This window comes from Pelophylax lessonae (assembly GCF_965119305.1).
Source record: "Pelophylax lessonae genome assembly, chromosome: 1".
In the NCBI taxonomy this organism is placed as follows: domain Eukaryota; kingdom Metazoa; phylum Chordata; class Amphibia; order Anura; family Ranidae; genus Pelophylax; species Pelophylax lessonae.
The window spans coordinates 726,918,984-726,991,072 of record NC_138768.1 but is presented as its reverse complement, the minus strand read 5'-3'; positions in this window follow the sequence as shown (position 1 = coordinate 726,991,072).

Genomic DNA, 72,089 nt, shown 5'->3' with positions numbered 1-72,089 from the left:
TATACTAAATAACTCAGGATTGCTTATAGATGTTTCATTGCAGCTATGCTACAAGGATAACAGGGATAATTTACAAATCAGAAACAAGAGGCTTAGAAAATGATAGAGTGAGCATTATACCCTAAATGTTGCTATTCCAGGATTTCAAGTGTAAAAGTGAGCATAGTTAGGCTCTGATTTAAAGTATGGGAAAGAGAAGATGAGAGAGAGAGAGGGCTGACAGTGAGGGGTAAAGGAATAGTGTGAGGCAGAGGGAGGGAGAGAAAGAGGGAGAGACAGAGATAGAGAGTGGAGAATGAGGTAGACCTAGAGAGAGAGATTAAGAAAGCGAGACAGAGAGAAGGAGAAAGGGTGAGCCGCAAGGATAAAAGAGTGAGAAAGGAAGAAAGAGAGAGAGACAAAGAAAGTAAAGAGAGAGAGAGAGAGAAATACATAGGGGTAGAGGGGGGGGGGGAGAGAGAGAGAGAGAGAGAGGAGGGCAGATAGAGAGAGAGAGAGAGAGAGAGAGAGCAGAAAAGAAGGAGAGATAGGAAGAGAGAGAGATAGTGGGAGAGAGAGAGAGAGCAGAAAAGAAGGATAAATAGAGAGGGGGAGAGAGGGGGAAGAAAGGGAGAGAGAGGGAGAGAGAGAGAGAGAAGGGGGAAAGGGAGAGAGAGGGAGGAGGGCAGAGAGAGAGAGCAGAAAAGAAGGAGAAATAGGGTGACAGAGAGAAGGAGAGCAGAAAAGAAGGAGAAACAGGGAGAGGGGTAGCAGAAAAGAAGGGGAAATGGAGAGAGAGGGAGAGAGAGAGCAGAAAAAAAAAGGAAAAATAGGGAGAGAGAGGAAGGGAGAGAAAGAGGGAGACAGAGAGAGAGAGGGAGAGATATGAGGTTGTGAGTGACCAGTACAGTCATGGAAGGATGCACCTTCTGTGCCACCAGTAGCCCAGACAACAAGAATCAGAGACTGCCATCCACTGAGAGGGATAGAGAGAGATAGAGACAGACAGACAAAGAGAAGGCAAGGATAAAAGAGTGAAAAAAGAAGGAAGAGAGAGACAAAGAGAGTAAAGAGAAAGAAAGAGATAGGAAGAGAGAAGGAGAGGTAGAGAGATAGGGAAAGAGACAGGAGAGTGAGAGAGACATAAGGGGAGAGGAAGAAGGAGAGAGGCAAAGGGAGAGAGAGGAAGATGGAGAGGGAGAGGGAAAGCAGAAAAGAAGGAGAATTGCAGAAAGAGGGCTGAAAATAAGGAGCAATAGGGAGAGAGAGACAAGGGGAGAGAGAGAACAGAAAAGAAGGATAAATAGAGAGGGAGGAAAGGGAGCGAGAGAGGGATAGAGAGGAAGGAAAGGGTGAGAGAGAGGGAGAGGGGGAGAGAAGGGGGAAAGGGAGAGAGATAGAGTGAGAGAGAGGAGAGCATAGAGTGAGAGCAGAAAAGAAGGAGAAATAGGGCGACAGAGAGAGAGGGAGAGCAGAAAAGAAGGAGCAATAAGGAGAGAGAGACAGGCAGAGAGAGAGAGCAGAAAAGAAGGGGAAATAGAGAGGGGGGAGGGAGAGAGGGGAGCAAAGGGGGAGAGAGGGAGATAGAGAGAGAGGGAAAGAGAGGGAGGAAAGGGAGAGAGAGAGAGAGAGAGAGAGAGAGAGAGAGAGAGAGGGGGAAAAGAGAGGGAGAGAGAAGGGGAAAAGGGAGAGAGGGGGAGAGTGAGGAGGGCAAAGAGAGAGAGTAGAAAAGAAGGAGAAATAGGGCGACAGAGAGAGAGGGAGAGCAGAAAAGAAGGAGCAATATGGAGCAATAGGGAGAGAGAGAGAGACAGGGGGAGAGAGATCAGAAAAGAAGGATAAATAGAGAGTGGGGGAGAGGGGGAAGAAAGGGGGAGAGAGGGAGATAGATATAGAGAGAGGGAGATATATATATATATATATATATATATAGAGAGAGAGAGAGAGAGAGAGAGAGAGAGGGAGGAAAGGAAGAGAGAGGGAGGAAAGGTAAAGAGAGAGGGAGAGGGAGAGAGAAGGGGGAAAGGGAGAGAGAGGGAGGAAAGTTAGAGAGAGAGTTGAATTTGAAGAGAGAGAGAGAGAGAGAGAGAGAGAGAGAGAGAGAGAGAGGGGGGGGAAAGAGAGGGAGAGAGAAGGGGAAAAGGGAGAGAGGGAGAGAGAGAGGAGGGCAAAGAGAGAGAGTAGAAAAGAAGGAGAAATAGGGCGAAAGAGAGAGAGGGACGAGAGAGGGGAGAGAAAGACGTACCTTCTGTGCCACCAGGAGCCCAGACAACAAGAATCAGAAACTGCTATTTAATTTAGTAAATGTTTATACTCAGATTTAATAACTTTCCTGCCTCTTATGACAACCTCAACTAAAGTCTATAAATAATTCATGTGCAATGAACAATATAAAAAAAAACTTCACATTTTCTTTTAGCAGCATGAGTTTGTGTTCAGCTAATATATGTTATGGCATAAGGAACGCGTATCACGTTTCAAAGCCCAGAATCCATTTATTGAGTATTTTACAATGCTATAACATGTGAAATAAAATCAGGTTTTACAGCGGTGTGATGAGCCTAAACAGTGGCAATCATGTCTAATTAACCCTGAAGTGACAGAATTAAATAAAAACTTGGGAGATGGCAAAAGAAAAAAGGTTACAATCAAATAAGCACTAGAATGGAAAATACAGAATAATTCTATACACAGGAGATTATTCACCAGAGGGTTTAATATCAAATATAGTCATCAGAAAGGCTTATGTATTGCTGATAGGCATTTCTGAGTATTTTCTCAGTATACATTACACATTTTACATTAATAAGTTGAAGATGGACTGCATCAGTATGTTCACTTGAGAAATGCTATCTTCTCTAATCTATGGTGTGTAAGCAGTTTATTACTCTCTCTAAACGTAAAGGTTATTCCTGAATTCATGGACCTCACTTTGCACATTATCTTTGCAACTATTTTTTAAAATCTGTCGACTCTGTTTATTATCTAAGGGGCATTTTTCTATGTCACTAAGCACAAAAGGTTCTGTGGCAGTGGCAATACATTTCTCCTGATTGTGGATGGGCTATCTGGCAAGATGGATTAGCTGTGCTGTGACAATGATACATGATAATGGAACTGATTTAGAAGTCTGACACTTTGTTATGAATTTTTGCTCTATGTGTTTATGCATGATGAGACTTTATGATCAATGTATACATTGGTTCCCTGATTGATAGATTCTCATTTTTAACCTTTTGGCATGATAAACAAGAGTATGGATCTTGAATGTAAGATTAGAACAGAATTAGGCTCCTAAGTGCTTGCAGTAAAACAGATCAGCAGGCTTCTGAAGTCAAAAAGAATAGAAAAGTTATTTGTTTTTACATTTCTCGTCTGCCTAAATGTGTATTCTTTAGGCAGCAGCTTGATCCTGCTGTAAGATGATAATTACTAACATTTAAAAATATTTAGGAAGGACACCTTTAAAGACTCAAACAGAAAAATAAGGAACGTGAAGTACGCTACTGGCCAGGCGCATGGCCAATAAAGTGGAAATGGTCAATACCACGTATGTGACTTTGGCGTGTATGGCTTGTAGCTTGTCACTTTTTCCCCTAGTTTTCTATATTTTAGACTAAATAGGGTCTGGGGGTAAGCATTAGAGTTCAGACTGCAGCTTTGCCTGTTGCTGTGCAGAAGCTGGAGCTATGCTGTGACTGTAAAGAGGACATGACTCCACCTGATAGTCTGGTATGATTACAGTGCGGTGTCTTGGAGTATGGATCATTCCAGTTCTCGCCACTTTGCTTTCACACTGTGATACTAAAATCCTCGGACTGTCCCACATCACACGGAACACCTGGCAGCTATGCAGACCAGAACCTCCCATTATCCTCTGATAAGTCAGAAAGCTACAAAACCCCCTTCCTTCCTAGGCAGAAGTACCTAAACCATGCTTTATTGTGTGCTGCAACATATTCAATACTTCAATGATATGAATGGGCGCATAAAAAAATGCATGCAACAATTCTTATGCCACCCATCTCCCGACCGGCTCCTTTGAGAGACAGCACACTGGTCCAATGCCGATAGGAGCTGGTGAGACTACATTGATAGGCACTCGTGAGGCTGCATTGATGGGCACTGGTGATGCTGCATTTATGGGCACTGATCAGGTTGCATTAATGGGCACTAGTGAGGCTGCATTGATGGACACTGATTAGGCTGCATTGATGGGCATTGATGGGGCTGCCCTGATGGGCACTAGTGAGGCTGGGCTGATGGGCACTGGTGAGGCTGCATTAATGCACACTGGTGAGACTGCATTGATGGGCACTGATGAGGCTGCGCTGATGGACACTGATATGTATTAATCCAACTTAATGTCTCTTTAATAATAACGTGCATCCACATATAATTTTTGAGTCTTACACATGCAAATAAGTGACTCCCACCACTTTTCATCATATGCTCTCACCTTAAAAAGTTTCCCACAATTAGTTCAGTGTTGACGGGCATGTCAGGTCAATACCATACCCTTCTGGTCTTTGTTTGGTGGCGCTAAATGTGTTAATGTTCTAAACAATAAATGGGGGAGCAAGAATATACTGCGCTAACTAATGGGTGAAAAAGCAGCTAGCACCAATCACTAGACAAAAAAGTGACCAATAATACAAAAAATGGAAAGAAATGTGCAGTGCTGATATTGATAAATATGTATAAACAAATAATACATGAGAGTCCAAACATAAAAAGTCCATCAAAAAAATCCCAAGTGAATAATTGTGATGAAATAGGTCCAACAAAGGATAATGTGATCTTAATGTGCAGCAAATCCCAACACCAGTGAAGATAAGTGGATTGCGCTCACCAGATGGATGGGACCCAGATACCATATAGCATAAGGGTCAAACAGGCTTAAGGGGATATTTGTAGAATGTCCCAGCTGGATTCACCGACCTCAATGGACTCAATATGGGTCAGCAACGAGTATTGACACTCCAGATCTCAACTCCAACACGGTTAAAGATTTTCGCGTTTCAGCATAGATACCTATCTCAAAAGAGAACGCGTTAAGAGGACTACAGTCAGCCCTGCTATGTATACCTGACATGCATTTTATCTATGGATGTTTGTAAGTGTATCGGCTTTATCTTTTAATAAATTGATTTTAGCAGTATTACACTATGTCTGTCCCCCCTTTGGTTTTTATCTATAACCGTGTTGGAGTTGAGACCTGGAGTGTCCATACTCGTTGCTGATCCATATGGAGTCCATTGAGGTCGGTGAATCCAGCTGGGACATTCTACAAATATCCCCTTAAGCCTGTTTGACCCTTATGCTATATGGTATCTGGGTCCCATCCATCTGGTGAGCGCAATCCACTTATCTTCACTGGTGTTGGGATTTGCTGCACATTAAGATCACATTATCCTTTGTTGGACCTATTTCATCACAATTATTCACTTGGGATTTTTTTGATGGACTTTTTATGTTTGGACTCTCATGTATTATTTGTTTATACATATTTATCAATATCAGCGCTGCACATTTCTTTCCATTTTTTGTGTTAATGTTCTGTTTGTAGCAACTTTTTAAGGACAAGAGTTGTGTACCTATCAGGATTTCATATAGCAAATGAATTTCTGTGCAGCAGGTGCCTATTCTTATGCACATGTGCAGAATTGTGAACATAGAAGCCTAACTAGACATGCAAGGACTAGAATGCACACACGCATGAGCATTGGCACATGCCATACGTGAATAAAATTTGAGGCGCTGTATACTAAAATGCTGAGTGCTGAAAGGTGATCGTGAATAAATAAGTTATAAATTAGCAGGCAATAAACTGTCATATATCAGTATAATCAATAAACAGATAATAAAAGTCCATGTGATGTCCAGATCAACAATATCACCACCAAAAAATGTCAAGTGCTCAGATGTCTTCTTTTATAAGGTGCCTGTGCTTAGTAATCCTCCACCCATTAAAAAAAGGGGCCACGCACCAGAAGACTACGGGCCTCTAGGACCAAACTTGCTTTTCTATTATTCCAATAGAGATTACCTCCTTTAGGATGCAGTAAATCATTGAATTGCCCCCTGGGCTGTAAATGGAAAATAATTGATGCTTGTTCCACAATGATAGGTAAGGATGGCAAAAACATCCCCCATAAAAAATATAAAATATATAATTGCGCAATATCATTTTATTAATCAATGGAGTTAAAATCTAGTACATTGTACTCACTTAAAAAGTGGCATAAGTGACACCCACTGTACACAGAAGAAAGGATCCGGAACGCCGTTCAGTCCCGCTGTGCCGTCCAACAAAAGTGGATGTGATGACACCGGAACTATTGCCACTAGATCGACCCCAATGCATTTTGCGTCTAGCGTCATCAGGAAGTGATGCAAATTGAGAGTTTTCCTGGCCTCAATGCTGGCTTGTCTTCAGCTCTGGTTCCTGTGTTCCTGGTTCTTGAAAATCTGCTGACCTTGTTCCTGACCCCGCTATGCCCGACATCTCACTTGGATTACCTCTGTCTGTTATGTCTGCTGCTGGCTTATGGTACTGACCTCAGATTTCTGACTATGTCTCCGCCTCCTGACTTAGTACCTCGCTGCTAGCACGTTACTAACTTCTGCCTGTTTCTGACCCTGCACTTGTCTGCCTGGCTGCTACTGAACAAAACTTGTGACCAGACTCCATACTACCACTGGAAGGACTCCTGTGTTTCCAAGCTTCAGCTCACTACAACCTGCACCCTTCCACTGCCCTAGAAATCCCTGGCTCCACTACCAGGGGTGCTTGAACAGGAATTGCTCAGGAGGCCACCCTCGTCATCTTGGGCTCCTCAGTCAGATATGTGACAGTACCCTGACAAACGATAGTTGGCACAAGAGAGTAAAACAGCCCTGGTGTGGGAATGTTGGTATGCACTTTTTTTTTTGACTAGGCCACTTTTACCTATGCGGCTGCATAACCCCACACTGCACGTGTGTTTTAATTTAAAATTTGTATCAGTTAACATTATATTAACATATAAACCAATAAGCCCCCACTTCCCAACAATTATTTTTGCAAGGTTTTCATCATTTTTGTGATCATAAACCTATGCTAAAAGCACTGCTACACTAATTCCAGCCTACTTAAAAACAGCACATTCTCATTCCAATGCTACAGTTTTTTTTTTCATTAGTGTACATTATTAGGTAACTAAATATATGTGAGTAACTGAAAATCTGCTCTGCTGGTGATTTTGTGATGGTGATTGGTGAGTCTAGAGGGATCAGCTTGTCCCCTTTTATACAGGAAGCCCATGTTCAAAGAGAACACTGGATTTCTCGCTTTGGGTGATCCAGTAGGGTCTAATGGAGATCCTGCTTTTAACGCCTCAGGTTTATGAGGTAGGAATCCCTCCCCCACCCTATACCTTTTTTGCCCTAATACAGAAGTATTTATCAATTAGGTGCTACTATAATAAACTGAGGTATGTACTTACTTGTTTATGATATAAAAGCAAAGATTAGATATTGCTCCAAGTTGTATAACTCCACAAAATATTACCAACACCAGTAAGTGGGATTGTTGTAGAAATTATTTAAATAATCTACAAATATAAATGAATACAAGGATGTGCATCTTACCAACTGGATGAGAAAAAAAAGAAGACACATTACTTTTTCTAGACATCACTAAAAACATTATGAAAATGTTAAAAAGAGCATCAGAAATCCACAATGAATTTCAATTAGACAGTTTTTGACAAGCTCATATATTCCTTTAGGAATCTTTCTATCAAAGGGTTGGTGAGTCATAAACTAAACCTAATCTTTAGAGTGAGCTGCTGGCCCAGCAACCATCTCACTTTGAATCCACCGAAAATGACTTACCAAAATTAATGTGCAACATTGAATGCAATTAAAACAGCTGAAATTATTAGGAACTGCTGAGAGAGGTTGATTAATAAAAACTAGTGCAAATACATGTAGTGCTGTTGCTCATGGCAGTCATTGAGCTACCATGTTTCTCTACACCCAGCAAAGTTTAGAAAATTAAAGCTTAATTATCTGCCATGAATGTAAGTCTTGTTTTTCCATAGCTTCAATTTACATAAATCAGCCAAACTCAGTAGAGAAACTTATGGAGAATTTGAAAATATGTCATATTCAAAAAATATATAAAATGTCAGAGCTTTGCAATCTTTATGTCACAAAGATGCCAAGAATGCATCCTCAATGTTCATGCAGAATTCCTACTTGTAGTAAAACTTAATTATTCACTTGCTTTTACAAAAACTGACTACATAAATTTAAAGTATACTGTATTACCTTTGTAAAATACAATTATTTAGCCATTTAGTACAAAAGTAAGAAAATCTGCTGTTTACAATCAGTCTAGATAGTAAAAAAAAACAGTCTAATTGCACAAGAGTTGTTATTCATGAATTTAAGGGATTGTGTTGAGTCATAAATCTAGTCTTTAGCGTGCTTTGTTCCAAGTATGGATAATTCCATGTTACTGATTGTCCAAGATAGACGAGTCAAGGAAAATGTTAGATTAAATAACCCCCCTATTACCCTGCTTGTTATGTTGAAAAATATCCTTTACACAAGGGAAAGCTGAGCTGTTTCTTGTGGTCTCTGGCAGCGTTAGTTCTAGAAGCTGTTATCATCAATAAAGTGTAGTGTAAGTGGAAAATGTACTTGAGATGCCATTCAATGGGAACCTGGAATATCTATCAGCCGTTCAGAATTAATTCGCCGAACACAGGCTAGAGCAACACTTAAGCCACTTCCTCCCTGGGGAAGAAGCACTGTTTTAAACAAGATCTGGTGCATTTTATCACAATTTACAAAACATGATCATAATTCTTATTTTACAAGAGGAACGAGCTGACTGGAGTACATTTCCAAGATATCCTGGAGCTATTGTATTTCACTTTACACATTAACCTGCCAGGAAAAAAAAGTTCTAAAATACACAAACTCCTAAAATACATTTTATAAATTAGACAAAATGGCTGTCTTCTGCAAACTGTGCAAAAATCATGGTGAAAAACCACTAAGCAATATTTTTTCTTATAACTGTCAATAACAGGCAAGAACATTTTTTAGGTTAAAAGCTGACGAATTTTGCAAATTTATGGTTTGACTGATAGCAAATTATTTTATTTTATTATATATTATACTATATTATATTTGCAAATTCTAACTTAGGAGCTAACTTAAAAAAAAAAAAGAACAAAAAGGCTTCCAGCAAGCTTGCCTAGGGGAGGACAACATCACACAAAATGCTTTGGAAAGCTGAGGATCCCATTTATTTTTATTTTTTTACTGTGCTTTTTTACGTGAAGAGGCAGAGTCTACAGGATAAGCAGGCCTTGCATTCCCTTGCAATGAAGCCTAAGGCAGCCCATACATTATAAAAGTAATGAAAAACCACGCCAATGAACAAAATGCTATACGGGTTGTTCAAGCAGCAACTTTCCTGTGAGATATAAGCACAGTCCCAGTAATATAAAACTTTTACAAAGTTGTGCTAATTGTGATCACATAAAAGTCCACATGTCACCATATGAGGAAACGCTTAGGTCAGAGCGAATTGCTGACATCACCGTGATCCTCAAGTCCCAAAAGGATGGGCTGCTTCATGTGTGTTGGCCAGTACAAATGATTTTAATACATTTTTTTTACACATCTTTGATGTAAGTGCAATTCAAATAGCTTGTGGAATAGCGTTGTAACGATTTGACGCTATGTGGAGCCTTTTGTGTTTTGGGGAACTCCTTTGACATCACTGCCAGGATGATCGGTTTATAAGTCGCTGGAAGATCCTTAGATGACATTAAAGGCCCTGGCTGGGTATAGAACCACAATAGCCATTGACCTTCCATAATAAGAGGTCCATGTGAGCTGGTAATCTAGCCTTTTTGCCTTTGGTGGTGGTGCTGGAAAAATATCACATATTTCAAGGTGGTGGATGGTGGTGATATTAACCAGGAATATATATAATTTCATCATAATGTGGACTTTTATCTGATCACAATTATGCAACTCTGTAAAAGCCCATACATCAGCAATTTTTTTTATTCAACCAGCTGATTGAACTAGACAAGACAAGACTCTGGTCCGGCCACATCTGGAGTATGCTGTCCAGTTCTGGGCACCGGTCCTCAGGAAGGATGTGCTGGAATTGGAAAGAGTCCAGAGAAGGGCAACAAAAATAATTAGGGGAATGGAGGACATCAGCTATGAGGAAAGACTACAAGAACTGAACCTATTCTCTCTAGAGAAGAGACGATTGAGGGGGGATATGATATCAATGTACAAATACTGTACTGGCGACCCTAGCATAAGGAACAAACTATTCAGAGTAAGGAAATACAACAAGACACGTGGCCACTCACTAAAACTAGAGGAAAGGCGGTTTAACCTTAAAATGCGTAAGGGGTTCTTCACTGTAAGAACGGTAAGGATGTGGAATTCTCTTCCACAAGCAGTCGTATCAGCAGGGAGCATTGATAGTTTAAAAAAACTATTAGATGGGCACCTTAAAGACCACAACATACAGGGGTATACAATGTACGAATAAAAGCAAACACACACACACATCATAGGTTGAACTGGATGGACTGATGTCTTTTTTCAACCTCACTAACTATGTAACTATGTAACTATGTAACTAAAACAAAAGACCCAATTCTCCCATCCACACATTCGAGGAGCGGGGAGACTTTCATGTCGTGAGAATACACTAATCAGTGCTGCTGTCACTGATTGATGGGGAAAAACCTGATAGGGTGGTTGTACAGACGTGATTGGTAGATTGACTTCTATACAACAATCCTGCCCATACATGGGTCAAAATTTGGCCAGTCCCTGCAGAACCAGCTGAATTTCAATGCATGTATAGTTGATTTAACACCTTTGTTACAAATGGAGAGAAGGAGAGAGCACACTGTGCTCATGCACAGTTTGAACGACCCAAAGTGGCTGCCAATAATGATGGAGCAGGGGAGAGCTTACTGTGCATGCACATAGTTCAAGTGGCCCAGTGGCTGTTAGGGGGGTACATAATGAAAATGTCTAGCCTGTCCTGTAAACCGCAGATAAGAAGAGAATTGAGGGGCCAGTGATTTCCCTGAAGAGGCATCCCAAACAGCTGCATGTGTAATGGGAAGACATGCAACATTTAAAACAGGAGGAGTTCTGGTATGTATTAGTCACAAGATATGGGATTGCATAGGTGGATTGGTGGTAAATTTAGCTGAAGGTGAATGTAAATGCTAAATACAATGCAAAAAAAATAATATATTGAAAAGTACTATATATTCTCTTTAAGGGTTCTTTTTAGAAACAACTCTATTGTAATAGTCCATAACTAGAATATAGTTGCCATTGCCTATAACAAAAAAGGGGCATATGTAAGATCATAGGTTTCCTTTGCTCAACATTCTTTCCTTGCCAGTATAATGTATGTGAGGCTCTGGTTTTACATTTCTCAACCTCTTATGCTCTTTATGCATTTATTTTATCAGCCCATTTGTCATGGATCTATAGTAACCAACCATTCACAAAAGTTTGAAAACTATTCCACAGTAGGGTGAAATAAATGCTTTGCTTTTGCACCCATTAAAGTTTGGGGTAGCCAAAAAAACAAATATACATACTCATCTCCATGCTGCAGCATTGATGTGATGCTGTAGCTGTCCCCAAGAACTGAGAGATCACAGGACCGCTGATCACTCAGTCAGCTTGAGCAAAGAGCAGTGATTGTAAGTCACTGTTCTCTGCTCTGCCCCTCCAGTACTCACTGGAGTGTTGGGCAGGCGAGGGCCAAATGCTGGGAGCCAGATCCAGCATTCAGTCAGACAGCTGGGTGGATCCTGACAATTTTGTTGGGATCATTTCATTTTAGCCTGGGGTGGCTCTGTGACATCAGCCAACATTGGTCTTTAGCCCATTGTTGGCTGATTCTGGGTCTCAGGAGTGCAAAAGGAAGTGCAGTTCTGTGACCAAGAAGTGAAGTATGGTCAAAAAAGCTTTGTACTGTCTGCCCTTGTTGGAATACATTGTTCATGCATTTTGTGCAACAGCTACATTAGCAAGTAGATGGCAGTGTTTATACGCTTTAGGTGCACCTATGACTATTCTCCTTGTCTTCTTCCTGAATAAATAGTTTATTTTTCCTGTCTGCAGAGAAGCAGCAAAGCCCATGTGGACTGTCATGTAGGGCTATATACAGAATTTCTAACAGTCCTCATGTTGTAAACCGCTGTGCAAACCGTTGATGCTATAAAAAGCCTGAATAATAATAATAATCATAATAAATTGGAAACCCTGGAACATGAATATAAACCATGATGTATAAAAAACACTATTGTCCTGCTGTTTGAATTTGTACCTTTTTATTGCAGTGCCATCACTGCAGCCTATAGGAACTATTGCAAGATTAGGAATGAGGTATTAAAAATGCTGGTGGCAAAATAATGTAAAAGATATAGTGCATTGAATGGGGTACAGAGTCAGAGTACTACATAGGAAAAATAAATTACCTTGTCTTACACTTCAAATAATGTTGAACTTGATCAGAATATAACCAATGGTTAAAGGAAAGCTATCATAAAAGGTAACCAGGCTGTCGTTAGTAACCTCTTCTGAAAATGCTTGTTGTTTGACTGTCATACTGTTGTTTTGGCTACAACACTAAGCTAAGCTCTGCCCCAAGTTTATAAAAGATCCTGCCTGGAAGGATATTAAATAATTTTCTTTTCTGGAAGGAAGCTTTCTTACTGGAGCAACAAATTACCCCTGCCTACAAACCTAACGGGGTTTATATATACCAAAGGCAAACAGGCTGTTTACTTTACAGGGGGAATTTTTTCATAGCTTAGTAAATGAGGTGAAGCCTTGCTGACTTCAATCATCCAATCATGTGCAAGTAAAAATACTGTTTTTTTAATTTCCTTACATGTGATTGAGTATTTTCTGCAAAGTAATTTTTCACTACATTAACTAAGCTAAGGGAAAATTCCCTTGCAAAGGGAACAGCATTTTTACCTTTAGCAGATCAAACCCAGCGTATCATGGTATTTTCCAATCCAGATTACCTCCTCAAAACTGAAGCATAACAATCAGACAATAGTCTTATTACCACACCGTATAAGTGTTTTATTAAAGCGAAGCTTGTAAATACCTTTTTACAGCTATCTTCAGGCCGGTCACATGACTCCTGGCCATCTTCTACTCCGATCCAGAGCTACAGCGAGGGGGGCTGTGAAAACAGTACCAATGGTAATTAACCATTTGCCGGTCACATAACTTACATATAAGGCAGCAAGGTGGCATTGCTGCAGTGGATAATATATCTAGTACGTGATCTGACGCTTCCAGGTAGGGGGTGCGCATGCGCACCGTCAGAGGCCCATTCCTGCTGTGATTAAACACACTGGGAGCTAATCTGCGAGTACCACAGCTGATATGTAAACAAGGCAGTTCTGACAGGAGAGAAGGCATGGATCCTGTGTCTCTGCAAAGCTGGGACTAGGATCCATGTCTTCCCCTAGTAAAAGCACCTCCCTCAGTACACTAAAACACTGGCTAGGAACACAGTTAACCGTTTGATCACCCCTGATGTTTCCCAGCCAGTGTCCTTAGTACTGTGACATTGCACATTTTTAGCACTGATCGCTAGAGAGTACAAAATTAGTCACACTTCTGCAGAGCAGCCAATCAGCTTCCAGGTTTTACTGTCAAAGCTTAATTAAACAAGCTGAGGTTAGAAGCTACATTGTTTTTCCTCTCCAGTCTAAGCATTGAAAGTGTGATCTCTGTAACTTACAGTTGTGATGAGATAGTGATAACCCCTAATCTTAGCTGAATTAACAGACAGTGACTCGATCCAGACAACACCTTGAAGATCTTGTGAAGTTTAATCCATAAACTGTGAGGATCTTACAACAATGAACATCGGATAGGTCAAAAGATCATAATGTGATCCACTCCATGAGACATGAGGATGAGATGCATTACTGGGAAAAATGAACAAAGGGGTGGAGCTATCTATACAGGATAAACTGAACTAGGGGGAGGGGAGGAACAAGGGTCAGGAGAATACATATAACATTTACAGGCATATCACAAAGCATGTGAAACATGACATACATGGTTACATAGTTAGTCAGGTTGAAAAAAGACACAAGTGTGTGACGCAGAGTAGCAAAGCCTTTTGCAGTGGACTTAAAGCCTCAGTGACAACTTAACGTCTGTTCTTGTTGTAAGCGTTAAGTCCACTGCAAAAGGCTTTGCTGCTCTGCGTCACACACATCTGCTTTATATAGCGACAACTTTGGGTCGCATAGCAGTGTGCGTCTTGCAGGTGATTTTCGTATCGCACAGTTGATAAAGCCTCAGTGACAACTATACATAAATTAAAATTCATCACAAAAAAAAACAGATTATTTTTCTTAGAATTTCAGTAGCGCAGGGATGGTGTTACCCTCCTTTCATAAAGTGCAAATAAATAAAGTGCATAAATTGCATAAATAATCCAAAACATCCAACTAAGCAAGAACAGAGTCCTTCAAAAGTCTTTGTTTATGTAGTGCCAGAGCTGGTGGTGGTGACATTGCACGGTGGTTCCTATAACTGACACCAATGACCCTGCATTAAAGGCACTGTGTATTGCTCTGGCACACTGCTATGCGACCCAAAGTTGTCGCTAAATAAAGCAGATGTTTGTGACGCAGAGTAGCAAAGCCTTTTGCAGTGGACTTAACGCTTACAACAAGAACAGCCGTTAAGTTGTCACTGAGGCTTTGGCAACTCTGCGTGGTGAAATTCACCTGCAAAACGCACACTGCTATGCGACCCAAAGTTGTCACTAAATACAGCAGATGTGTGTATCGCTGAAATGTATTTTGCACAATAGCTGACTAGCAAGCACATATACCTGCTGTAGATATATCAGCAGTGCAACGTGCTCACTAGACGGAACACTGACACTGAAAACTATCCCTACAAAAACTAGATTATTGAATCTAACTATAGTGGTATATAGTACCGTAACTACACTGCATATCCCTTTCCTCACACTAAAAGAACAGCTCCATACAGCAGAAGATAATTTCTAACTGACACTGTCCCTTTAAATTATTATTTTTTTTTTTAACTCAAACAGCACAATCGCTGTATTTCTAACTACACTGACAATCTTTCTGTAAGCTGACTGCTCTTCTGCTGATATGGACCTTTACAAGCAACGTTGTTTAACACAGCAGGAGAAACACAAATGCTTCCACTCTCTTCCAAAGCCTCTGTATTACAGTGCTAGAGGTTAGGCGGGGCTATGTTATATACTGCGGGGCGTATTCACTCCTGATTGGCCTCTGGTCCCCGTAGTCACTCCAATCACGTTCCTAGCAGACTCCTGCCCCCTCATTGGCTTTTACTGACGTTTCTGGGCCAATCATGGGCTTTTAAAGCCCACTTCCTGTCCCATTGCATTTTGGGCGGTTCGAGTGACCGAATTCCGAACTTTAATCGCAAAATGTTCGGAATTCGGACGAATTTCGAACACCCAATGTTCAGGTCGAACCGATGGTCGATCTGAACCGTTCAATCATCCCTATTGCTGTACACTCCTAGAGATTCAGCCACACTACAAATTACATAGAAATATTCTTACAGTGCAGCCCAACCAAAAATCAACATAAAAAGTAATAGAATAAAAATATAATAAATAATACAAATTTGTGTGTCTTAATCAAAGTCCTTTAAATCAACAATATATAAAACTACCCCCTAAAAACAAATTCCATGTGTAAAAAAAAAAAGCAATATAAAGAGTGATCCACTGCAATGTTCTTCTTCTAAAAATTTGTGTGTCTTCAATCAAAGTCCTTTTAAATCAACAATACATAAAACTAACCCCCAAAAAACAAAGTCCATGTGTAAAAAAAAAAAAGTACAATATAAAGAATGATCCAGGTTTCATCAATCACTTAATGACACCAAAAAGTTCACACCACCACCGGCTGGAAAACCTGCCCACCTCACAGATTAGATCAATCAGCTTTGTATATAGAAACTCCTGCAATCTCCTGCTATGGTGTCCTCTCCTGGCATCCGGCTCTGCAAGCCCCTCCTACTGCTCTGCAAACCTCATGCAAGTACAAAGGCAGACTACATAGTGCCCTCTATTTGAAAAAAGTTTATTAAAAGTCCCCATTAAAAAAACACTTACAAAATGTAAAATCATAAGCGCTTGTAATCACATTCATCTGCTCACCACCCTGCACAGATTTCAGGGGCTGTGTAAAGTTCTTCCAGCAGCAGAGAAATGTATCAATTGCTGTGCCTGAGCTCAGGTTTCCTAGGCAGCAGTTGCAGAATGCAAAAAGGTTTACTTTGACTTTCTTTTAAGATTTCACAGGTGAAAAGCCATGTGCCAATGCATGCAGAGGCAGTGTATAAACTGTTTGTACGGCACAGTTGTTTGAACATTCACAGCAATAATATCGTCCTGACACTTATGGGTGCTATGCTGAGATTTGCTTTCAGGCAAATACAGGCTTGTGTAGTAATGGCTGCACTGTCTGTTAGCTGCTATTTCCAGTGTCCATATAATATCTCACTGTGTATCCAGAGCTAGCAGGGGTCCTATGAAAGACATTTCACTGATCTTTCTAATGATCTTTTGACTGTTCTACCTCTCCAGTTTAAGCATTGAAAGTGTGATCTCTGTAACTTACAGTTGTGATGAGATAGCGATAACCCTTAGTCTTAGCTGAATTAACAGACAGTGACTCAATCCAGACAATACCTTGAAGATCTTGTGACGTTTAATCCATAAACTGTGAGGATCTTACAACAATGAACATTGGATAGGTCAAAAGATCATAATGTGATCCACTCCACGAGGAGACATGAGGATGAGATACATTACTGGGAAAAATTAACAAAGGGGTGGAGTTATCTATACAGCATAAACTGAGCTAAGGGGAGGGGAGGAACCAGGGGCAGGAGAATACATATAACACCTAAAGGCATATCACAAAGCATGTGAAACATGACATACATGGTTACATAGTTAGTCAGGTTGAAAAAAGACACAAGTCCATCTAGCTCAACCATTAAAAAACAAAAAAGAAAACCCAACCATACAACCCCATATACACAATCCTATACCCACAGTTGAACCAGAGGAAGGCAAAAAAAACCAGGGCAAAGTGTGATCCAATTTGCTACAGCAGGGGAAAAATCCTGATCCCCCAAGAGGCAATCAAATATTTCTTGGATCAACTTTATCAATAAATATTAGTACCCAGTTATATTATGTACGCCTAGGAAAGAATCCAGGCGGTTTTTATAGCAATCTAGTGAGCTGGCCAAAAACCACTTCTATTCTATTCTACATTTTCACAGCTCTTACGGTGAAAAAACCTTTTCATATTTTGAGACTAAATCTGTTTTCCTCATGACGTAAAGAGTGCCCCCTTGTCCTTTGTGATGGCCTTAAAGTGAATAACTCAACACCAAGTTCACTATATGGACCCCTTATGTATTTATACATTTTGATCATATTCCCCTTTAATCTCCTCTTCTCAAGAGAGAATAGATTCAGTTCCTCTAATCTTTCCTCATAGCTGAGCTCATCCATGCCTCTTATCAGTTTGGTTGCTCTTCTCTGCACTTTCTCCAGTTTCCCGATATCCTTTTTGAGAACTGGTGCCTAAAACTGAACTGCATATTCCAGATGAGGTCTTACTAATGATTTGTACAGTGGCAAATTGGTTTCTCTACAGAAGTGTGACTGATTTTGCACTCTCTAGCTTTAATGAATAAACTCTTTAGTGTCTGACTGTCCGCTGCAATATTGCAGTCCCGCTATAAGTCGCTGATCACTGCCATTACTAGTAAAAAAAAATAAAAAATATCCCATAGTTTGTAGACGCTATAACTTAACATAACAATATATGCTTGTTGGTATTTTTTTTTTTTAACAAAAATATACATTGGCCTAAATTGATAAAGGAATGAGATTTTTTCCGTTTTTTTCTATTGGATATGTTATATAGCAGAAAGTAAAAAAAAATTGTCGGTCTTTTTTATGTTTATAGCACAAAAAATAAAAACCACAGAGGTGATCAAATACCAACAACAAGAAAGCTCTATTTGTGGGAAAAAAAGGACATAAATTTTATTTGGGTTCAGTGTTGCATGACCGCACAATTGTTAGTAAAAATAATGCAGTGCCGTATCGCAAAAAATGGCCTGGCCAGGAAGGGGGTAAATCTTCTGGAGGTCAAGTGGGTAAAACAATACCAATTGGCGAAACATTTACTTACCTATTATTTAATAGGTAAGACAAGCTTAAAAAATTCTGGACTTTGAATGGATGTAGAGAAGAGGAGACTGCAGATAAACATGTAGAACTTATGTAAAATTTGTTTAAAGTGGTTGTTACCACAACAATCTATATCATTGCCAGCCCGTCCATTATATCTAGGCATACCTCACTGTATAAGTGTTTTATTAAAACTATTTATTAAAACTAAGCTTGTAGGTCATGTGGCCACTCAGCCCCTCTCGCTGTAGCTCTGGATCGGAGCTGGAAATGGCGGGGAGTCACATAACTGGCCTGAAGATAGATATAAAAAGGTATTTACTAGCTTTGTTTTAATAAAACGCTTATACATTGTGATATGCCTAGACATAATAGAGGGGCTGGCAGTGACAATTGGTAATATTTTATTCTCTACTAATAGCGCTAGGAGGGGGGGCGGAGACAGAGACACAGACATGGAGCTGACTAGCAGGGAGGAAGGGAATGATGGGGACAGAGGGAAGCTGGGGATGAAGGAGGCACGCAGGCTAACCACAATGATTAGGGCTCAGCAGCCATGATTATTGTGGTCAGGACTCAGAGAGATACACAGAAAGTGGCAGGATCAGCCAGGTTTTTTTTTTTACAGCTTAGAGAGGGGCAGATTGGACAGCACTGTGCTGTTTAATCTGCTATAAGGGAACAGGATCTCTCTCTTTTTATTATTTATTTTTTTTTTTTTAGGGTAACAAACACTTTAATCTTTTTGTATCACCTGAGGCCAGTTACTTCACTAAGTAAATGTAAGGGTTTACAACCACTTAAGAACCAAGCCTATTTTTGACACATGTTGTTTATAAGGTAAAATCAGTATTTTTTGATAGAAGATAACTTAGAACCCCCAAACTGTATAGCAAAGACTCTGGAGAATAAAATGGCAGCTGTTGCAATATTTTTTCTCAAGTGGTATTTGCACAGAGGTCTTTCAAACGCAATTTTTTTGGAAAAAATACATTTTACTGAATTAAAATAGAAAAAACAGTAAAGTTAGCACAATTTTTTTGTATATTGTCAAAGATGATGTCACGCCGAGTAAATAGTATATACCTAACATGTTACGGTTTAAAATTGCAAACACTCGTGGAATGGTGACAAACTACGGTACTTAAAAATCTTCATAGGTGATGCTTTAAAAAATTTTAACGGTTATCAGTTTAGGGTTACAGAGGACATCTTTTTCTAGAATTATTGCTCTTGCTCTGATGTTTGTGGCGATACCTCACATGTGTGATTTGAACACCGTTTTCATTTGCGGGCGCGACTTATGTATGCATTTTCTTTTGTGCTCGAACTCACGGAGATGGGGGGGCGCGTTAAATTTTTTTTCCTATTTTATTTTTTTATATGTTTCACACTGTTTTATAAAATAAATAAAATCTGATCACTTTTATTGCTGTCACAAGGAATGTAAACATCCCTTGTGACAATAAAAGGCAGTGACAGGTACTCTTTATGGAGGGATCCTAGACCCCTTCACTGCACTTCAAAGTATTCAAAACGCCGAAATCTGCATTTTTGAATACTGACACTTTTTTAAAATCTGTGCCATTCGCAGCCGAGTAAAACGGAAGAGTTACTTGATCGGAGCTCCGATCGAAGCTGAACCCGGCTTTGCTCAGGACTCCATCCAGAGCAGAGCTGCGGAAGGTGATGGGAGGGGGGGGCGGGCGTCCCCTCCAGCTTGCTGGGATAATGCCCGAGCGGCTGCTGAGCTGCATCTTTTCATAGCGGTTAGCTAAGATTAGTATAGTGTGATAAGTAGTGTGAAACGCGTCAGCTGTCTTTGATCCGTACCTCTGTATGCTGTGGTATTTTATCCTCTTTTCAATTAATATTTGCATATATTGTGGCTGTCCATATATAATTTTGTTCTATATGGCTTGCACATTGAGCCTGCCTCCTGCACCTATGCTGCTACTGTGAAGATTTTTGAAGGCATTTCCACCTGGAGTGGTGTGTGGTCTCTATTGAGCCGCATCTATTGTTTTCTTCTGAAAGCTGACCGCTGGCTCTACAAAATGGTACCGCGTTGATGCCTGCAGCTGCAGGCATCATCCCACTACAACCACTTCTTCAAGCCGACGTACAGGTACGTCGGTTTGCGGGAAGTGGTTAAAGTGATACTAAATTGATACTAAATCTTTTGTCTTAAAATAAAAAGCTGTTATAATAAACATGCTCTGAGCAATTTCCACCCCTGTGCACATGCTCCCAAGCCTGGCTGTGTGCGTCTATAGACACACTCAGTGCTGATAAGCTACACCCCTGCTCCCTCTTCACAGGAGTTTGACTGACAGCAGCAGGAGCCTATGGCTCTCAGTGTCTCCTGTAAGATCGGGAAGTGAGAGGGGTGGTCCTGATAGCTATAGAGCAGAGAGATGAATCAAGTAATTGTTTAGGGATGGCGTGGGTAGCATAGGGAGTTTTTTTACCTAAATGCAGAGAATGCATTAAAGTAAAAATCTTTTTTGACTTTAGAACCACCTTAAAGTCTCACCCCTCCCATGTTTTTTTATTTACCTGTTTATTGAAAATGTTGCTCACCTAATTTCAGCATCCAGGACCCTCGCCAGCAACGTTTCCAGGTGCAGGGTAGTGGTAATTCATTGCTGCAGGTGGTTTATCGGTCAAGGGTAATCCATCTACAGCACAAGGCTGCATTCCACAGCATGCAGGCTGTGATGTGGACCCACTGAAAGTTCACACCTCCTGTGCACAGAAGAAAAGAGAAGCAGCACTAGCAGCAGCACTAGCAGCACTAGGGTCACCAATTCAAATCCCAACCACGATGCTACCTTCCTTAAGGTTGCATGTTCTCCCTTCAGGTACTTCGGTTTCCCTTCACTCTCCAAAGACATGCTGGTAGGTTAATTGACTCCTGTCTAAATTGGACCAAGCATATATATGTGTGAATGTTAGAGTTAAGGACCCTAGATTGTTGGCTCCTTAAAGGCAGGGACTGATGTGAATATTCAATATGTATGTAAAGTGCTGTGTAAATTGATGATGTCATATAAATACCTGTATTGAATAAATAGTGAACAAGGATTTAGGTAAAAATAGGACATTTACTTTTTAAATATATTTTTTTTCATTTTTATGCACTTAGGGGGGAGGCTAGGTGAGTTTTTTAAGGAAAAAGGGAAATACTACAGTCCATGGCATACAGTAGTTATTTTGTATTAGATAGAGCACTTGCATTTTTCATTTAACTGCATGAACCTTTTCAGTGGTACAGTAGCACTATATGTAAAATATATTAAAAATGTATATTTTCGTTAAAGATTAATATTTACATTTTACTGAATAATCTGCTAGCGGCTTCTTTTCCCTGTCAATCTATGCTTGGTGTATAATCGCGTTTCCATTATCTGTGTGTACAAAGCATTTTTTCAGCATCTTTCTATCTTGCTTTTAGAGTGAGGTAGTGAATAACAATGTCACAGTTTTATTCCAGATGGACGATGTAGAGTTGTATGCTTTAGGAAATCAACTTCCCCTGTGCACTGGGAGGAGGAAGCTCTAAGTCTTTGGTGGGTTTCCATAAAACCTAAACTTGCATATCTGCTAAGGGAGCCATTCTCCTCTTTTTTATTCCTATACTTGTTGTAAGTGCTGATGCACAGCAGTCTGCAAGCCTCAGTAATAAGCTAGGTGTGCAGGAGCCAAATTATTTCTTTCTGCCAGATGTCTGAAGTTTTAAAGGAAAGTCACACTTTCCACTTTCAACCTTTATTTATAGGTTCACTTAGCATATCATTTAAAGGCAGAGAAATATGTGCATTTTACTGCTAACCTAATAGTTTGTCAAAATCTTCTTACTGAATGCTTTTTCTACAGCTGGAAAATCAAGTTACATTTAAAAGTAGTTATCCTTTATGTAACCACCCTACCAATACACCACAACAAATGAAAAAATGTGCATGACCCCTTTTTAATAAGCAGTGCACCACAACACATGATACAGTATATGCACTGTGGTGCACTTGGGTTCTATTATACAATGTAAAAGCTGACAAAGATAAGTAATATACCAAACTTAGAAATAATCTTAAGAAAAAATGTGTAGAGCCAAAAGTAAATGAACAACAATGAAATGGGGCCTTTAGCTTGGCCGTACGGATGCCCCAGGCGCTCAACATTCTGATTCTCCTTCATCTGGGAGAATCATATCTTGTTTAGTGCCAAAACCAGTATCGGATTCCACTCCCTTCGATATGCAGGCTTTCCCACTTTTATTGTTTGTAATGGCAGTATATTATTTATCAGATTACTACATCATCACAGTATTGTGTCACTACATTTGTTGAAGGTGTAGAGTGTATATATATATATATATATATATATATATATATACATTTTTTCAGAGGGGCACACCCAGGGTTAATCCAGATAGGGGCTGTCAATTGCGAGCTGTGTTTTCTCTCCTACCTTGTGGGCGAATACAATAATGATATTCTTCCCCTGTAGCTCTCTCGGGTCTCCCAATGTTCGGTGATGCTGAACATTATGTTTCAAGGTTCATAATGCGCATGCGTGCGCATGCCTAATAGGGGAGTTGAAGTGTCTTTGCCCTCACATAGTTTGGTAACTGGTGCCTTTCTGCATCCGCATCACGCCACAGCGTCACACGCTGGGCGTGGCAGGAGGGATATATTAGGAAGCCGCCCTGCTAGTGCATTTGATCGGCCGGAAGGCTGATGACCACACCGATTGTATATCTATGGTAAGAGCACATGACAGTGCTATGTCTGAATTACATCATTGTATATCATCTGATACTTACTACCAACACTATATATCCTTATGCATCCACTTTTGGTTAGGTTCCAGCTTGACACCCTCTCTCCCTGGTGGTTTGGGAGTGGACTGGCTGAACATATCCTTCAATATAGAAATTGTCATTTGGGGAACTATTACCTTTTGATACATCCCACTGGCAGTAGTATTGGGTGACTTTTAGTAAGTTACAATTTCTCTGAATACGGTTTTCACCACCCTTTTCAATTACACACATATATATATTTATTTGAAAATGTGTTTTTTACCTCTAGTGTCTGTTAATAAATGTAGCCATATAAAACAATGAACAAATGTTTTGGGAATATATATTGAACTTATTGTTTGATGAAATAGGACGTAATTTCTCCTTCCTGTGGCCGGCACATGAGGGCCCTCTAGTCCACTGGTGGATATTTGTCTGAACCAGTTTTTGATAGTCGATCCTTCCCTAGAAACAAGTGAAAATCTGAACAGCTAATCTGTGTTTCAATGTATGGTGATAAGAAATCCATTAACAGTTTTGAATCCATGTGACATATATTCGTTATATTTATCTATACTATATTTAAAATGTCATACATTCTTATACTGTCAATTAATAAAAATATATATTTTTTTTACTGATTTTTATTTATCTATAAATATAGGTTTGACAACAAATTATCCCCTGAAGCATGTTGGGATTGTCACCCTAGAAGCTTCATCAATTGTGAACCATGTTGAAAAAATTCCAGATTACGTTGTTAGAGTGATTTTAATATTGTTGTTTGCATGTCTCTCTTTATCAATTGGTTTTAAATGAATTGACTAGAAAAAAATATGTCATTTTTTAACATATCGAACTCCATTTATTTGGCACCTTTAAAATCCCAGCTCCTATGCGAGCATTCCTTCTTGTGTTGAACAATGAAATGTGAATACTGTGTTATAAACGGACAACACATTGAAATAAAATCCAAAAAAGTCCAAAAGTGAATATATATATATATATATATATATATATATATATATATATATATATATATATGTATATATATATATATATATATATATATATATATATATATATATATATATATATATATATCAGTCCAATCTTGAATAAAAATCAACAATAAAAAAACAATATAGTGAAAAATATTGATTTAAATGCACAGTCCCATGATAGGATCAGCAACATAAACTTATTGGTGAAAGCACAAAGTTCAGTGCAGAGATGTGCACACAAAATTGGTGGTGACTTGAAAAGTGAAGAAGTGATCCAATACAGTGCTCCAGAATTATTCACCACACCCCTGTGAAATGGACACCCACCGGAAAGGCTGGCTTCCATTACAGCAGCCAACACTCACTCAGTGTAGATCCGCCATCTGTTGTGGGGAAGGCTGTTCAGCAACTTGCACCATCCAGATGTAGCTGTGGTAAATAAAGCTCACCAGGAGCCAGATGAAGCTTTCAAAGTGTAGTATTTATTGAATTTGTATGTTAAAAGCCAAAATAAAATGATTCATAAAACCATATGACAATGGGTGCCACTACCAACCCAGTATCAGACAGCGTCAGCTCTAGTGTCTCCTCCCCAGGCTATATTATTTTTTTATTGTTGATTTTTATTCAATATTGGATTTTATTTCAATGTGTTTTCCATTTATAACACAGTATTCACATTTCATTGTTGTTCATTTACTATTATACAATGTGTTTAGGTGCCGTTCACAATGAATTACACCGCAAGCACTGTACATAGAGCAGGTGCATTGCCATGCATTGTAAGAGCATGTGTAACAGCATGGGCCCTTATACTCATTGTCCATGTTCATGCCAAATCCATGTTGTGTGCCCATGGGAACCTGCAAAGTATAGTTATCCTTTAACAAAACACCAAATATGTTCTCCCCTTTTGACAACTACAGTCCAGCCCCCCAACACTATCAGCCTAGCTAAAAAATGGTATTCCCATCCTAATAAGAGTTCCGTTTCTGTCGCTATTAAAATATGTAATAGCGATGCGCAAACTGTTGGCACTATATAAATCCTGTATAATAATAATAATGTATTTTCCTGTATATATAGAAGGAGCAAGAAAGAAACAATGTTCCTTATCCCACCCACTCAGCGCTCATGTATATGCAATACTCCTAGGATCTATACATGTATATCCAGCAATGCAGCAAGATATACCGGTATGCCTATATACCCAATAAAGCAGCTGCTATACTAAAGACATAACATAAAAAAGGGGGTGTGTATAAGAGCCTAAGCCCACATAGACACTAGCAGCGCTAGAAACAGCCCCTAACGAGGTTGATGGTATATAGCAAAAACAACCAGCCTAACAAGGTAAGGAATTGTTATAAAGCCTAATAGTTCATAAGTCCATAATATTCTCAGGGTGAAGTCACACGATAAAATGGGTGCATAGAAACTCCTAGTGTAGTAAAACACCAGACTTCTTTATCGATCACTCAGCAACCGTCATATCCTTCACCTCACCGCTGTGCTCCCCCCCTTGAGAGTGGACACATACCCTTAACGCTAGGGTTTAGCGCTTTATTAAATCAATAATCCTCCACATCCGGATGGTAATCTCCTCAGGATTCAACTCCAAAAAGTAGGGATATAGGCAGCACCTCCTCCTCTCCTCTCACATAAAGGTGGAACAGATACCTCCTCCTCTCCTCTCACATAAAGGTGGAACAGATGCCTCCTCCTCTCGTCTAGGCGGCTCAGCAGCCCTCAGTCATGTCTGTCCTCAGTACGGAGCGATCCCTCCTCCGTCCGCCACTCACATGTCACCATTCCAGGAATGGTGACATGTGAGTGGCGGACGGAGGAGGGATCGCTCCGTACTGAGGACAGACATGACTGAGGGCTGCTGAGCCGCCTAGACGAGAGGAGGAGGCATCTGTTCCACCTTTATGTGAGAGGAGAGGAGGAGGTATCTGTTCCACCTTTATGTGAGAGGAGAGGAGGAGGTGCTGCCTATATCCCTACTTTTTGGAGTTGAATCCTGAGGAGATTACCATCCGGATGTGGAGAATTATTGATTTAATAAAGCGCTAAACCCTAGCGTTAAGGGTACGTGTCCACTCTCAAGGGGGGGAGCACAGCGGTGAGGTGAAGGATATGACGGTTGCTGAGTGATCGATAAAGAAGTCTGGTGTTTCACTACACTAGGAGTTTCTATGCACCCATTTTATCGTGTGACTTCACCCTGAGAATATTATGGACTTATGAACTATTAGGCTTTATAACAATTCCCTACCTTGTTAGGCTGGTTGTTTTTGCTATATACCATCAACCTCGTTAGGGGCTGTTTCTAGCGCTGCTAGTGTCTATGTGGGCTTAGGCTCTTATACACACCCCCTTTTTTATATTTTCCTGTATAATTAAAGTGGTTGAAAAGCCTTAAGGTTTTTCACCCTAATGCATTCTATGCATTAAGGTGAAAAACCTTCTGTTCTGTAGCTTACACATGCCCCCAGACCCCCCCTTTTTTTTCTTACCTGAGCCCGATCCAATCCAGCGATGTGCATTGGAGAGATTGGACAGATTGATAGTAGCAGAAGCCATTGGCCCCTGCTGGTGTCAATCAAAAGCTGTGACATGGGAGCGGGAGGTGGGACTGAGTCCAGCTGTCTGTGTCAATGGATGCAGCAGTGGGACTCAGGGCTCAGGGGCGAGCCTGCACGGGTGCCCCCAGGGAAAGGGGCTTTCTGTGGGGGCACCCAAAGAAGAGGAGGGGCTTGGAGCCCCGACGAGGTACCCCAGGTAACTATAGGCATGTTTGTTATTTAAAAAAAAAAATGAACATTTACAACCACTTTAAATAAACCTCTTCTTTACTAGTATCTCTTTACAACAGAATAAATTATTGGTATTGTAAAGTATTTGTGTACATGATTACCAATCACATAAATACAGTAACTCTGCCTTGAACTAATTTTGCGTGCACTAAGGTTGGCCAGATTTAATGTGGATTCATGAGCAAAATAAAAAATGACATATATCATGTAGTCTGTCACTAGCATTCATGTCTCCTCCTGTAACATTATTTTATTGTATGTCAACCCTGCCAGTAGATCCATTATTTTTTCACTTCCTTTAGCATGGTGACAGTGCTATTCATTCTCCAGTGAAATTGCACAGCAGCACCCAGTCGACGGGATAACTTTAGAATGACAGTTTTTTAAATTGTCCAGTCAGTATTATATGTTTTTTTGGCACCCCAGGTAACTGTCACATCCAACCCAGGTAATTGTCAGAGCTGCCGGACAGCCCTGTCTGTTAAAGGAAGTGGTAAATCGATGTATATTCTGGCAGGATCAACAGCAAATAAAACTATTTTACGTAGGGACTATACACAGTGGGGGGTTACTAAAACTGGTGCACACAGAATCTGGTGCAGCTGTGAATAGTAACCCTCTAGCTTCCAGGTTTTATTGCCAAAGCTTAGTTGAACAAGCTGAAGTTAGAGGCTGACTGGTTTCAATGTATAGCTGCACCAGAGTATGTGTGCATCAGTTCTAGTAAATCTCCCCCAGTGTGTCATTATTGATATTGCCGGCAGTCACACTTTAAAGCCTATACCTCCAGGCATACACAAATCTCCTTCCCATACCATCGGAAGAAATTAGTGTGTTTATTACACTTACCTCCCACTGTCTTTACCGAAAATAGTTCCTGAAGATTTCCATTATTAATAATAATGGAAGATTAGCATAAAAATATAGACAACCAACACATGTAACCTTTTACATTGTGCTTATAAATATTTTAATTGTCTTTTAAAATGCTGTGTTAGCGGTATGCTTTTTTTTAGTGACAGTATCCCTTTTAAGTCTGCATTTACTGAAACATATATAGAAATTACCATTGCTGACTTCCTTCTAAAATTGCTAGTTACCTATCTATATTAAAAAAGAATAGCGCGCAAATGCAAAAGAAATAACTACCAAATCTGAAGACAATCCATAAATAAAAATGGGGGTTTGGTCCCACCATATGGCCATATCGTGCTCAAGCCCACTACTGCGTCAAAGTACCCCATTATCAGTGGGTCCTACACTATCCATGAAAAAGAGATGAATCCAGCCTAACCCTTGGAGATAATACTCCTTGCTGGGAAGGATGTGCAAATGCACTACAGGGGACTCCTACTATATCCACTAGATGGTGGACACTGATTGAGTACAGGTGTGTGTGGGGGGGTGGGGAGGGTTGCTCAACCTCGATAGTCTGGTCAGACCGAATACATAATAAACAGGCAAAAAATTTGGGGGAGCATACCCATGTATTTCTAAAGCTGCTGCAGCTATGAACCAAAAGACATGTATATTAAAAAAGAATAGCGCGCAAATGCAAAAGAAATAACTACCAAATCTGAAGACAATCCATAAATAAAAATGGGGGTTTGGTCCCACCATATGGCCATATCGTGCTCAAGCCCACTACTGCGTCAAAGTACCCCATTATCAGTGGGTCCTACACTATCCATGAAAAAGAGATGAATCCAGCCTAACCCTTGGAGATAATACTCCTTGCTGGGAAGGATGTGCAAATGCAAAGTGGATATAGTAGGAGTCCCCTGTAGTGCATTTGCACATCCTTCCCAGCAAGGAGTATTATCTCCAAGGGTTAGGCTGGATTCATCTCTTTTTCATGGATAGTGTAGGACCCACTGATAATGGGGTACTTTGACGCAGTAGTGGGCTTGAGCACGATATGGCCATATGGTGGGACCAAACCCCCATTTTTATTTATGGATTGTCTTCAGATTTGGTAGTTATTTCTTTTGCATTTGCGCGCTATTCTTTTTTAATATACATGTCTTTTGGTTCATAGCTGCAGCAGCTTTAGAAATACATGGGTATGCTCCCCCAAATTTTTTGCCTGTTTATTATGTATTCGGTCTGACCAGACTATCGTGGTTGAGCAACCCTCCCCACCCCCCCACACACACCTGTACTCAATCAGTGTCCACCATCTAGTGGATATAGTAGGAGTCCCCTGTAGTGCATTTGCACATCCTTCCCAGCAAGGAGTATTATCTCCAAGGGTTAGGCTGGATTCATCTCTTTTTCATGGATAGTGTAGGACCCACTGATAATGGGGTACTTTGACGCAGTAGTGGGCTTGAGCACGATATGGCCATATGGTGGGACCAAACCCCCATTTTTATTTATGGATTGTCTTCAGATTTGGTAGTTATTTCTTTTGCATTTGCGCGCTATTCTTTTTTAATATACATGTCTTTTGGTTCATAGCTGCAGCAGCTTTAGAAATACATGGGTATGCTCCCCCAAATTTTTTGCCTAGTTACCTATCTGTTCTTACCTTTACTCAGCCTAAAGGCCCGTACACACAATCCGAAAATCGTATGGTAATTTTCGTACGAGGTACGATCGTCTAATTACCTGCTTGTTAGTATAGTCCTTTCGCCAATCAATTCTGACTTTTCGTACGAAAAAATCCTGATGTGCAGGCTACATCATTTTTGCCGTATGTGAACAGAATGTACGATTTTCGGATAGTGTGTACAGAATTAGTCCGTCAAAAATCGAAAATATAAACACACATGATCGGAACCAAAGAATGACCGTAAGAATTTGGTCATGAAAAATAGCAATCACATTCAAGAAAGAGCATTCATCTCGCAGCAAATTAAATTTCGAAATACAGTGCACATTATCATCTTGGTTAATGTGACAATATTGAAGCTGCTGCTGGTAAAGCTGTTTTTTTTATTTTTTTTTTTAATGTATTTAAAAAGGCATGTGTTCTGTAGTGATGTGAATGACTTGGCTATTATGCATGTTGCATGGTGTTTATTTAGAGATACCACAACACCATTATCCATGAATTATTAATAGAAAAGATAAAACTATTTTGATGTCCCTTGCTTCCTTTTATCTTTTTCTCATATACTTACAACATATATGTAGCTGCCTACTCCAAATATGCCGTAAAAAAAAAAAAAAAAAAAAAAAAGATAGCCAAGTATTGTGCTCACCAATTTTTTTTTTTTTTTTATAAAAATAAAAAGAACATAAATAAACTAAGGCTGCATTCACATGTCAGCGTTTGGATCGCGGGCAGAACCGCCGCGGTTCCGCCCGCGATCCGGAGATTATTGCAAATCGCGGGACGCCTAGCGTTGCCCGTTGATTTGCAATAGCCCCCCAAACGCCGAGCGATGTTGCCGCGATTTCCGCCTGCCGAATCGCGGCAACATCGCGCAAACAAAATCGCGGGACGCAATACGCTCCAAAGAAGCTCTTGTACTTCTTTGGAGCGTATTGCGTCCCGCGATTTTAATTTGCGCGATGTTGCCGCGATTCGGCAGGCGGAAATCGCGGCAACATCGCTCGGCGTTTGGGGGGCTATTGCAAATCAACGGGCAACGCTAGGCGTCCCGCGATTTGCAATAAATCTCCGAATCGCGGGCGGAACCGCGGCAGTTCTGCCCGCGATCCATACGCTCACATGAGAACGGAGCCTTAGAGATCCTCTATTTCAGCCATCAAAACATATCTTGCTGTAACAAAAAGTGCATTCTGTGCTTTAATATACAAACTAAAACATAATAATCTGAAACGTAAACAAAAACACATCATAAAATAATTTAATTTATTAATGTGCATAGTGGTAGTCTTGAGACCATGCTGGTTGGTTGGGATCAGGTGCATGATATTGCCACTGAGTGCCATGCTGCTGTGGTGGCTGTGGTGGCAGTGGAGGTGGAGGCTGGTAGTCCCAAAGGTGTGTGTGTGTGTGGATTTCGCCTCTGACCCCTTTGTTTAGCACCTGGATTACGTCAGCCATTTGGCGTTGCTCCTCGGACATCAGGCACAATTTGTTGGTGGTTAGAAAGCCAAAAGAATCTGCCTCATCTGGCTTTCCTCGGGGGGGGGGGGGGGCACAGAGGCAATGCTTAAAAAAGAAGCAGCGGCATCCCCCTAGGTTTTTGGTTACTTTGGTTCTTTTTCTAGGAGGTGGTGTGGATATCAGCTGCTCCAACGCAATGGTTCCAGTTGGCTCCTCCACATTGACACTTTCCTGTGTATGAAAATTGGTCATTATTATAATGTTATGTTAAATTTGGCCATCAATAAAACCATACTTTTTTCCTGAGTGTTTAAAATTGAATGTGTATATTTGAAAAGACTCTCATTCTGGCCACAGCATTTTTATGTGCCCTTTATATCTGTTATTTGACTACTGTGTTTTGAGATTCAAACTGCTTTGTTAAGGCTGAAATATTGGCGAGATTCTATTTTTGTGAGACAATATGTTCTTAAATGCTATACCTGTGTCAAGGTTGGCTCCTCTACATCTTCATCATGGGTTTCAGGGCCCTCAGCAGAAGTGGAAGGCAGAGTTGACAGGGATGCTCTTGAGTCACACTGCTCAGTCAGAAAGCGCAGGGTCTCAGAGTACCAGAGCCTTGGCACATATACATCTTCTGCAGCTGCTTCTGACTTTATTTTATTAAGCTCCCTTTTGAAGGTGCTGCATAGATTTGCAATTTTGTTCCTAACATAATTTAGGTCTGCATTGGGGCAGAAGGTTTTGCATAAATCTGCAAGTTCTTGCAATGCAGCATTCCTTTTTTTGTTTATTTGAGTAGTCTTTGCTTTTATTTCTCTGCAAACATGGCATCTGCCTGTACTGATCTTTGAAATGTGGCAGAAAATCAGGTGAGGTAAACTTGTCAGCCATGACGCCTGCAAGACACAACACAAGACAAAACATAGTGCCAGGTCATCTGGCTTCCCCATAAGCTGGCCCCAGTATAAGCAATATAGACCACTAAACACCTATGCCCCAATATAAAGTTGTACCTTCGTTTGCTGCAAACTTTAGTGCGTTGCTGATCGATTGTCCTGCACAGATCTTTCCTACTGCGTTTTACTAAACGATCATTCGGCCTTTATACACTATGCATGCGTCAAATACAAATCATGAGAGTTGACATATGTAACCAAATGCACATGTATTTTTAAGAGTTTGGATTATCTGTAAGGAAAAATATTGTGTGTAGAAGTAAAGAGGATATAGTGACCTCATGGATAAATTAAGGTATAATTTCATTATTGGAGCAAGTGTCAAAACAAACACACATTTTTGAAGACATCTATTACACAGCGAGGGAGAAACAACAATAGAGAAACACGCTTATCAATTTATTACCAAAGCATCCAAAAAAAAGGACATATATAACACATGCTGAAAACAAAACATGTTGCATTGTGCATTTCACAAAAAACAAACAACCCCCCCCCCCCCAACAAATTTAAAAATAATTTGTTCAGGAAGCCAGGACCAAAAAAATAAAAAAATAAAAAGGGGATCTTCCAGGAATTCCTGCCAAGAAACTGCCCCTCTCTCCACAAAATACTCCATATATTTTTGGCGCAAATCATGTGCACTTTGGGAGGGCAAGCCAGCATGGGCAGTTTCAATGGGCGTCGTCCTCTTAACAGGCTCACGTCCTTCAGCCTCTACACTAGGCCATGGCATGGCAGGATTCCTGTCAATTGGCAGAGAGCTAAAATATCTGTCTGCATGCCTGCGTAAATAGTTATTAAGGATGCAGCAGCAGAGGATAATATGATAGATCTTATATAAAGCCATATCAATGGATGTCAGAAAGAGTCGAAAAAAGAATGCACAAAGCATTCTCAATGACACTCTGGGACAGTCAATAATTATAAATTCTTTGCTCTGGGGTGAGGTTGAGCAGAGGAAATGGCTTTAGAAGATGTTCCCCAAGAGTAAATGCCTTATCTGCAACAAATACACATTTAAGGCCAACGATATTTTGATCACTGGAAGGCAAGTTTAGAGCCATTCTGTAGACCGACACCTCTTGTCTATCTTCAAAAGAGTCCACTTCCTCAGAAGGCTTAAATATCCCTGAGCCCTGACTCCCATATAGATCTTCAAATGGCTCCAGGGGAGGAGAATTTGAATGTTCAACCACAGACTCTTCTAATCTAGATGGAGGAGAGTCCACAAAAACATCTTCATTGGGTAGTGGATCCTCAGGGATCAACACAGTCTCTTCTTCCATCTGTCTTGGCTCCACACTTCTCACAGAGGGGCTGTGTCCCTGACCGAGTTCTCTTTTAGGGAGAGGGGCAGGGGCCCTCTCAGCAATGGGTGAAGATAGCTTGGGAGAAAATCCCTCACAGGATGGTCACCACCAGTTGAAGATGACACTTTCATCATCGCTATCCCCTTCTTCATCTATTACATTTGCAGAATTTGGACTGGAACTGGAAGGTCGAGACCGCAGTCTAGGGGTCCTAGGAGCATCCTCCTCTTCGTTCCACTCAGATGAGGTTCTACCTACTTCAGAAATAGGCAATAGGTGAATTCTGTGCCAAGTCTTAAGCGGTCCCACCTTACCCTCTGGGTGGATTTGGTAGACGGGTAGCCCAGGGAGCTTCCTGTGAATGACAAAGACCTGAAAGTGCCATCGATCAGCAAAATTATGTTTCCCAGGCACCCCCAGATTTCTCAGAAGCACTTTATCACCTGGCTGCAGATCTTGCACTCTATTCCGCTGTTCTCTACCTGCCGAGACTTCCATCGTCTTCTCATGAGCCAATTTCAAATTTCACCGAAGTCTGTCGACATAGCTGTTGTAGGAGGTCTGGGAGGTATGATCCACAGAGGTACCAAAAGCTATGTCGACAGGCAGTCGAGCTTCTCTCCCGAACATGAGGAAATACAGGAAAAACCCTGTGGAGTCGTTAACAGTACTATTGTAAGCATGAATTAGTACTGGGACATATTCACTCCATTTCTGCTTCTTTTCAAGAGGTAGTGTCCCCAACATATTCAAAAATGTTCGATTGAATCTTTCTGGCTGAGGATCCCCTTGAGGGAGATAGGGAGTAGTTTTGTATTTTTGTATATTCAGCAGCCCGCACAGTTTTTTTTATTAGTCTGCTTTCGAAGTTTCTTTCTTGATCAGAATGTAATCTTTGTAGCAAACCGTAGTGGACAAAGAACTTCTCAACTAGCACTTTGGCCACCGTACTAGCCTTCTGATCCCGAGTTGGAAAAGCCTGAGCATATTGGGTGAAATGGTCAGTCACTACCAAAATATTTCCATGCCCACCCAAATCAGGTTAGAGACACAGGAAGTCGATACACACGAACTCCATGGGACCATGACTCCGTAGATGACCCATGGCAGCCGCTCGGTGTGGTAAAGTCTTCCTCTGAGAGGCTATTTTCCACTCGTAGCAGCCGGACTGAGGCTCTCTCTCTTTCTGATTCATTATTTAATGGCTCTTTCCCTCCGTGTTTTTTTTTTTTCTTCCAGCAAGGCTTCTTCCTTCCCGAACTTCCCTCATATGTTCCGGTTAAGTAGGAGTATCCTTAACCTGAGTAGTAATTTTTAGACAATCGGGTGGTTAGGCCTAGTGCCCTGTAATACTCGGTCCAGGCGTACTCGGCCAGCATCTTTAGGGTCGACGCTCTTCCGCAGGAGAATTTGGTGTAACATCTTATCTATCCTTGCGATGTACTCCAATAACTTCTCTCCCTTTTGCTGGTGTGTATGATTGAACTTATAGAGTAGATTAAATAAAAGGAGGTTGCAACGGCGCTACCTTTAAAGTGATAAGTGCTATATAAGTGCCAACTTTAAATAAAGTGCCAGCAAATTAAAATTGTACCATGACACGTTGGGTCCAAAGTAAAGTGCACTAGTGACTTGTGAAGTGACAAGGAAAACAAATTGTTTATCCTGGACCCAAGAGGTGCAATCTGATAAAGTGCAAGTGCTGTGCTGTATATATACTCAAATAAATATAAACCAGTGAATTCCAAAGGGTGCAATTTATTAGTGAAAACTGTTTTTAGCTTCAGTAAATTATATTGAATACACAAATAAACAAGTGAATATAAATAATATCTGTGCAATAATATCTGTGCTGTGTGTGGCGTATTTTGTTGCCACTTAGTGAAGAGTGAACGAAAATAAATTGAGATAAGTTAAAATATAGAATGGGGTTGCAATTCCTTTATGTGTCCACTAGATGTCACCCCTGATATACGACCTGTAATGCTGTAGGTGGTCGGTTATTTCCGGGGTTCTCCAGCGAATGGAGGTAGCTTTGAATCCCTCAAATAGAAGAAAAGGGCCCCATGATGTGGTATACAATCTGTAGCATGGAACAAAGAGAGCAAAAAACTCGCGTTTCGTCAGAGCAGCAGATGTCCTCTGACGAAACGCGTAGGGTGGAGTCGCAACGTCATTACGTCACTTCCGGTTTCGGAGCCTGGGCCGTGGTATGCGGAAGCTTCCCGGCCGTCGCTGCTGATCTTAGACAGCCTAAACGTGAGTTTTTTGCTCTCTTTGTTCCAAGCTACAGATTGTATACCACATCATGGGGCCCTTTTCTTCTATTTGAGGGATTCAAAGCTACATCCATTCGCTGGAGAACCCCGGAAATAACCGACCACCTACAGCATTACAGGTCGTATATCAGGGGTGACATCTAGTGGACACATAAAGGAATTGCAACCCCATTCTATATTTTAACTTATCTCAATTTATTTTCGTTTACTCTTCACTAAGTGGCAACAAAATACGCCACACACAGCACGGATATTATTGCACAGATATTATTTATATCCACTTGTTTATTTGTGTATTCAATATAATTTACTGAAGCTAAAAACAGTTTTCACTAATAAATTGCACCCTTTGGAATTCACTGGTTTATATTTATTTGAGTATATATACAGCACAGCACTTGCACTTTATCAGATTGCACCTCTTGGGTCCAGGATAAACAATTAGTTTTCCTTGTCACTTCACAAGTCACTAGTGCACTTTACTTTGGACCCAACGTGTCATGGTACAATTTTAATTTGCTGGCACTTTATTTAAAGTTGGCACTTATATAGCACTTATCACTTTAAAGGTAGCGCCGTTGCAACCTCCTTTTATTTATTCCACTCTTTAATCCCTTGTGGGTTCGGTTGTTGGCAGCTTACTCCTTTTCAGTTGTTCAGGATTTCTTACTCCATAGCGCTGGTCACCCTTATCTTCTTATAGAGTAGATTAGTGGTCTTCTCCACCCGCCCGAACACATCCAAAAGGGCGTTCAGATAATCATGGGCTGTACAGCTACTATTCCCCATCCGTAGATTTCGGATCACTTCTGCTGCAGGGCCTCTCAAACTTTCACTTAATCTCTGCCTCTTCACAGATTCTGCAACATTCCACTCATCCACGGCCTGGGTAGCCTGAGTCATCCAACTCTAAAAGTTCTCTTCGCCAGTGGGAGCGGGTGACTGCCCAGAAAAGAAACGCAACTTGCAATAGTTTTGTGCAGCTCCACTTGCCCTATTCAGAACTAGGCTATCCACCAACCGACTCATCTCGGCATAGAAAGAAGCAGAGGATATAGTAGGTTTATCTCCATCTTTGTTCACGGAACTGGGCCCCGGACGAGGGCTCCCTGGAGGGGAGGGGGACTTCCCTTCACTGTCCTCATTCTTCTTCAAAGAGGAAAAAACTCTAGTCAGGACGGTCTCCTCCAGCATCACTCGGTCAGTTTGGAATATGTCTGGAACTTCTCCCTTCCACTCTACCAGCACTTGTACAATGTCCAGGGCATAGTCAGCCCGTGCATCCAGGATGTAGGCCGATTGCCCCGTTGTTAGGGCCCACAACCCAACTTCTGATCGCAGTCTCTGTGTGTTTGTATCCTGCAACTTCCAGGACCACACTTTGATCTAAACTGGCTTCTTAATACAGTGCCCAGGACCGGGCAAGGTTCATTGCTTCTCCGGCTATTGGCCCTCTGGGAGGGGCATTCAGGGCAGAAGTGGCACTGGATATCTCAGATGAGCCCCCAAATGTAGCCCCACCCCCAAGGGGGGTGGCTTATTGCATGGGTGTCCTCTTCACTTCTTCGGCCCTGAGCCTGTTCCAACCTAACTGACACTATTTGTTCTGTCATTCTGAATAATTGAGACCACAAGCATGGCAGTGAAGAATCAGTTTACTGCTTTTGACTTTTGAAATAAACAAGAGTATACAAACAGAATCAAAGATAATGCAAATGTTGCCAAGGAAGTAGATCCCGAATTCCCAACCAAGAATTTAGGTTTAGTTCAGCACTCAGGATCTGGAACACAAGCCACACAATCGCACATACATATTTATTTATTTATTTATTTCAGGTACTTATATAGTGCTGTCAATTTACGCAGCGCTTTACATATACATTACATATGCAAATAAATGCATATGTATGCTAGAGGATTGCGTTCAGCAACAATAAAAACACATTGAATTGTAATACTGTACTTAGAGAGTGACCACAGATTAGTATAACTACACTTGGTAACTTAATGTAGAATAAACAATATAACAATGCTAGATTGCTATCAGAGTGCACTCTGTGTATTAACGGGGGCCCCCTTTATGCTGAATTGCAAGAGTCTCCTGGAGAGTGAGGCCTCACTAGTCTTCACCGGCAAGGAAATCCCAACAATCCAAGGAAAGTAATTGTAATCCAATAAAGGTAATGATGACGAACTGTATTCCCCAAAGCAATCAATAATTGTAATTCACAGAGATGTAGGTAAAACAGATCCTGATGCATCTCAACAACTAACAGCCTAGGACTGAATAGAGGGTTTGAGGCCTAGTTCACTCACCTCGCACTATATGTATAACTGCAGTGTCCAGTGGTTTAACGATATGTCAGTATGGCCTTGTTGAAGTTAACAGTTTGGTAATCCTGCCCAACTGGCACACACTCATGGGCAAGGTTAGATAAAGACTTAGCACTACGTGGTCTTCAATAGAGCACTGTACAGCTGACAATTTATCTCCTTGTCTGTCCCTGCACTGTGCTAATCTACTCACTGTCTCTCCTTGCTCCTTCCCACTGCCTCTCTGGCAGGAATCCTTCCACCGCCTTCTGTGTTAGGATCCTTCCAGGCCAGCTTTCCTGAGCACCTGGCCCAAGACAAAATCACCCCTTCAAGGAGTCCCTCAAGGGCCACCAACAGCCTCTCCTCAGCACTGCTTCTCCATCGTCCACCCGATTACCTTGCTGGAATGGCCCATGTTTATTCATGGTGTTGTCTTAGTCCCCTGCCAGCCCAAATCTCAGGTCCCATAAATATTCATGGCAGCTCCTTCTAACTCCAAGCATCTAGTTCTTGAAGGTTTTCCAACCTTCCAGACACCAGGGGGAAGCATCAGAGAGGTGCCATGATGAGTCATCCAGCCCTGGTTGCTAGTAACACTGACCCAATTCAGTCAGGGTTACTAGAGGGTTATTCTTGGCCAAAAATTAGCTTTTAGCTACTTTCTCACTCCTAGTAGCACACACTTAAATAGGAAATCAATCATCTTCTAAATTTAACAACATCTCCTGGATTGTAAACAACATTTTGTGGGGATTTGTTGTGGAGAAAAGTCTAAGTGCCGGGTCACACTTGTGCGATGCGGGAAGGCTGCGAATTCGCAGCCTGTTCCCGCATCGCAAACACACATCTGGCAGTTCACACTGCCATATGCGATACACAGGGGGTGTCAATGAAATGTTAACGACACCCCCAGTTTGATCGCATATCGCAGTGTGATCTGACAGTTCGCACAGGATCGGATCGCACAAGTGTGAACCACTGTGCGATCCGATCCTGATGCAGCTGGAAAAAAGGGTCATGTGCGTGTTTGGTGCGGATACAGTGCGAATTCAGCCATACAAAGTGTATGGCTGAATTCGCATCCGCACCTCCAATCGCATGTAATGAAGGAGCAGTGCGCTCCGAATTACATGCGATCGGCGCACTCGCAGAAATGTGAACCGGCCCTAAACTAGGTTTTATTTCAAATTATGTTTTTACTTCTCAACTACAAATGCTGTTTTTACCTACAAATACTGTAAAATAATTTGCTACAAGTTTTGTGCACCCTTGAAGAGCTTGCTGTTAAATGATCACAAAATCATGAGAGGGGCTGATAAATAGATATTATTGTTGTTAATAATTAGGAAATGGTACATGACTTTAGAAGCTTTGAAAACAATTGGAAGAAAATAATATCCCAAATGTCAGCGCTTCAGGATTCACTGAACCTAGGCAAGTGACACAGAAGATTTATGGAGCAGTCCTAACATTTCCCTATGATTAACCAGTTATGCAGTTCAACAGCATTGTGAATACCACTGAACAAGGTAGTAAGGTTCTGAGTCTCTGTGGGGATTCATTACAAGTGCTTTATGAGCTGAATGAAATGCATTAATACTACTAATTCATCAGTGGGTTTTATGTCAATGAGACCTTTTTAAGTAAGTCGCTCCCTATGGAATGCATCTTAGGCCTATTTTTCCTGAAGAAATGTTATACCTCAAGTACATATAAATACAGGTACATACACAGTTGTAAACACCCACATCAATAAATATACATTAATGTACTACTTTGAGTAAATTAAACCTTTTTATTAAAAGATTGTAAAATCCTTTTTTACTTGCATAGTCACATTATAATATATGCTGCATTTGGAGAGTGGAGAAAAAAATCTGAACTCCAGGCCCCGCCAGACTGGTAAATAATTTATTTGACCATGGATGAGTGAATTTGGGATGTTAGTTAAAGGGTAATACTATAACTACTATAAATCATGGATTAGTGAGGTGTCTGGTGGTGTTTTTGTTGAGTTATCTACACTGACCCTCAAACCTTTAATCCTTTATTTGCTATTTGAGATCCCGGTCAAAGCAGTTTCAGTGTCTCATCAATCTCTGTGTTAGTGTACCTATTAGCAAGGCCCTGAGAGGTCTTTTTGGAAAATCTCCAACTTCTAGGGTAATATAGGTGATTTGTTCAGGAATTTTCTTTGGAATGGAGTAAGCTAATGTTCACTGGGACAAAACTAGAGAGGTGGTAATTATCAACACCTTAACCAGGGGCCATACATCTGCCTTTAGTCCCTTGTGGACCCTGAAATGCCCCTCTTTGATGACAATTCAGCTCCTGCATTAAGGCAAGCTGTGCATGGAGGGTGCAGGACAAAGCATGCACCTGTCCAGATGTGGTTTATTTGTGTCTCTTGCAAACAGAAGAAAGTTTGGGACTTTATATGAGGCATCGCCTGGTAAAGGCTAGATGCCTTCATCCCTGGTCATAAATGACAAATGGGGGAGGGGGGTATAAGTTAAAAGTACATAGGACGATCGGCATGTATGTAAAACATATGGTAAGAACATAGGTAAAGTGTGGACAAATCCAAAACACAGTAATATAGTACAAAAGCCGAAGGCCTAGCAGCCTTATAACTAGGGGATATCAGAAGGGGGACAAGTGGGACTTTATATGAAGTGCGTAATGGTTGGGGTGTATAGCATGGCTTAAGTAGGTAAACAAATGGGTGCACAACAAGATAACAAAAAGAAAAACAATTTAATGTTATCGTCCATACAAATATCCACAAAAGGCATAGGTACATGTATATGGTATTGAATACAATAATACAGTTAAAACAACATAAATGTAAGATCGTAAAAAGCTTGTAAAGCTTGTAACCCATTTGTTTACATACTTAAGCCATGCTATACACCCCAACCATTACGCACTTCATATAAAGTCCCACTTGTCCCCCTTCTGATATCCCCTAGTTATAGGGCTGCTAGGCCTTCAGCTTTTGTACTATATTACTGTGTTTTGGATTTGTCCACACTTTACCTATGTTCTTACCATATGTTTTACATGCATGCCGATCATCCTATGTACTTTTAACTTATACCCCCCTCCCCCATTTGTTATTTGTGCCTCTTCACTGGTCCTCTTTTCTCTAAACATTGGTTTTACCTTGTACTGCATTGGTACATTTCTGGGAAAATGTATCCATGTTTTATACTTGCGCAGTAATACTTTCAAGCAGCAGTAGGAGGTATTATGAATTGAGCCCTGAGTCTGTCTCATAGTTTATCCCATTGTTTTTGTGTTTTACTGCCTTGCTGTGCACCATAATAGATTAATGTCCTGCTCTGGTGGAGTTACTGACCCTTATGACCAACCCCCCCAGCACAGCTTTTAACTACCGTATGTTCATGTATTATTACTTTTAGTACTAACAACCATTCTTAGTATTTAACCATGTACTGTTGTACAGACAGTAGAGCACATCCAGGCCTGATCTATTACTTGATTCCTAAAAACACCTGCATACTTGTCCATGCATATAAAGCATACATGAATGGTGGTGGGTGCATCAGCAGCCATAGTATTTCAGTCGATTTATTTAGCATTTTCACTGAGGAGACTGTGTCCAGGGCTTATTATCCACTGTTGGTGTAGTGGGTGAAAGGATGCGCCAGCCAATAGATTATAACGACTGCTGCACTTGGACTGGAATTATTGTGAAGAAATAAAGTGCGCTATCTCAATGTAGATGTATTAATGAGCTAACTAACATGCCAAAATACAAAGTGTAATGTAGTGTTCAAACAAATTAAATATGTGTGCACTAACAAAATGCATTTAAAAAAAATGTGCATAAAAACACTAAGTATGATATATCATATTAGAAACCCAATTACAAAGGCATAAAAAACAATGGGAACAACGTTAAAGAAATAAACAAAGTCAGAAAGTCAAGGCAGGGGTAGATTGATTGAAGATGGTCTCAAAGGCACCGCATCCCAAATGAATAGAACACAGAACAAAAAGGACCGCTCTCAAAACAAATGAGAGCTGGGATTTTTAACCACTTCTGGACTGGAAGGTTTTACCCCCTTAATAACCGGGCCATTTTTTGCCTTTCGGCACTGCTTATTTTAACGGAGCAATTGTCGTGCAATGCTGTACCCAAATAAAATTTATGTCCTTTTTTTCCCCACAAAATGGAGCTTTCTTTTGGTGGCATTTGGTCACCTGTGCGATTTTTAATTTTTGCGCTAAAAACAAAAAATTCTGAAAAAAAAAAAAACATTCCCCTAAAAAAATAAAAATAAAAATCTATTCTTTTTCATCATTTTAGGCCAATTTGTATTCTGCTACACATTTTTGGTAAAAAAAAAATCCCAATAAGCGTTATCGGGTCTACAAACTAGGGGAAAGGTTTATGTTATTTTTATTTATTTATTTATTTTTTTTTACTAGTAATGGCGGCGATCAGAGATTTTTAGCTGGAGACAAAAAGTATTCTCATGCTCGGTGCCCAGTGTCAGCGGCCATCATCCCTAGTCAGTATGTATACAAAAAGGATTCCCCTTTTGGTGTGGGACTATAAATGCCGCTGAACACTGTATACTGCATAAAATAATCTTTATTGATATACAAATAGAACAAATCATGAAAAACACAAATTTTGAAAAAGAGACTCAAAAACACATACAGGGCATTAAAAATGCGTGCATTTGACAGACCGAATACCGAACCAAGATGAGGACGCTCAGGTACATAGAGCAATCATGGAACCGGAACCGACCCTACGCGTTTCGGGCATGGAGTCAGCATGGAGTCTCTTTTTCAAAATTTGTGTTTTTCATGATTTGTTCTATTTGTATATCAATAAAGATTATTTTATGCAGTATACACCACAAGGGGAATCCTTTTTGTATACAGAGATTTTTAGCTGGACCGCGACATTACAGTGGATAGATCGGATCCCTAACTGACATTTTGGGGGGACCAGTGACATTACTACAGAAATCATTGCTACAAATATGCACTGTTACTGTACTAATGACACTGGTAGGGAAGGGGTTAACCCAAGGGCGATCAAAGGGTTAAATGTATGCCTAAGGGGTGTTTTTTAACTGTGAGGGGGATGGGCTTGTGGAATCAACACAGAGACCTGTAATCCTAAATAGGAGGAACACAGGCGCTCTGTATTGACACCAGAGATAACAACAGTCTGCTGTGTTTACAACAGCAGACCCAGCAGACCACCATTCTCTCTCCATGGGGAGTGATCGCGGGGGCCCGGCGGCAATTGCGACCACCGGCCGTGAAGCAGCTTCCCTGCTGGTGAATGGGGGCATGCGCGCGCCCCCAGGATTGCTACCGCGGAATGCCGTACAGTTACGGTGATTTGCACAGCCGAGCCAGTCTGCCTCACTATATCTGCAGCGGGCGGTCGAAGAGTGGTTAAGGTGCCAGTAACTCTAGTAAAAACATATTAAAACTCAATAATTGTATTTTTAAATTAAAAACACATATACATGATGACATATTAAAACCATAGGACCAATTTATGTTCAATATCCATCAAGTAAGTTTATTGCAAAAAATAATTGCAGTGTAGCAATCCTGACATGTTTCCCCATTGATTTGGTTTCTTCAGGGGATATACTTTCCTACATCTAGGCAGATAAATCAAAAAAATAAAATAAAATAAGTATACAGATACATGTGAAAAAAGCTGAATTGATCGATATAGGCAAAGGTATGTAGATAAAAATAAACTTTATTGTTTTATTTTAAAACAAATTTTGTAAATGTTTGCTCAATATAATCAAAAAGTCCCAAATGGTGAATAATGGTGCTAAGATGGTGCTAAATCATTAGACTCCAAAGAGCTCCATGCATCACCATCATGCTGAAACAATGAAATAGCCCCTTACCAGCCCCAAATGGTCAATAGGCATGTATGCTGCTGTTAGCTGGGAAAACATCAATCCAAGTTGCTGCCTGTATGAGCAAAGGCTGCCGGCTCACATATGGATGTAAGTGCATTATCACTGAAAACATGTGTTTATTAAAAAAGAATTGCTCTTACAAATGTTTGCTGAGATAGCACAGATACTCATGGAGGCACAGCCTCCTGCAGTGCGGTCCGTACGCACTGACGTCACGGCTGTCTCCACCCGACGCTCATTAATACACCCACATTGAGACAGTGCACTTTGTTTAGCCATTGCTGTTTTGCAACTTGGATCAAATTAAAAAGAATAAGGCTGGGTTCACACCTAATTCTGGTGCAGCTGACAGCAGGGGTCCGGTGCGTCCCTGTTTTCCATTTCAGGGACGAATCAAGCCTGAATTTTTGCCTCAAATGGAGCCAAAGACACACAGGACCCCTGTGAAATTCACTCCACAGCTGCCCTGGAGATGTGTTGAGAGCCGGTCACAATCTCCTGTCATGCGAATTGGATGCGGGGTAAATGCGCATCCAATTCGCATACGTTTGAACCCAGCCTTAATGTCATTCTCGTAGCTTCCAGAAGGGTTTGGTACGCTGACCACGGTTGTCTGGGTGGGAGTGCATCATTCTAGTGATTTTCTATACTTGTAAGTGACTAACACGTCACAGTGAGTTTCTCTGTAAATTTACTGGTAGGTTTAGTTAGAAGCTGAACCAGAGAAAGAAAGGTGTGACAATGGCAAGCATCCTTTTAGCTTCTGAGTGATTGAAGAGAAACTTCAGTCCCATTTTTAGTGGCTGTGCACCACCATTATGGCTTGTGTGTAAATGTGCTGAAGGGCTCTACCTGGCCTTTGGGTTCTGGTAGAACCCCTTTGGCACATCTACTCATATGCAGGAAACCTCTTGGGAAAAGTAAGCACCAGTTTAAGCTTTCCATCATAACTGTCTTTGCGCATGTGTGGGGAAAACCCTGCATGCGCAAATGTGCTGTAGAAATCTGCATGTGCGCAGAGGTACCGCAGGGCTCAGCAGGAACAAAAAGCCCTTTGTCACTTCTACACACACACACAATCTTGGAGGGGGACAGGGTAACACAAATGTTATTCTCACCTGCTCTGCAGCACAAAAAATCTCCTTAATGTTAAAAAAAAACAAAAAAACAAGGAATGATATACAGTTGTGAGAGAGGGAGGAGGAAGGAGACCGGACACTGTGAGGCTTTGTTTAGTTAAGGGTGAAGATTAGCTTTAAAGTATATACTGACACAATTCTAATCTTTTTGGCTCTATACACCACCACAATTGATTTGAAATGAAACAAAAAAGATGTGCTTTAACTGCAGACTTTCAGCTTTAATTTGAAGGTATTTACATCCAAATCAGGTGAACGGTGTAGGAATTATAACAGTTTGTATATGTGCCTCCCACTTTTTAAGGGACCGAAAGTAATGGGACAGATTAACAATCATAAATCAAACTTTCACTTTTTAATACTTGGTTGCAAATCCTTTGCAGTCAATTACAGCCTGGAGTCTGGAACGCATAGACATCACCAGACGCTGGGTTTCATCCCTGGTGATGCTCTGCCAGGCCTCTACTGCAACTGTGTTCAGTTCCTGCTTGTTCTTGGGGCATTTTCCCTTCAGTTTTATCTTCAGCAAGTGAAATGCATGCTCAATCGGATTCAGGTCAGGTGATTGACTTGGCCATTGCATAACATTCCACTTCTTTCCCTTAAAAAACTCTTTGGTTGCTTTTGCAGCAGTATGCTTTGGGTCATTGTCCATCTCCACTATGAAGCGCCGTCCAATGAGTTCTGAAGCATTTTGCTGAATATGAGCAGATATTATTGCCCGAAACACTTCAGAATTCATCCTGCTGTTTTTGTCAGCAGTCACATCATCAATAAATACAAGAGAACCAGTTCCATTGGCAGCCATACATGCCCACACCATGGCACTACCACCACCATGCTTCACTAATGAGGTGGTTTGCTTTGGATCATGAGCAGTTCCTTTTCTTCTCCATACTCTTCTCTTTCCATCACTCTGGTACAAGTTGATCTTGGTCTCATCTGTCCATAGGATGTTGTTCCAGAACTGTGAAGGCTTTTTTAGATGTTGTTTGGCAAACTCTAATCTGGCCTTCCTGTTTTTGAGGCTCGCCAATGGTTTACATCTTGTGGTGAACCCTCTGTATTCACTCTGGTGAAGTCTTCTCTTGATTGTTGACTTTGACAAACATACACCTACCTCCTGGAGAGTGTTCTTGATCTGGCCAACTGTTGTGAATGGTGTTTTCTTCACCAGGGAAAGAATTCTTTGGTGATCCACCGCAGTTGTTTTCCGTGGTCTTCCGGGTCTTTTGGTGTTGCTAAGCTCACCGGTGCGTTCTTTTTTTTAAGGATGTTCCAAACTGTTGATTTGGCCACATCTAATGTTTTTACTATCTCTCTGATGGGTTTGTTTTGTCTTTTCAGCCTAATGATGGCTTGCTTCACTGATAGTGACAGCTCTTTGGATCTCATATTGAGAGTTGACAGCAACAGATTCCAAATGCAAATAGCACACTTGAAATTAGATCTGGACCTTTTATCTGCTCCTTGTAAATGGGTTAATGAGGAAATAACACACACCTGGCCATAGAACAGCTGAGCAGCCAATTGTCCCATTACTTTTGGTCCCTTAAAAGTGGGAGGCACATATACAAACTGTTGTAATTCCTACACCTTTCACCTGATTTGGATGTAAATACCCTCAAATTAAAGCTGAAAGTCTGCAGTTAAAGCACATCTTTGTTTCATTTGCAACCCATTGTGGTGGTGTATAGAGCCAAGAAGATTAGAATTGTGTCGATGTCCCAATATTTGTGGACCTAACTGTAGTATACTGACTCTCTGGCCTACAAGAAGGCCTAACATTTCAGACCTGATAGCATTTTTTGTATATGTCAATTAATCTCAATGCCGGCTGACATGCTAGATCTGCCTCTGAAAGGGTACATTAGTCATTAGGGAACATCTTATCCCATATAATCTGATGCTGTTTATTCTGTCCTGGAGTCTTGGAAATCAATAAGATAACATAACATGGACTTGTTAGTTTGTCATTAAAATTATTTACTGTAGGCTGCTATTTAATGAACTTCTGTACATAGGCAGAAGCTACAGTAAAAAATAGCGAACAATGAAAACTAATGCTCAGTAAGAGCCTCATGATTTCTCATAACAAGTCTTCTAATAGCCTATGCATAGCTGCTGTTAGACTGATTGGAAAACAATAAAAAGTGCTCTTCTGACACAGATCAAGACACGCAACTGCAAATTGCAAAAATCAGTTCACAAAATCTCTACCTGTTAGCAGAGAAGCACACAAAAAATAAATGCCTTTTTCTGCTCGTTTGGATAATAATGAAAAATAATGTAGAACTGTTCTCTAAGCAGCAATTAAAACACTTTTAAAGGATAATGTCATCCCTAAAAACATTAAAATGATTCTTGCCACCGTTAAACATTTTCTGTGATTTGAGTTTATCGAGTGTCATTAAAGGCAAGAGAAAATGGTGCTGAAAGCAATCACATCAGTTCAAGCAGATTTTTATGGCGTTCACCCCGTCAACTTTTAACAGGTGAAAAATACACGATCAGCCAAGTCTAGGATAATTCTGAATTTCTGCAAAACCACGTAACAAACAGTTTGATACACTTCATCGACCTGTATGTACAATATAATTCTGCCACTAGAGATGCCAACATGTCTGAGCCTGCATAGAAGCAGAAGCCTTACACTAAAAGGCTACACACTGACATTTATTTTCACTTCTTTTTTAATTAGAAATTATTTCAGTTGTACATTATATAAATAAAACAATACATTTATAACGACCAAGACAAAACAAGCACCAAAAAAAAGAAAAGACAAAATATCTTACAGTGTCATATGACATGTAGGCTCCAATCTCTTGATTTACAAAAAGAAGGAGCTATAGGGCCTCCATCGACACCAAAGCAAAAATCTCCACATCCACCTCTGTCAACCCGCATGTATAAATTGCATTATAATACCTGATAGATATTCTCTTTTTTGCTACCCGAATAGCCCCTTTTTGATAGGCTAAAGGATACCAAGAGGGATGGGGCCAGGCCTGGAGTTAATATCCACGGTACCCATAATTTAGGAAACGTGTTTAATGATCCACTATTTCTGTAGATCTGTTGTTCCAGCAGGAGAGTATCATTTACCTGCAATTGCCACCCTTCGAGTGAAGGTGTACTAGGAGACAACCATTTCATAGCAATCAGTTTACGAGCTATAAACAGTAGTCTACTTACATTTCCATTGGACATAGCTCCTTGTTCAGATACCCCAGTATGAAAACAGGATAATACTCTCAAAATGATGATAATAAAATAAAGTAACATGCCCCTGGCCTCTTTCTCTCGGACTCTGTGACTAATATACTTAACGATATTCTCCAGAAGAAGCGCAGCAGCGCGAAACATGTAGAGAACGATATCGTTTACAGTGAATCCACCACCGTTGAAAAAAATTACCATCAAACCTATTTACTACATGGTTCTAGTAATAGAACATATGGTTTCCGGTTTTGCTCAATATTTTGAATTGTGTGGTATAGTGGGGTTCAGCCTTGGTCACTAACAATTTTGAGTCATATTGTTGCACATACAATTTTTATAACAATGCTTTTTGTATATGTTTCTAAAATATTTTTAATATTTTTTTGAATAAAATCATAGTTTTTTTTACGACATTGTGTCATGACGTGGTGCCAGTCCACTTTGAGAGTGCTATCCTGTTTTCCTATAGGAAAAGGCACAGATTTATCCTAGTGTCCATAGTGCCATCCCATTGGTGACACTTAAAACTCATTGATCAGATACCCCAGTAGGCAGGTCTTAGGGTCCAGATCAATATGAATATGGTGAATTCCTATAATTGTGGTTATTACCTTTCGCCAATATCTGACTAGTTTGGGACACTTCCATAACATGTGGAGTAGGTCAGCCGGAGAATGTTGACACCTAGGACATTCCAGGGTATCCTGGGGTTCTATATGACCTATGTATAATAAACAGTTGAGACAGGCGTTGGGCTGATGACAAGGATACGGGGGTGACCACTCCTCATCTGATATAACCTCAAAGTCTGTCCCCCACCCTCTTCTACCCATTTTCACAAGGATACCTTGATAGCTTGTCATAATTTGACTATATAAATATGAAGTAAGGCCCCTTTTCTTTCTATCCCCTGTTAAAATAGTCAGGAGTGGCATAGTACTTATAACTATCCCAACATGTTAAAACTGAGCCTGTACTGCATGCCATAATTGTAAATATTTAAAAAAAATCATGACAAGGCAGTTGTTAGGACTCCTGTAAATCCTGAAAGGACCACAAGATGTTTAAAAAATGTATTGCAGCCCCTGAGAACGCCAGCACTCAAACCCTCCAGTTTACAAAGATCTTTATAATGTCTGTTCCCCCAAATTGGTGAGTACTCTGATACGCCTTTATATTTCATTATATTTCTCATTTCCTGTCAAACTTCGTTCATAAGTATCAATGTTGGGCTAAGTTTGGGATAGGCAAACTCCAACTAAATTCCAACCTAGTTACATAGTTACATAGTTAGTGAGGTTGAAAAAAGACATCAGTCCATCCAGTTCAACCTATGATTTGTGTGTGTGTTTGCTGTTAACCGTACTGAGCCAGAAGATTATACCGAGAACAGTGGCTCAGGAGCCGGGTCTGTATGAGGTCTTCTATCTTATTTACCCCCACCCAGCAAAATGTTTCAGTTGGGAAGCTATAAAATATATTCTCGGCTGGGGCACTGCCACCCCCCCCCCCCTGTCCTTGGCACACTGAAGTGTAGAAAGTTTAATCCTATAGCTTTTTCCTTCCCATAATAACCTACAAAACAGTGATTCTATTTTTTAAACCATTTAAGAGGTATCCAAGTAGGTGAATTACGGAAAACATATAGTAATTGAGGGCCCCAAATCATTTTGGTAAGATTTTCTCGACCCACCACCGATAAATACAGCTTAGTCCAAGCAAAAGTTTCAGTTTAAATTTAGCAAGTATGGGGCTAGATTATATCATAGATAATCTTCTGCCCTGGAATGTATCCATATTCCCAAAAATGTAAAGATGATACAATTTCAATTTGCTGAGCCTTTCCAGGTAAGGACACATCAGATTCATCTAAAGGAAATAACATTTCCTGACATTTATTTTAATGTGAAATAAAAGGACACTGCAGGGTAAGCAGAAATCATCATTATACTGTTTTAAAGGCTATCATCAAAAGTTTGTTACCCTATGCAGGTGCAAACTGGCATGTAAAAAACATACAAATACTGTATATCCTTCTCAATTGTTAAATGTTATTTTTGACAACCATTTATGATAACATCTGTTGCCATAATTAGCTTTTGATGAATGACTGATTGTGGCGCTATAATTATGTAAGTATCTAATGTACATGAAAGTATTCATTGTTTGGAAAAGTATAATTTTTACATCTTAGATTTACAAAGCTGGAATCAAAGCGCCTCTTCAAATAAAGACTTAAATCAAAAATTGGGTCTTCTGTACAGCCAAAAGACAATCTCTGGAATTCTTAAAGACTGACGCAGATAGATTTTGTGAAAGTGTCTCACATGCATTCTAAAAGAGGTGCAGTGTGTGCCAGAAATTTTAATTTTCTTTTTTTTTGCATTGGTACAAGTTTCCCATGGCAGTGCTCAACTCTCCATGCCATTTGCTTTCACAGTCACTTGCCTATTAGGTTTTAAAGTGGTAGAACTGTTTTTCAAGTTCCCCGCCCCATTCCTTTCAATGGAGTTTGCAATTTCAGACTTTACGATGAGTTAGACGGATGGCCTACTCTATTCAAACCTAGACAAACTCACTCATCCTTAGCAATGATTAGTTAAAATGTCTTTTGTAAGGAAAGTAATATTTGTGTGTTGAAGTTCTTTCACCTTTAACTTAAACTTAATGGATGGTACTGATGAACAGAAGGATGACCCAATACCTTTGCAAAACGTAAGCAAAAATGACCTTATCCTATTTATTTTAAAGTCCAATTTCTGATTTCCTGTTTTAGTTCAGGAGGATTCTGACCCCCCCCCCCCCCCAGTAGTGAATTTAGCTGCACAGAGCATGTTTCACCTCATTTCTGCATTTGTTTAATCTGCTTTGTCTATATCCTTCCCAGAGCTGCTCTTCACTGTGTAGGACCCTTACTTCCTCCACATACATTATTAATTTCCATATCCTCTCCCATATCCCACGAACATTGCTCACTGAGGATTGTCCACTTTTTAAGAAGTGTTCATGTTCTCAAATATTGCTCTCTGAGTTGGGGCACTTACAGCTGAATCAACAAAGCAAAAACCGAAAGATAAAGCCCAATAAGATGTGAAAAAAAAACAGTCACATGGTTGAAACTAAAGTCTTTATCCTTGTGTAAAGTCCAGAGTTTCAGGAGCTAGAGTGAACCATAATTTAACAGTTTCTCCCCATCATCATTACAGAAGAAAAGTACAATGAGAAATTCAGTGCAGAGAAAAGTGTTTAATTATTTTTCAGTGAATGTGCTGCAATAAGAGTGGGAGTTGTATGTGTGTGCTAGTCTATATAAATTGCAGGATTTTATATGTGTGTCTAGAGTGTAGGATTGCATGCATGTATGCATGAGTTTATCTGCAGTTTACAAATGTGGTTATGTAATGCAGGATTTTGTGGGCATACAGTGCATTGCGAAAGTATTCCGCCCCTTTGAACTTTTCAAACTTTTGACACATTTCAGGCTTCAAACATATAGATATAAAACTGTAATTATTTTTGGAAGAATCAACAACAAGTGGGACACATTAATGAAGTGGAACGAAATTTATTGGATATTTCAAACTTTTTTAACAAATAAAAAACTAAAAAATTGGGCGTGCAAAATTATTCAGCTCCTTTACTTTCAGTGCAGCAAACTCTCTCCAGAAGTTCAGTGAGGATCTCTGAATGATCCAACGTTGACCTAAATGACTAATGATGATAAATAGAATCCACCTGTGTGTAATCAAGTTTCCGTATAAATGCACCTGCACTGTGATAGTCTCAGAGGTCCGTTTAAAGCACAGAGAGCATCATGAAGAACAAGGAACACACCAGGCAGGTCCGAGATACTGTTGTGGAGAAGTTTAAAGCCGGATTTGGATATATAAATATTTCCCAAGCTTTAAACATCCCAACTGTGCAAGCGATAATATTGAAATGGAAGGAGTATCAGACGGCTGCAAATTTACGAAGACCTGGTCATCCCTCTAAACTTAAAGTTTGCCACAAGCCACCTGGGAGACACACCAAACATGTGGAAGAAGGTGCTCTGGTCAGATGAAACCAAAATCAAACTTTTTGGCAACAATGCAAAACGTTATGTTTGGCGTAAAAGCAACACAGCTCATCACCCTGAATACACCATCCCCACTGTCAAACATGGTGGTGGCAGCATCATGGTTTGGGCCTGCTTTTCTTCAGCAGGGACAGGGAAGATGGTTAAAATTGATGGGAAGATGGATGGAGCCACATACAGGACCATTCTGGAAGAAAACCTGATGGAGTCTGCAAAAGACCTGAGACGGAGATTTGTCTTCCAACAAGACAATGATCCAAAACATAAAGCAAAATCTACAATGGAATGGTTCACAAATAAACATATCCAAGTGTTAGAATGGCCAAGTCAAAGTCCAGACCTGAATCCAATCGAGAATCTGTGGAAAGAACTGAAAACTGCTGTTCACAAACGCTCTCCCTCCAACCTCACTAAGCTTGAGCTGTTTTGCAAGAAGGAATGGGCAAAAATTTCAATCCCTCGATGTGCAAAACTGATAGAGACATACCCCAAGCGACTTAAAACTGTAATTGCAGCAAAAGGTGGCGCTACAATGTATTAACTTAAGGGGGCTGAATAATTTTGCAGTATATATATACTGCTCAAAAAATTAAAGGAACACTTTGAAAACACATCAGATCTCAATGGGTAATGTGTTATGAATGAAAAAATGCCACATCGTTTGATGGAAATGAAAATTATCAACCTACAGTAGGCTGAACTCAAAGATACCCCCAAAAATAAAAGTGAAAAATTATGCAGTAAGCTAGTCCATTTTGCTGAAATTTCATTGCAGCAACTCAAAATGGAACTCAGTAGTTTGTATTGCCCCCAAGTGCTTGTATGCATGCCTGACAACATTGGGGCATGCTCCTAATGAGAGCACAGATGGTGTCCTGGGGTATTTCCTCCAGGGTCTGGACCAGGGCATCACTGAGCTCCTGAACAGACTGAGGTGCAACCTGGCGGCATCAGATGGACTGAAACATAGTGTCCCAGAGGTGTTCTATTGGTTTTAGGTCAGGCAATTTCATTAACACCAAAGCAGATATATATATATATATATGTAGCACCCTCCTAGGTAGGTACTAGGAAAACCATAAGAGAGGCCCTGTCTGCTTATCAGGGGGGCCTGATTGTTCAGGCTGTCATGTGTTTCCAGTTGTGCCTGTTGAGCTTGGGCAGTCTCCCCACTATGTCCAAGAGGGCTCTTATTGAACAGTGGAGGAAACCTAACCAATAGCACACCAGGGCTTGTATCTATCCCAGAGGGCAGAATCTGCTGCAATGCATCCTGGGATGGGGTATAAGTCTGAGGGGGAACATGACAGGGCGTCTTTGGTGGGAAGCAGAGTCCCAGGAGGAGGGTGACGGCTGTCTCTCCTCCTGTCAGCATGAGGAAAGTGTCCTGGGCAGTCAGCCTGGAGGATGGAAGGTTGAGCTGAGCTGCAGAGAGGGATGAAGTGTGCTGTGGACGGAACTGAGCTGTTGGGCAGAGGTTTCCAGGAAAGCAGTGTCGTGAGTACTGTAAAGTACCCAGGAGTCTGCCTAGGATAGGGGGCCACTACAGAAGGTCAGAGGGATCCAGGAGCCAGCTAATCAGTAGAGAAGGCTTAGAAAAGGGGGTGTAAAGATGGTACAGCGCCACTAAATGGAATAACTAACTAAAGGAAAGGAGGTGAACCAATGTCCATAAGTCCATGTGGAGGAAAAGGATTCAAATGCTGAAAATGTAGCCACAGATCCAACAAAATTCTTGCAAATGGAGTTTCTTGGCAGAGATCACACAAACAATAAAGGATGTACCCTTACCAGACAGTTGGACCCCCTGTTAAGGAAGGTCAAACAGGCGTGCGAAGTCAGTCACCAGAAACGAATAGACAACCCAATTCCTCTCCGAACAGCCACAGAACATCCGGATAGGACCATGGAACCGGTAGACCTCAATGGACTCCAGGTGTACATAGGGGATGACCTTTTCTACTTATTTTGCGGACTGCTGGCGGTTACTGCTGGCGGGTACTTCTGGCGGGTTACTGCTGGCACTGCTGGTGGGTAATGCTGGTCATGCAGGTACTGCTTGATCTGTTATGAAGCAATAGCTGCTGCTTTCTCCATGTCTTTCCCACTCTGATTGGGAGGGTCCGATCAGAGTGGGAAAGACATGGAGAAAGCAGCAGCTATTGCTTCATAACAGATCAAGCAGTACCTGCATGACCAGCATTACCCACCAGCAGTGCCAGCAGTAACCCGCCAGAAGTACCCGCCAGCAGTAACCGCCAGCAGTCCGCAAAATAAGTAGAAAAGGTCATCCCCTATGTACACCTGGAGTCCATTGAGGTCTACCGGTTCCATGGTCCTATCCGGATGTTCTGTGGCTGTTCGGAGAGGAATTGGGTTGTCTATTCGTTTCTGGTGACTGACTTCGCACGCCTGTTTGACCTTCCTTAACAGGAGGTCCAACTGTCTGGTAAGGGTACATCCTTTATTGTTTGTGTGATCTCTGCCAAGAAACTCCATTTGCAAGAATTTTGTTGGATCTGTGGCTACATTTTCAGCATTTGAATCCTTTTCCTCCACATGGACTTATGGACATTGGTTCACCTCCTTTCCTTTAGTTAGTTATTCCATTTAGTGGCGCTGTACCATCTTTACATTGTCTTTTTGGTTTGATATACTTTGTACTAGCAGCCTTTTTTAGCTCATTGTTCTTTGTGCACAGCTTTCTTTCCATTATTAGAAAAGGGGGTGTCAGTGTCTAAGCCCTGAAAATAAGTGTGTGAGAGAGGGTGCCGGTGCGGGCCCTGAAGCGTACAAGTGTTCAGCAGTGCAGCAATGATAAAGTAGCTACCTCAGCAAGGAGTGCCAGAGGGAACTTCAAAAGACTGTCAGTCACAAGGAGGTGATCAGAAGTCAGTTCAGTGTTAACAGGCAGCAGGCCAGCGTTAACCGGCGTTGACCGGCATCAAGCCAGCATCAAGTCAGTGCCAACAGGCATTTTTCAGTTGTCCCCAGCAAATTGCGCATAGTTGAGCCAAAGAAGTGTCCCACTCATCCCTTTTTCCATCCAAGTTCATCAATAAACATAAAAAACCAAAGATACTTGATTGGTCATTGTCTCAGTGCTCACACTTGGAGAACATGCTTAAATGTGCAGTTGTTGTTAGCGGTAACCAAGGCGGACTCACATCCAGCACAATGGCTGGGAATTCTGCTATATGCTGTATACTGGGATCTGCTGGCTGCTGGGAGACACCCACTGGTGGACACTAAAAATGCAACCCTCCACCCAGGGAAGCACAGCGCCACCAGCAGGTGAGCTGAGTTCTGGCAGCAAGCATACATTTTCTAGTCATATAAAATCTTTAAGGTTATGTGTTGGCTGCAAATTGTTTGTCTTATTTTTGTAAAAGAAACACTTTGTTTTACTTTTATAAATCTATGGTATACTTACAATCTAACCTTTGGAGTAGGATTGGCTAACGTCATTGGTTACTCTGCTTAGCTAAGGGGAAGCTGTCTCATGCAGAACTCCCCTGTGCTTGAGCCATTAATCAGAAGGCAATGCCTCAGAAAAGCTCCCTTGCATTAACCTCCCTGGCGGTCTGATTAGGTCAAAATGTTTGTGCTAAAAGCGGTACATTGTTTTGCATGGAAATATGTTGTTTTATATTTTAGGCCTTAGGAATAACTCACTTAAATCTGTCCAAACAAGAATCTAGTAGACATCCCGGCAGGGTATGATAAAGTTTGAAACACGAAATCATAAATTATAATCTAATAATTGTGACGAGACCCTTGCTCGCTCGCTTCCGCTCTCCCGACACTCCTCTGTTTCTAGTGAGTCAGCTTGCAGATCGCAACGTCTGATGGTTCGGTCAACCAAGGATCCGGGATCCGAACTACAGCTATGTGCCGTCCGGAATCCATTAGAACAAACAACAAGCAAGCTGTATGTAAGTTCAAACAGGAAGACAATTTATTGGAACAACACAGCACACTTTTATACAGAATTTGGAACATCCTGCCCCCAACAACCGCCCTCCCATTGGTCAATTGCAAAGTACCTGCAGTTCCCATTCAGGTCCTCTTTAGCCATGCAAATGAGGAATTGAAAATGAGTCAGCAGTGATTGGTCAGATAGCTTGACCAGAAGGACTGCCATGCAAATGAGGACTTGAAAATGAGTCAACAAGGATTGGTCAGATAGCTTGACCAGAAGGACTGCCATGTGCAAGTAGACAGAAGCCCCAGGGGGCAATCATTGTACACAATAGTCAGACACAGAACAATGGTTCCCTAACGAGCCCTCAATACACATTACTCTGAGTGTCAATACCTCCCTTAGCAGACAACAGGTGAGGTCATTAGCACACCTGACAATAGGTGAATGGAAAGCCACCTCAGACAAAAAGCAACATTGTCAGCCAGCCCATCTCCCCATTGAACTTCCTGGAATGACCATATTAGGAGTTGGACTTCCTGCTCAGAGACCTCATGGCAAAGGGGACAAATGACCTTGCTGACAAATATGAAGCAATTCAACCCATCACCCATCTGTCCTTAAATTCCAGTGATGGTGAACACCATCACAATAATAATAATACATTTCATCAAATTCTTCATTGTTTCCGAAGTGGAGATATTTTATTATGAGGGAGAATCTGTACTCTGACATGACCATGCCAAAGAATGGACTGGCAAGCAATGTATTGGTTGTTCAATACCACTTCTGCAGGGGTTTCCCCACCACTCCCTGAAGAATTATTAGGCCCAGAAATTTTCAAATGTCATCTTTGGTCACTGGTTCCCACTTTCTGTATCTTGCAAACTTCCGATGCATAGCCAATTGTTGCTCTTTGTACCAGTTGGTCTCGGTAACTGTTTTTTCAATAACCTCATCAGGTCAGAAATAATTGTAGGTATACCAAGGGGTTGTCATGGTCAACGTCAACTTTCATACCAGGTGCTCCAGTAAATGGGAATCTTGGGGGCGCTGTCTGATCCATACCGCAGTCAATAGAGCACCAAGTCCGCACATCGCTGAGCTCAGTCACAGAATCGTCGCTGTTGTCACTTTTAGTACCTGTTGACGAATTTTCCCACGAATCGCTATCGCTCAGTTCTTCAAATATTTACGATTCCCTGTTGCTGTTTTCCAGTTCATCCAAAAGCGTTTTTGAGCTAAAAGAATGCCTTTTGGACGCCATGGACATTATCAATTTTCCAGGCTCAAAGTACCGCAAAAAGTACAGGCAGGCACTGGAAAAGCCTCTAGGTGAAATGACATGCTACAAAATTGTAATCCTAACAGATTACACTGTATCATGTCTTTTTTTTTAATCTCCCGCCGGTTTCACCCCCCTGCGACGATGCGGCGCTCGCAGGGAAGGGAACCGGAAGAAGGTGCTGGCATTGGCCGAACACACAGCGAGAGGACATCGGGAGGACGGCTGGAGGACGGCGGGGGGTCGCAGGGGAAGTTGAGTATCATTCTGGGGTTATCCCAAGTGTGGCTCGGGGTTACCGCTTTTGGCACTGAATATTAACCCCGAGCCACACTTGGGAATACCACTAGGAAGGTTAAGCAATTTCCTTCTACATCAGTGCTTTTAAAGTTTTATTACTGTTGTTTTTTTTTTTTTTTTTTTTTTGGTAAAATATATTATTTCATATATTTTATTTTCAAAATGAACAAACGTGTAGCTAGTATTGGAATGCTTCTGTATTCCTTCTTTGAATAGTAGCCAAACTGTACTAAAAAAATATAAAGTATTTAAATTGGGAAAACATAAAATTTATGTACAAATAAAAAATAGTTATATGCAGTACACCCCTAACATTTTTTGTAAATATTTTATTATATCTTTTCATGTGACAATACTGAAGAAATGACACTTTGCTAAAATGTAAAGTAGTGAGTGTACAGCTTGTATAACAGTGTAAATTTGCTGTCCCCTCAAAATAACTCAACACACAGCCATTTATGGGTAAACCGCTGGCAACAAAAGTGAGTACACCCCTAAGTGAAAATGTCTAAATTGGGCCCAATTAGCCATTTTCCCTCCCTGGTGTCATGTGACTCATTAGTGTTGCAAGGTCTCAGGTGTGAATGGGGAGCAGGTGTGTTAAATTTGATGCTATTGCTCTCACTATTTTATACTGGTCACTGGAAGTTCAACATGGCACATGATGGCAAAGAACTCTCTGAGGATCTAAAAAAAAGGATTGTTGCTCTACATAAAGATGGCCTAGGCTATAAGAAGATTGCCAAGACCCTGAAATTGAGCTGCAGCACAGTGGTCAAGACCATACAGTGCTTTAACAGGACAGGTTAGACTCAGAACAGGCCTCGCCATGGTCAACCAAAGAAGTTGAGTGCACGTGCTCAGCGTCATATCCAGAGGTTGTCTTTGGGAAATAGACGTATGAGTGCTTGCAGTATTGCTGCAAAGGTTGAAGGGGTGGGGGGGACAGCCTGTCAGTGCTCATACCATACACCGCACACTGCATCAAATTGGTCTGCATGGCTGTCGTCCCAGAAGGAAGCCTTTTCTAAAGATGATGCACAAGAAAGCCCGCAAACAGTTTGCTAAAGACAAGCAAACTAAGGACATGGATTACTGGAAACAAGTCCTGTGGTCTGATGAGACCAAGATAAACATCTTTGGTTTAGATGGTGTCAAGCATGTGTGGCAGCATCCAGGTGAGGAGTACAAAGACAAGTGTATCTTGCCTACAGTCAAGCATGGTTCTGGGAGTGTCCTGGTCTGGGGCTGCATGAGTGCTGCCGACACTGGGGAGCTACAGTTCATTGACGGAACCATGAATGCCAACGTGTACTGTAACATACTGAAGTAGAACGAGATCCCCTCCCTTCGGAGACTGGGCCGCAGCGCAGTATTCCAACATGATAAAGACCAAAAACACACCTCCAAGAAGACCACTGCCTTGCTAAAGAAGCTGAGGGTAAAGGTGATGGACTGGACAAGCATGTCTCCAGACCTAAACCTAAACCCTATTGAACATCTGTGGGGCATCCTCAAATGGAAGGTGGAGGAGCGCAAGGCCTCTAACATCCACCAGCTCCGTGATGTCATCATGGAGGAGTGGAAGAGGATTCCAGTTGCAACCTGTGAAGCTCTGGTGAATTGCATGCCCAAGAGGGTTAAGGCAGTGCTGGAAAACAATGGTGGCCACACAAAATATTGATACTTTAGGCCCAAGTTGGACATTTTCACTTAGGGGTGTACTCACTTTTGTTGCCAGCGATTTATACATTAATGGCTGTGTGTTGAGTTATTTTGAGGGGACAACAAATTTACACTGTTATACAAGCTGTACACTCGCTACTTTACATTGTAGCAAAGTGTCATTTCTTCAGTGTTGTCACATGAAAAGATATAATAAATATTTACAAAAATGTGTGTGTGTGTGTGTGTGTGTGTGTGTGGGGGGGTGTACTTACTTTTGTGAGATACTGTATATACACTGAAAAAAATTATAAAATCAACATTTTTGTTTTTGTCCCCATTTGTCATCTACCTGTGTATATATGTACATATACAATGAATAAAATTATAAACGGAACACTTGTTTTGGTCCCCATTTTTCATGAGCTGAACTCAAAGATCTAAAACTTTTTCTATGTACACAAGAGGCCTATTTATCTCAAATATTGTTCACAAATCTGTCTAAATCTGTGTTAGTGAGCACTTCTCCTTTGCCGAGATAATCCATCCAGCTCACAGGTGTGGCATATCAAGATGCTTGATTATTGCACAGGTGTGCCTTAGGCTGGCTACAATAAAAGGCCACTCTAGCATGCACATACACATGGTTACTAAGGGTAGGGAACATAGTCCCTGCCCGGCCATGTGTCTGTGAAGTGTGCACGGAGGCATACGCACATTCGTGTCCACACAACAATATCTGAGCAGCTGGGAATGAGAGTAGGTGTATATGTATAGATATATATTTGGGGATACTCAGGGTGTCACCACCGATGGGTATGTGTAGGTATATGTATTTCTCATGTGTGTATATATATATATATATATATGAGAAATATAAACAACTGCCGTGTAGTATATTTGGTTGGCCTATATGGAGTAGTATCCTCATATACTAATTGATATTTGCATATGTGCCATATGGAATTGAATCTTATCTTACTGAATTTTAATGAGACTAGTATTTTTTATATATTTATTATGTGTATTATCCTGACTTATGAAATTATTCTGGTAGATGGATGAGAGATAATGTGGAATTAATATGATCCGTCGACTATTGGTATTAGGAAATGCTGATGTAGCTTAGAGTCTTATATACATATATACTTTTAGGATACGTTTATATTTCTCATTATTATAGACATGAGATGTTCATACTGCTCTTGTAATACTGATATTTTATCATTGACAATGCATATATATTTTTGTATTCATTTACATTCAATAAACGTTTATAATCAAAAAAAAAGAAAAAAAAAAAAAAGGATACGTTTATGTATTTTTAGCAGGAGACAACCATTGCTATGTAGGGAATGTGATATCCAAACATGTATCTATAATAGCTCTGGTTAATATCTGCGCTGGTATTGTATTGTTTTAAATTGTATTTTAAATTGTATCTTAAACTGTATTTTTAATATATGTTTTTTAATATATGTTTTTTAAAAGTGGATAGCCCCTTGCTTCTCCCGTCCCAGCCAAGGTGGATAAGGATTATTGGTTACTGGCCCCTTTAAGAATACACAATTAAATAATTAGGGCCGATGGTATCCCGGGTATATAGCGAGGGGCGTTAGCAGGAAGCAAGGTGGGACCTGAGGAAGGAGGCTCCGCCTCCGAAACGCGTTGTCCGTAGTAACAGCAGAGGCAGTGCACCCGTGTCTTGAATCTCCCACCTCGCAGCTCCGTACAACTTGTGGCTCCGGCTTTGGCTGAGGCTCTCCTGAGGCGCCGTAGATTACGTTGGTATAGTGCGCAGGCGCACTAGAACCGGCATCCGGTGACCAGGCAACACAGGAAGTGAAGGAGAGCGGGGATACAGCGGCGGCAGCCGCGAATGAGGAGGCCGCAGAGTCACCATCTGGAGGGACGGGAGAAGCGAGTAGCTACTGTTGGAATGCTGTAAAGCGATTGTCTTAAAGGAAAAGTGTGAGTGCAATTCCAATGTACTTGTACTTGTTGTTGTCCTTTATTAGAGCGTTATTGCCCGAGGTTGCGTGCGCTTTTCTTTACAGATTTGAATTGTTTTGATCCGCCCCCCCCCCCCCCCCCCAGTGGAGTGAGAGAGGAGCAGCAGCAACCAGGACATTTCAGCTAATAAACATACAAACAAAGGAGGTGAACACATGGACAGCGCCATGGGCTGGTGAAGTACTCCTCTTTGTACTTGTTGCATATCAGCATGTGCAGGATTTGTCCTTTTTGATTGTCACTCTAAAATGTGCAGTTTTACTGTATTGGGGGAGTCCGAAAACCAGTCAGTATCTGGTGTGACCACCATTTGCCTCACACAGTGCAACACATCTCCTTCGCATAGAGTTGATCAGGTTGATTGTGGTCTGTGAAATTTTGGTCCACTAAAAAAGTGTGTAATGATATGAAGTGTCAGCATAAATACCACAAAATAAGCAATAAATGACTTAACAATGCATGCTAATAAATGATGCTTATATAAACAAAATAATAAGTGCTTCCAATGCTATAATGCATACAAAACCTGATTAGAAGGTACTACAGTGTTAAATTTGTGCAAGCTAGTGCAATGGTACAAAAAGTGCTTGTGGTGCAACAAAGATGCAATCAGTTGGCAACAAGGTGCTAGGTGCCGGCAGTCTTTTCCCTAAGCCCAGTCCTTAAATGTGTCCACAGAAGGGCTGCTGCCCAGGGGTCCCTCTGACCCTAATATATGGGCAATGCTGCCTGTAGTAGTCCGTGTGAATAAGTGCCCTTAGACAGGAATTCTGCTAAGGGGTGGATACAAATGTTCCAATAGGGAGACTTTTTGGGTGAACCCGACTTCCCGGAACACAGCCCCCAGTAAGTGCTGGTCAGTGTCTTCACTCGTGCCTCCCCCCTCAGGGTGAAAACTCACCAGAAGCCAAACCCCTAAATGGGGTGAAAAGGCCTTGCTGCTCTGGTGATAGTCCGTAGGTGGCTCCTTTCCCCGCACTTGGACTGGGTGGATGGTTCCTCCTCTGTGTAATTCAGCAATGTATCACAGGTCTTCCTTTATTTACCGTATAGAACTCCTTTGTCATTTCCTGTCTGAGCATTCCATGTGCAGACAGGAAATGACAAAGAACACTCAGACAGGAAATGCGCCACTTCTCACTTACATGTAAAACTTTTCAACAAGGACTCCACCATTTGGTGGTGGTTTTAGTGAGGGCAGCAGCCTTTCTTTATTTATTCACAACCACCCGCACTCTCTATTTTTATTTATTTATACACTATTTAAGGCAGTCCGTAGCGCAGGGGAACCTCTATATTTATTGTTACGCTGTCGTTTACGCTAATCCAGAGCATCCCAAACATGCTCAATGGGTGACATGTCCGATGAGCATGCTGGCCATGCAAGAACTGGTATGTTTTCAGCTTCCAGGAATTGTGTACACATCCTTGCTGCATGGGGCAGTGTATTATCATGCTGCAACATGAGGTGATGGTTGTGGATGAATGGCACAACAATGGGCTTCAGGATCTCGTCATGGTATCTCTGTACATTCAAAATGCCATCAATAAAATGCACCTGTGTTCATTGTCCATAACATACTCCTGCCCATACCATAACCCCATCGCCACCATGTGCCACTGGGTCCACAGCGTTGACCTCAGCATACTGCTCACCTACACAAAGCCATACACGCTGTCTGCTATCTGCCCTGTACAGTGAAAACCGGGATTCATTTGTGAAGAGAACACCTCTCCAAAGTGCCAGACGCCATCGAATGGGAGCATTTGCCCACTCAAGTCAGTTACGACGGCTAACTGCAGTCAGGTTGAGACCCCAATGAGGACAACGGGCATGCAGATGGGCTCCCCTGAGACGGTTTCTGACAGTTTGTGCACAATTTCTTTGGTTATAAAACAATGATTGTTGCAGCAGTTGTTCGGGTGGCTGGTCTCAGACAATCTGGGAGATGAAGATGCTGGATGTGGAGTTCCTGGGCAGTTGTGGTTACACGTGGTCTGCGGTTGTGAGGCAGGTTGGATGTACTGCCAAATTCTCTAAATTGCCTTTGGAGACAGCTTATGGTAGAGAAATGAACATTCAATTCATGGGCAACAGCTCTGGTGGACATTCTTGAAGTCAGCATGCCAATTACATGCTCCCCCAAAACTTGTGACACCTGTGGCATTGTGCTGTGTGATAAAACTGCACATTTTAGAGTGGCCTTTTACTGTGGCCAACCTAAGGCACACCTGTGCAATAATCAGGCGGTCTAATCAGCATCTTGATATGCCACAGCTGTAAGGTGGATTTATTATCTCGGGAAAGGAGAAGTGCTCACTAACAACAGATTTAGACAGATTTGTGAACAAGATTTGAGAGAAATAGGCCTTTTGTGTACATAGAAAAGTCTCAGATCTTTGAGTTCAGCTCATGAAAAATGGGGGCAAAAACAAAAATGTTGCGTTTATAATTTTGTTCTGTGTATATATACAGGAGTCACTTTGGGTGGGGGGGGGGGGGGGGCCTCGGTGAACCCAGATTACTTTAGACAGGTCAGGAAACTCCTTGTCCAGCTTCCCGGCCCCTCTTTTGTGTAAGTCACCCTGTGTTTATTAGGGGCAAAGGGTGACCATGAATCCCAGTCAGGTTTGCACTAATCAGACTCGCTGTACAACCACACCGCATTTTGCGTTACCCCGGTTATCTTATATATGTGTTCTATATGTGTGGTTTGTGTTGAATGAAGGGCCTCTTTCACTTGGGACAATAATATTTCTGAACAATATCGCTAAAGAAATATATAAAGATAAACAATTTGACTTTTAAAATTGCACGAATATTGTTGGAGTCTTTCATAGACCCTTGCTAGATAGTGAGGTGGGGTGGGGTTTGTTATTGGTAAGTGCCTGTATCCCTTTGTTCTATTGTTTCTGTCTGCCTTAAGATCAACCTATTATGGGATGTATATGTGTATGTATATTGGCTGCTAAGGGGGAGGGGGTGTTGTCTCACAGTGTATATCTCTTTGTGCCTGTGTTTGAATAAACAGATCTTATTCAAGAAGGCTCCAAAACGTATACAAGCTACGTTGTCGGCTAGCTTTGTATGCAGACGGCTGGGAAAATCTGATATCTATGCTCACGACTGGGAGGAAGCTGTATACTGATACAAGTCCACAAGTACAGTGTGGGTTGCGGTTCCGTTACAATATATGTATAAATATATATTAATGTGATTAGCTATGTATGTAGAGATCACAAACTAGCCACTTCACATGATACAATTTGATACAACATACTTTCTCATTGATAGGTGCTCTAATTTCTCACCTGAAAACCTGTTGTTAGTGTTTGTAACCTTGAAAAAAGGCACTTCTACAGTTAAAGTTAACATTTTTAAAGCTAGTTTAAGTGCTAATAACAAGATATCATGTAAGTTTATTGACATTGTTCTTCTTAGTTGGCATTCTACTTCAAAAGAGATAATGTAAAACACTTTACATCCTTTCTCTGAAACGTGAAATAACACATCGCTGAAAACACTATTAGTAACGGTGTCATAGTGAGCAAATGTGGAGCAAAAAAGGCTAGTTTTTTGCACCTTAGGTGCGTTATTATTACCTTGTCACAGCAGAACATTGACTTGAAGTGCACTGGTAATTAATTAGAAAGTGGCAGCTATTTCATTATGAGGAGTAAATTGGTATTATGAAACTGTTACCAGTATTGCTATAATTTCATTAACCAAAATATCTCATAGTTTCATAGTAAATCAGACTGAGAAAGACACAAATCTATTGAGTTTAGTCATGGAAAAAAAAATATGCTCAGAACCCTTAACGTCCAGAGAAAGGTAACGAAATCCTAAGTAGTGTGGTCCAAAGTGCCCCAACTGAGGCAATTGATAGTCATGTAATCACTGTGGCCAATCACAGCAGATCAAATGACAATTACACACAATGAATGCCTTCAATTCATGTCATTCTTTGTGTACTATTATGTTGATCTCTGTGATTGGTCACAATGATAACATGGTACAGACAGGGCCAATCACAGCCCATCTGTACCATATGATTATCTGTGGCCAATCACAACTAATCACAACAGTACACATTGAATAAAGGGATTTCATTCAGAAAAAATGGCTGCTTATAACAGTGACAATTACTATTATATGCGATCATAGTGTGTAAAAATAAAAAAAAAATCCAGATCACCTCCCTAGAGTGTTACAGTGGTCATTGTATTATTGTCTCTAATCACCACCACCCCAGCTGTATGATGATGCTGTACTGCACTGGAGACAGTATGGAAAAAAAGAAAATGTGAAAAAAACATTTTTTTTCAATTTCTTAATTTTACGAAAAGAAAATTCCAACTTCAAACTTTCCATGCCTCTTACTAAATACCTTGGACTATCTTCTTTCCAAAAAGGGGTAATTTGAGGGATATTTGTACTGCCCTGGCATTCTCAGGCCTCTGGTATACTGTATATACTATACTTTGTGGTTAGAACTACAGCTTTCCTGCCGACTAAATAATAGACAGTGATTTGGGTTATTTTCACCAAAGAAATGTAGCAGTATACATTTTGGCATAAGTTAATGAAGAAACATTCTTTATTTACAACCTTTTAAAACAGAAACTAAGAAAAAAATTTTTTTTTCAAAGTTTTTGGTCTTTTTTTGTTTAACAAAAAATTAAAAACCCAGTGGTGATTAAATACCATTAAAAGAAAGTTCTATTTGTGTGAAAAATAAGTCATATCGGCACAGTGTTGCATGACCACGCAATTGTCATTCAAAGTGTGACAGTGCTGAAAGCTGAAAATTGCCCTGGACAGGAAGGGGGTGAAAGTGCTCAGTATTGAAGGGGTTAATAAATAGAGACCTGTGTGAATGTTTATGATGAATAAGCATATTAAAACAAATAAACGTGCAAAAATATGGGTAAGTAAAATGTTATCCAATAATTACAATAACGCCACCCTATATGAATTCAACATGACATAACATAAACAGTGTGTAAAAGTGAGTGTTGTGGAGTGATGACATCCATCCTTATGGATGCCTGGTGACCTTGTTGCATGGTTTTACCAACAAGTGCCATTTGGCCTCAGCATTAGGAGGTTAAACTATGTGGTGAGGTGAGGGGGGGGGGTATTTGTGGTGTTGGGGCACTGAAGTTTACACAGTCTGCACAGTGGATTGTTAGCAATTGATTCTCAGTTATCACAGGGAGTATGTTTTTGAATGTTTCATATTAAGGCCCATTTCACACATACGGACCGTTTGTCCGTTTTTCATCCATCCGTTGATGGATGAAAAACGGACATCAATGCATTCCTATGGGAAAACGGATGACAACGGATGATCATCCGTTAACATCCGTTTTCATCTGCTTCCATTAATATTTGTTTTTTTGAACGGATGAAAGCCCTATTTTTCTTCCGTTAAAAAAACAGATCGGACGAAAAACAGATGTAAACAGACAAACGGTCCGTTTTTCATCAGTTTTTTTGCATTGGTAGTGGATTTAAAAAAAACAGATGAAAAATGGATGAGAAACTGATCCATTTTGAAGTGACTGAACTGATGAACTGAACGGACCGTATGTGTGAAAGGGGCCTTACTGTATTTTTTTCACTACTGTGGTTTTTATATATTTACCCTTTATCATCCTGAAGATATTGTTGTTGACTTTATAGTGGCTGCACTTTCTTTTTCTTATTTTTATGTGTACAGTATATATATATATATATATATATATATATACTGTTTATTTTATGTCATGTGGAATGCATATAAGGTGGAATTATTGTAATTATTGGACTACATTGTATTTGCACATATTTTGGCGCTTTGATTAATGTCTTAATGTCTTCAACCATTCACACTATTCTATTTTGTTTCACGCTTAAAGGGACAGCTATTTTCACCTAGTCTATATTAATTGCTGTATTCTGCTATTCTGGCAATTGTATTTCTTCCTGTTCTTCTTCCTACAATCATGGCTGTTGGAGAGGCCCCAATAAGGGTGATTGGAACAACCAACAGGGTTTTCATATAACGCACAGATGATCCCGGACTTCCTGTTACAGTCTCACCGATGCCGACAGTCTTGTACCTACATGTAAGTGTTTGTAATACAATAAAATACAGTTTTAAAGAAACTGCACTATGTAAACTTTATTTTTATATCCACGTGGAGCAACCTCTATTGAATGAAAGCATGGGGAGAGGAGCCGCTCGTGGGAAAGACATCTACCTAAGGATGGTTACCCCCCGAACCAGGGGCCCAACATCTGGTGAGTGTAGCCCCAAAGGGGGAGCACGAGTGAGAGCACTGTGAGCTACCGCACAACAGGGGTGTGTTCCTGGACCTGCAGTCATATATAATAAGATATTGTTTTTTGTTCTGGAGCCGCTGCCTTATATATATAAAAAGACATTGCCTATCGTGTGGCATCTTTAAAGGGGCAGTGGCATTTTTGAAAAACGGACTCTAAATAGGATATTGAGCACAAATGTACCACTGTTCACAAATATTATATGTAAAGAATTGCCCCCTATCAAGGGGTCCTTTTGTTGCTACATCTCACTGTAAATTGGCATTTGCACTTTTTTGCACTTATTTGAATGGATTAGCATATGCACTCAGTCACTTTAGTCTTTTGCACTCACTCCTTTTTTGAGCATGAAAATTGTATTTATCTAATTTATTATATCTGTATGAATTATATGTTATAATTTATTGCACTTATCACAGTCATTTTATTGGAAAAAATAGCACAGGTTTTAAAAATTGACATTTTTAATTATGTGTATGGTTTGAACACCACTTAAGGTAAACACACCAAGGAATTTTTACATTTTTGTAACTAATTTTTATACCACCATTCACACTTATTTTTTTAACCTAGGCAGCGCCACTACCCACTTCCACAACGGCTGATGTTGCTTCGCTACACACTGTGATCTCACTTGATGTTAGATATCAGGCAGTTCAGCATTTTCTTGAGCAAGACTCCTCTCTGCCAGCTATCCAAAAAAAGTTTATTTTAGGTCTATTAGAATTTTCCATGACTCGCAATTATTTTTGGCATGATTTCTTATTTGCTAAAACAGAGGGGTGTTGCTATGGGGGCTAAATGTTCCCCTAGTATGGCCAACCTTTTTATGGCCAAATAGGAGTCCATGTGGTTTGCAATATATAGGGCATACCCCATGGGCACTGCAGGTTCATTTAACTGAGCATATTGCCAATATTAGCAAAGAGTATAAAAGCCACCAGTGTTTCAAAGCATTGCACTTTGTGTCATAACAAAAATCTAGCAGGCACCATGTTTGTTGCCATTGAGAAATATATCCCCAGTTGGAGGGGAAGTAGTGCTAGGAGGAATATTTCTGGAGCTGAAACCAAGTTGATATACCAGCATAAAACTTATGCTCCCCTCAAATATTGAGTGGGACATTATTTGTTTCATAAAACTTCTCTTCTTCTGGATTTTTGGAAATGTCATCATTAGTTTGACTGTTTATGACATTTTACAGGGGGGTTTTAACCACTTAAGCCCCAAGCCTATTTATGACACGTTTTGTTTACAAGTTAAAATTAGTATTTTTTTCTACAAAACTACTCAGAACCCCCAAACATTATATATATATATATATATATATATATATATATATATATATATATTTTTATGAAAGACTCTGGAGAATAAAATGGTGGTCATTGCAATATTTTTTGTCACGCGGTATTTGAGCAGCGGTCTTTCAAACTCAATTTTTTTGGAAAAATGACAAAAAATCACATTTCACTGCATTAAAAAAAAAACTAAACAGTAAAGTTAGCCCATTTTTTTGTATATTGTGAAATATGATGTCACGCCGAGTAAATAGATACCCAACATGTTACGGTTTAAAATTGCGCATACCCGTGGAATGGCGACATGCTACGGTCAATAAAAATCTCCATAACATTTTTTAACAGTTACCACTTTAGAGTTAGAGTGTAGCTATTTTTTTTAAATTATTGCACACGCTCTGGCGATCACGGCGATACCTCACATGTGTAGTTTGAACAGCAATTTAATTCGCGGCGCGACTTTCATATACGTTTTCTTTCGTGCGAGAAGCTCATGGCGACGGGGGCGGCTAAAATTTTTATTTTTTTTTCCTATTTATTTTTTTTATTTTTTATTTTAACACAGTTTTTTTTAAGTAAAAAAAATCTGATCACTTTTATTGCTGTCACAAGCAATGTAAACATCCCTTGTGATAGCAATATGCAGTGACAGGTACTCTTTATGGAGGGATCAAGGGTCTAAAAGACCCTAGACCCCTCCACTACACTTCAATGTATTCAAAACGCTGAAAGCGTCATTTTTGAATGCATTCACTTTTTGAAACTGCCGCCTTTAGCACCCGAGTAACGCGGATGTGACGTCATGGATGCCGCCTCCAGGTTACATCATCGGAGACCCGATCGAAAGCCGCATCCGCCTTAGATTGGGACTACATCCAGCCGGCAGACACGCAGGCTGATTGCTCGGGTTTCCCGGTGGGACAGGAGACCCGGGCAGAGCCGCGGAAGGCAGCGGGAGGGGGGGGGGGGGGTGACGTGGTTAATTTGATTTTATTTAAAAATTTATTTCATTTTTTTTTGTTTAATATTTTGTTGAAATTGTTGTTGTTCCGACCAAGGAGTATTAATTGCAATTTTTTTTTATATTTTTCAAAAAGTGAGGTTTTAAACATATTATAATATTCATGAAGTGTATTATGGTATTAGAGCACAAGATGGCGATATTAGGCACTCTATATTTTTCTGGAGTGTACTTTACTTTTTGAGCAGAAGGTGGGGATATTGAGCACTCTCTATTGAGTTTTAGAGCCATGTAAATGCTTGTGTTAATCCAAGGAAGCCATGGATAGCATTGGTTTAGCTATTTGATTGATGTATCTCTTAGCCAATGGGATGTGATCCTCCTTGGCCGGATATGTCTATTTAAACAGCTCAGCATGGATGTGTATCCTTGCCCCTGATAACGTTATTCTTGATAAAACCAATAGGACAGACCTGGATACACATTACTGAGCATGTGCGAAGGAACAGTGGCCATCTTTGTTGCTGGAATTCCATGTTGCTGTACCATGTGACATGCTGTCATGGGCGTCCGCAGAATGTTTTCCAGGGGGGGCATCATTTTAAGGTCAGCCATGCTCCGCCCCTTTTTAATAATGTCATGAAAGGGAGGGGCTTAGTCACTATCACATAAAGCACAGGCATTCAAAGGTTTGAGAAACCTGATGCTAAAGCAAAGGTGACCCTCTCTGTTTTGGGTCTGCGCGGTACGTGCTGTGACATCACGTGCCGTACCTCTGTGCACGGAGCCACAAATCTCCTCGATTTCCTTGCTCCCCCTCTCCTAGAATGATAGCACTGGGACCTGGGGCTGAGGACAGGGGTCCACATGGCTGCTGGTGTTAGTCACTGCGCAAGTTGCGACTCGCAAGTATTTCGTTTTAAAGGGGAAAAATAAGCCACTCTTTGCCAGTTTTCAGAGCGCTAATCTCCGCTCACGTGACCCACCATCTCTCTCCTCCTCTAGGCCTCTCCTCCTCTTCAAAGGGGAGGTTGACATTCCGGGGGGGGGGGGCACTTGCCCCCCTTGCCCCCCCTTGCCCCCCCCCCCCCATGCGGACCCCATGCATGCTGTGTTTCTTCTGGACATTTATAAGTGCTTAGATTTTATAAATTCCTTTTTATGGGTGGTTTTAAGCTATGTGGAGTGTCTCTTTTATCATATGTGCTTTGGTTCTGCTGAGCCAATTCTCAGTCGTACAGCGGTTCCCTACAAGTTGTGGATGTATATGGTGACAACTGACAGCTAAATTCCTGGTGTCTGGGCTGGGAAGGCTGGGAAGGAAAGAGCTAGATGTCTTTCCAAAGCAGATTCTAATGCACTTTGTGAGACACTCACAGTCTGCATTGAAATCAGAAATCAGAGTCAGCAATTTCAGTACAGGGGACAAGTTTGTACAACTGTGCAAGACTAAAAGCAACGTAAGGTGAAGACCAGGCAGTATCTTAGACTCTGCACCTCGGCCCTCAGAAGATGTGGCCAGCTAAGCCCTCTGTGTCTACTCGGTGGATTTCACCCAGCTGCTATCCTAAATTATAGATAGCCACTCCACCCCTGGTGGGAATGGAACCCCAAGTCATGACACTTCTAGCTGGTGAAAACCTAAAAAAGTGAAGGGAGGTGCAATAGGGTAGAATAAAGCACTGAAAGTCAAACACTTTCCAGCGGGGTCACTGTGGACATTCCAAATCTAGAAACTGGAAATGTGATAGAGGGCCACCACAAATACTTTAAAAAAAAATTAAAGGGTGTGTAAACCCTAACAATACATTTTTATTATATTTCCTCCTTCGCTATTTTTATTACGCTATTGAACCTTTTGTTATTTCCGTTTGGTAACCTGTTAATCCTGCCAGAAAGCTCATCAGCTGATAACTTCCTGTGCTGTACTCTTGCCAGTTAAATTGTTGCCAGCTATCTCTGAATACTAATGAACCAATTTGCTCTATGTTATGAAGACGAGTAGGGGGTGTGTTCATAGTTTTGTCTATTGTGTGTCAGGACTACTATGAAGAAATATACATACTGTATTTTCATAAATTTCATATGGAGGTTTCAGACTG